This window comes from Ylistrum balloti, unplaced genomic scaffold (genome assembly GCF_031769215.1).
Source record: "Ylistrum balloti isolate Yb309-2 unplaced genomic scaffold, AGI_CSIRO_Ybal_v1 Utg370386, whole genome shotgun sequence".
In the NCBI taxonomy this organism is placed as follows: domain Eukaryota; kingdom Metazoa; phylum Mollusca; class Bivalvia; order Pectinida; family Pectinidae; genus Ylistrum; species Ylistrum balloti.
In genome coordinates, this window is record NW_026782268.1 from 1,534,517 (window position 1) to 1,606,605 (window position 72,089).

Genomic DNA, 72,089 nt, shown 5'->3' on the forward strand with positions numbered 1-72,089 from the left:
AGTCATGAAGGCCACATGGCAACACCATCAATTTTCGGACGATTGGCTATCGTGGTTTGTCCGCTGTTGACAGAACACTACAGCTCGGTGGTTGACATCATCTCCAAGCCTAGTTGTTAGATTGGACAATCTCTATAGCCTGTCACCTACACTGTCCTTAATGATCGAATTAATTAGTATCTCGATGACATTTCCTCGTCTTATTAAGGCAGGATCAGATAATGCGACAGATTATTTGCCTCAAACCTCGTAAAATGTGACGTCACTCTCTTCTGTTTACCGAATTCAGTTTTAACGTTTTCTCTAAGCGTGCCTAGTAACGGTATCATCAGAGTCCTCGCCAGATGGAGAGCAGCCGCGCCCCCCTGTGTTAAGTTAAACCTATGACAGATAGTTCTCGCCACTCCTTGTGTTTCCGTTACAGATCAATAGGGTTCGGAAACACCTTTCGTTTTGTGTTGAACCCACTGCTATTAAGCGTTATAAAAGTAAGGTGATTTTGCATTCTCATCGAGACACCGAGAGTTGCCAAAACGTTTTTTTGTATTTAAGCAACCAACATAACAAAGAAAGGAAACACGTGCGAGGATTATTGTCAGCCTTTTAATCCTGAGAAACATACACGGAACATACCTTCGGAAACATTAGAACTGTAAGTATATAAGCTAACATGTACAATCCGTGTTGAGATTCTCTGTGCGTCTGATAGTCTCCTGATTCTAAAATAACTCATATTCTTTATATCCATTCTTTTTGTCCTTTTAGGAATTATCTTTGATGCTTTTAGTTTGAAAACCGAGAATCTTGAAACCGAGTCATGACAATAAAAATCGGTAAAACCTACATAAATAGGTAGAATTTATGAATAAATCACGAAAAAATCAATATTGTATAATTTTCTCAAAAGAAAAACAAGTGTATTTCACTTTTTTTTCAAGTATCTTAAAAAGAAGGTTTTTGATAGCAATGTGTTAAACAGGGAATATTTCAGATACAAATATGACGTTATTGATTAACTTTCAACGTGAGCTCAACAACTAATTAGTTGTATCAACCTGATAAAGGATATATTCAATGTTTACACAAAACTTTAGATTTATGATTACATCGTGGGAAGTAAGAGCGTACTGTGTCATTGATAATATTCGTGGGAAAGTTATTTTGCTTTATAAGAGTTCATTAAAGATAGCGCGAATTCGATTATCGAATACGCATTTTTTTCCAGATTCAAAATATCGGAATAACTATTATTAGTATATGTACATGTAAGCCAACGTATAGGCAAGCTTGAAATTAAATTCTTGTGGAAAAAGTCAAACCGGAACAACCGCGAAATATAAGCACCACGAAATCAAATTGCTAAACAGTATTTGTCGGTGTCGACACTACTAGTGTTTTTTTTTAATCCCTGAGGTTTGCAGTAACATGCATGTCATTTGTCGATTTATTCGCATAGTAGCTTAGTTCAGAAAATACACGTGCTTGACGTTCATGTGAAATTATCAGACACATGAAAATTGCGAAGTTATAGGTCTAGTTCATCTTCTCATCTAGATTTTAACCTAACTTTAATTCGACCACATTAGATTTCCTATGTCGTCTCATAGGCTTGATAAATTAGATTCTTGACAGCATTAGTGCGTCCTAGAAGAAGAAAACAGCGTTATGACGCAGTTTGATTCTTTGCTCGACTCTACTTTATCTGACTTTAAATATGTGTGAGATGGTGTTATTCATTTGTGTGTCTTTTCCGCTTTCTTTGTTATCTAATTAGTCCGCCATGATGTGTCTTCAGATGAGATTGTTTTTCCTACTCCAATAGAACCAGCTATAGCGACATTATCTTTTTTCTCACACTTTTATGTTTTATCCAAATCACCATGCAGAGGATTTTAACGTTTAACATAAACGGTCTGCTTAATATGTCACAACAGTGTACTGTCATCTGGTTCAGATCTTTATTGTTATCGTCAAGTTGCCCTGATTTAAATGATCTGTGTAATATCTGGTGAAGGTAGTACTTCAAATTCAACTTCAATCTAGTCCTCTGTGTTACCGACACTTTACAAGACTGTTTTCACGTTTAAAAGGTTTTCGATTCATTTAAACAGAGAACGCAATATCAAGAGTTTTTTTTTAAACTGAAATTTTATAGATGATTCTAGAAAACTAGCAAAGAAGAAGACTATAACAGCGTTACCGTGATAGGTTGATAATACAACCTGCTCGTTTTTTGTTCGGAAACTTTTTCGACAAACTAGTAAATTTCGCGTGGCAGGCGTGGGAGTTCTTATGGTGGTTTCTTTCTATATAGAATATCGAATTTTGGGGATTAATCGGGCTGGTGATCCAATATTTTTTTTTTAACTTTTTGATCGAGGGTTCGAACCTCGGCCACCTTGATAAAAGGCGAGTGCGATGTCCAGTGATGTTTGTATACAGAAATATTTGTAAATATACAATTTTTGACTGTGCGACCGCTGAAACCGAAGTAATTGTTTCTAAGACTTCAGTCTCCTGTTTCGCTTTTTATTTCTTCAATTATGAATACAAATAGCTTTAATCTAAGCAATCCTTTCACCTTTTGGTATCTGAGTTGAGAAAAAAGAATTTGGTTTAACTGATTCGAGAAAATGGAAAAAATATGTTTTAAAGTATACGCCAATGCGATAACACAAGCGAAACTTTTACGGAATTAAGAGAAAATCAAATACATTTTACCCGAAAGTATACTGTCAGTGTGATGTGGTGTTAGAAGTAATGTGCATACGGTTAAATTGTTTATGCTTAGAAGTTTCTAATTTTGCCATTTTTAAAATTGAATGGAATTAAAAAAAAAAAAAAATACAAGGACACTGGACCATCTCACAATATCCGCGAAAAAACCCATTCACTTTCTGCAATCTTTTGACAAACCCGCAAACATTTGGACCATCACTTAAAACAACATGAACTGTAAATTATAAACATCGTATATTGTAGCATAGCTACCGTAATCAAGTCCGTGAGTATTATAAGATGTGATTAAGTTATGACGATGAAACTAGACTAGGTCTTAACAGGAACTAATTCTTAAGTTTTGGTGAACACCACATATTTACTATGAAGTAATGTTCAATCCATCGATGGCGCTATTCGCGTTATAAGGGTAAGGACATATAGAAAAAACACCTTTCAACACAAATTTAGAATTATAATTGTAGATACTCCAAAACGATTAATTTTCGAGGAAGATTTATCTTTGATGATTACGATAGTACTCTTAATGCAGGAATCCATATATCCAGGAGCTGTTCAAATTGGCTGAAGTAAATTGATTAAGCTAAATTCAACAATGATTCATCAAGCGCCCACGAAATAGTGATTAAAAATAAAACCCAAAACCCCAAAAAATCATGATTATCAATCATGATTATCAAACCCGTCGAAAATGTATGTTTTTAAGGTAAAGCAGAGTCACATGAATAAAGTTGCTTTATGAAAAGGTTTTGTTTTTTCTAAGGGTCGTTACTTATGCTAGGGGCCATAATGATTGACAGAGTAAAATCTAGAATGATCAAAATAAATATCAAAACACAGACGGGGAGGTAAACAACCCCCTCTCCCTTCCAAAAATGACAATTTTCAATATTGAATAATTTCAAGAACTGTAAAGTACATGAGTATATTTTGAAGCGTGCCAGTCTTTTAGTAAATTAAAACATGGCATTAAAGCTTGCAGAAAACCTCGGGAACTGAAAGTTTAACAGCAGTGTCTACCACGTGCTATTTCAAAGAATGATTACATCACATTTGACTGTAACGACAAACATTATATTTATCGATACAAAAGTACTGCAATCAATAGAGCGATTTGATAGTGATTACCTTAAATAATAATGCAATTTTGACGCAAAGACTTAATCAATATATTAATTATGGATAAATAAAAAAATGATTAAGGACTAAGCGCCTTTATCAACAGTACAAATAAAACTAGTGATTGCAAAACCGAATGATATACCGAGAAACATTTAGACACTGAATTAACACCTTAGAGAAACATGGAATAGTTCACCTGTAGAAAATGTATTGATAAGAAAGAGCTAATTCGTGAGGAGGGAACTCGCGAAGTACGCTGCGAGGGGGTCCAGGTTGAAAATTGGCAAGGTTTATGTAGAAGATTAAATCAAAAGTTAGAAATCAAATAGTTTAAAGAAATCAACATGATATAGAGGGATAAGAAAAGATAAGAAAGATCTTTTCAAGAAAATATACAGTCATAAGGAAAAATATGTCAAAATAGCTAGATGTTGAAGACTTCAAGTTCTAACGTTAAGTAATGGTGACTTCTATTACGGCTTCAATCGTACATTGTAAAAAACTGTGCATTTTCCATCGAATAAAATTGTTGCGATATTTTTTTTAATAATCTGTCCTGTTTTATTATTCTATTAATTTTTGTGTCTTTGTACAACTGTCACCAGAACAATTAATCAAGGAAGACATTAAACAAAACAAACAGTAAACATTTTGCTATGAGGTGTATTTTTTGAGTGAAAGAGAAAAAACAAATTACATGTCAGTCGTGAATGTTACAACTGTACATATGTGACTGAAGGTGCCAAATACTGTTGATGAATGTGGACGTCGTGAATTTGTGTTATTAATGTGCATATAGTTATCATCGAAATAAGTATTATGATATAGCTAAGTAGCAAAATATATAAAAAACTAGAATGGAGCTTGTTGAAACACATATATACATTTAGATTTTCGAGTTTGGCAATTTCGTGTATAAATTTATACATTGTTCATGTCTCCCCCTAGTTTCAGCGAGACATAGTTAGAATTAAGAATCTGTAGACACATCGTTAGTGTCTTTGTAGCTTATGGAAACTAGAGAAAACAAATAACCCTCACTCCAAATCATTATCCATATTCTTACACTATACCACCCTTCCTATCACATTCATCCTTTTGTTTAAAACATCCTTGCTATTCTGTCTTTGCAAGCTTTGCCCTCCCAGTCCACTTTGTATTCCCGTTCGTCAATGACTGTCCACTTTCTTCCTTCTTTTTAACCTTTTAACATTTCCACAAACATCATCTTTCCCCTTGCTATTTGGACATCTCTGGAATACCTATATTGCAATCATTCTCGCCTCTCATCCAAGCTACATCAAATATCTGAAATCGCCATATCTTAACATCAAGCTCATCATATCACTGAGTTGCTTGTGTTATACGCAATTAAATATGTTTCATAGTATAAGTTGCTATGCATGATGGTTCCTATTTTGTTTAGTCCGGTCTCATATGTGCGAATATAACATTACTTACTTGGATTGACCAAGATCGACATGGTCTTACTCTCTTTGTACTTTTCTTTAAATCGTTGTTTATGTCTTTCATTTATTGGTGTTTTACTCGCGTTTTATCGATCTTGTGTTTGAATTCAGACTTTATTGACATGTCAATAATTTTGTGATATTTTCTCCACATCGTCACAACCCACACCCAAATCCCAAACTTCAACCTAAACTTCCTGCCCTCATTACTGTGTACTCTCTCACCCCCCAAAAATCGAAACTTATTCTTGGTACGCACACTTTTATCCAAATCCTCTTCCTTATCCAGATTACTATAATCACCATAGTAATAGGAGTTCGGTAGAGAGGGAAATACGTTTGATCTTACGCAAAAGTTGAGTGATCAGGAAACAACTATAGAAGCAAATTAAATTTAATAACAGAAAAATGGTTCCTGCACAGCGTAATAAAAGAGTTTAATTAATCAAGCTGCTTAATAGCAGTTCCTCATTAAGACGTTGTTGCGGATAATCCGATGTCGTTGGTACTTTGGTTTCTGTTAAGGTATAAATGAGGTTTTAAGACCTGCTGTGAATGACGAGAGTGTCCTATGTAAAATTGAAATGTAAAAATGGTAGTGATGTCACGAGCACTTTACTTATTTAGGGTCAGTAAACGTTACATAGTATTTTGCTGCATTTATACATATCTCTACTAATTGATCAGTATATAAATACCAAGACTCTGGAAAGAAAAATCTAATCATGTTTGATATCACAGCGTGACATAAATATATTGGTAATCATGTAAAAGTACATCACCAATACTACTAAGCTCCTTAATATGTATATCGGTTATTAACAATGTTCTATTAACCGAAACATTTTATGTGAAGTACTTTAATAACAGTATTCTAAAATGTATAAGAACACTAAGACTATACATATTGATATTAATATTAATTGAAATGTAGATGTACAAGTTAATGTCAAAATGTTACGTTTGTAAGGTCGAATATGAAAAGTATTTTTTTAACGTTTAACTTTTTATTTTGTATTGGAGTGTTTATAAATATGTTTATATTTATTAGATTGTAAATTATGGTAAATGCCCGTACTAATGATAAAAATGTACAAACTGTTACATTACCAACTGTAACATGTAAAACTTACAGCAAAAGTTATTTTCTAAAATGAAAGAAAAAAATAAGAATGGAGCCATAGTCAAAGTCATGACTTCCGTGCCGTGAAAATCAGGAGAAAAAAAATGATAGCTGAACTCTTGATGTTAAATTGCTTTAGAACACTGGGAAGTTAACATGTTCGTCCAGTTTTATTATCATATAGATCTACAGTATTTCTATAGTTATTTTAGTATTTCCACTTTAAAATAAAAAAGAAAAAACAATTTTTTGTTTCCGATCATTTCTCAAAATGGCCAAACACACATTTCCCCCACAAGATTTACCAAAAGAAATGTTAACTGCTAACATCCTACCGATGTCACCATAAAGTTCGATCATTGTTATTTTATAACTGAAGAATGGCAGCAACTGATAACACTACAGTGTTGTTACCTTACCGTGTAAGAGGGCATCTCAATCTCATTTCAACATGATATATCATTTATCAATATATCTTAATGCTGAAAATGAAACAGAAGAGAACATTCAGCAATGAATGGTCATTCCTACGCTCAATATCAATTTGGAGTTACTTAAGCCCTGTACATTTTTCCCGGTACTCAAACTTCGTGGATTTTACATAAAAAAATAATATATAGGCATTACATTTTGCGAATTGAAACAACTAAAGAAAGGCACTAACGATTCAAGGTATGTCAAGCTATATACTTTAGCTTTTACTTTATCGCAGACAGGGTGTACAATGAAAAAAAAGCACGCGAAGACATTTATACAGTATATATGGTTTTAGCTCTGGTTTAGATCGCCGAACTGACTATAGATTTACATGGCAATGTTCTTTTACGTGCCCTTCTGGAACACATAGGACTTAAGTACTAGTGATCTGTTCTGTTAATTTTTTTTTTCTTTTTTTATCGAATTTGTGTTTGAATTGAGATTCTATTAACATGTCAGTATTTTCTTTGTTTCTTTAGCCTCCTGTATAAATAACAATTGACATAAACTCAACTTACAACTTAAGAAGACCTGATATTTGAAAAAAAATGTGAATATATTATAATATCACGAAAAACATATATTGCCATGCAATATCCACTCTATTCAATTTATATAAAACGTGACTTGTTACATAACAATGTGAAAGACTAAAAGATTCACACTTTTAAGGTTGGTTTTTTGTAAGAAACGAAAACTAATGATTACCAATGGAATTAACGAGTGTTCGATCTATTGATATTGAATAAGTCTGTTCGTGCACTGGAGGTTGTAATTAAATTTGCTTTTGAAAGAGATTTATTTTTGCGTTTATACGGGAAGAGAATGATTCGTAATTAAGATTACCTGCATTAGTTTTTTTTCTGAGATGAGACATATATATGTAAAATCTGATTAATTGTGAATTTACTTTTTTCGGTTTTCTGAAACGATTAATATGTAAGCAAAATCTTATCAACAGCGATTTTTCTTTACCTGGAAAAAGATAACAAAATAAAACACATTTTTCGTAAACAAATAGATTTCTTGTAAGAATATATTGCTGATTCACGTCCACAACAAAATAAATTAGTTTTAACTTTAAAATAAGTCACGAATGTAGATTCCTCTTATCATCACAAGGGTAACATTGCCTAAACATGTCCTGATCTTTATTATGCTGGTGTTTTATCCCCTTATTTGTCATAACGATCCAACAGGCAATGAAAAGGAATGTCAGTAAATGTAAACTACGACATTTCATCTAAACGTCTATCTTACCGTCAGTGGAGTATGTATGGTTGCTGTTAAATACTTCTGGATGCAGTTTTGATACTTCTGGAAAATTAAAAATATGTTTTTAATATGCATATATAAAACAACTGAATTTGCGATGAAGCTTTTGTGTAGTTAAAGAAATAAATCTTTCTTTTATTTCTTTTTACAAAATAAAGTAGTTTAGGGCATTTTTTGTTTTAAAACACTAGAACAAGTCAGATACAGGTGAGCTATACTGATCGATGTTAATATTGTTTAGTATCATCGGGATTTATAAACTATAATTAGGTATGTTATTTCCTGTTATTATCATTTCTTTTCATAACCGATATTTCTCTCAAAATCTTTGTCTTCATACGATTAAGTCGGTCTTCATTATCTACCAATGTTACAATTCCCACGATCGTCATTTATGCTGTAAAATGCTATAAATAGATCAATTCTATTAGTTTGGTCAGTTTGACCTTTCATGCGCATGCTCACGGAATGCGTGACCCTCGTTAAAAATACGTGATTTGAAACGTGATCTGTTATCGAGTGACGATATCCGAAGGGATCGGTTACCTTACCGCGGAAAGGTGGTTCATAAACAAGGTCACAAACAAACCATCATTTATAGTATACACCATGATTTCTACGCTTAAACTTCTAAATATCTCTCAAGTGTTTAGATAGATTGACGGCACTGATTCCGCGCCGGAAGAAATATTTCATTCGCCATATCAGTAGTTTGGTCCACCTTAACAAGTACTGTGACATATACAAGTATAGATACCCGAGAATGGAAAAGGTATTTGGGAGGGATATCACAATATTTGATTACAAAGTACCAAAAATAGTCGTTGGCGTACGTTCCTATTTTTAGAGCTGTTGTGGCACAGATTATGAGTGGGCTTGTCAGAGTATTTAGGACAGGTCCTGATACCAAAAACACTTCATATATAAGCTAGACCTCAGAAACACATGAAGTTGAATTTTGAAGTCTTATACGTTGAATAAGTATCAGTTTTAGATATATCTTTTTTTTATATGTATATCACTTCTTTAGAAAATGCAGTGGATTGAGCAACATGAATTTCATCAGTCACATATTCTATAATATGAATTGGAAATTTAGTCAAAGTTTAGAGTAGAACATTTCAAAAATCTCCTAGACATTGCTGTCCATTGTGTAATATCAAGAATCAAAAACATCATAGCCAATCATATCACCGGATTCCCTGTGTTAACTAAACTTAAGTGTAAAGAGGACTATTGGTGACCGATCTCTATATTTCCTTAATTGCGACCTGCACTAATTAGCACGCTGAAGAAGTTACCAAGACGTATTCTTAACTATGAGGTAAGAGTTTGTTTGTAAGAAACATATAATTTTTATTTCTGTTTATGAAATGTGAACTTGTATGAAGGCACAAGGTAAACTTCTCAGTTGTCCAATGCTAGTTTTTGTACCTTAGTTATAACATTTTAAAAGCATTGGATTGACCAACATGATTCATGATCAAAATGTTATATTTCAAATGTGACTTCGTATCCTAGTTTCCCTGTACAATTGTTGGATTCCCTTACCTTAGATATTTTACTTTTTCTTTGAATTCTGTGAACAACTTAGATTGATTAATCCTAGACTTACACCATCCACAGTATTGTGGTATTCCTAAATATATGTAAATAGGTTTTAATGTAAAATACACAGCTAAGCCAGAACATCTTTTTCTCGCGATTTTTTCTATACTTTTCTGGTTTATAAGGTCTTGTGATAAAGAGAGCACATCACAAGTTATATACAGCATAGTATAGAATAATATTTTTAAGGATTTAAGGATGAGAAAATCTTTTTTGTAATGCAGATTAACTTTAAATAAGACAAATATCGAATTTACGTATGCAAATTGTAAAATTGTGTAGAATGGAATCCGAATGATTGCACATCGGTGTGACAACAAAGGTTATAATTCTTAGCCGTGAACTCAAAGTACTTGATGGAACCGAAACACGTGAATCGATAGCATTTATTTTACTTACAACTAGATACTTACTCTGATTCACGTTTTCTTGATGTCAGTCGCTTAATGGTTTACTGATTAGTATTCATGTATTCATGACGTATTTGTTCATTTGCATACTACAAATACGGAAAATGATACACTTTCAAGACATATAGCATACATCTTAATAGAAAATAAAATTAGCTCGTGTACTTTGTATAAAAGTGTACAACAGTCTTTCCCTTGTCATAGAAATTGGTCTACGTCACCTTTTCGCATCAACTGATCCCACGATGCCGAGAATTTCCATACAGCTTTCTGTTTTCATTGACAGATCTAGAATCAATAAATGCATATAAAACCAATATAATGAAGGGCAGCCTATCAAGAGAAGAAGATTTTATGATCATCGTTTTGACCTGTTTCCATACCTGCAATGTTGTTGCCCCGATATAACCATTTAAGTACCAATAACACCGGTTCAGTTAAGGTGGTTTACGAGGTTATTAACACGTCATAGAACGTGTTGTTTATGCTTTGTAATTACACTGGTTTTCTAGTGGCGTCCCGGATTCAATGCCCTGGTTGTGGTTAGTTATCAAATGTTGACCTTTGATTTGACTAAACTGTACATATGTAAAGATTTTTATTATTTGATATAAATCAACTAAAATGTTAAACAACTATTTTTTCAAAATTCACCGGATCTTAACCTTTACAAACAACAGGTTGCGCGTCGAATTCTAGCCGAACACTAAGTATAAGGTGTATTGTTTTTTTTTCTCAGTTTCCTGAGAAACACAATCCACTTTGGGTAGAGAGAATCGAACCCTGCTCCTCGGATCATTTGTCTTTTACCTTTTGGTTTGTTTGATGTTTTTCCTTTTTGGATAGCGGTGTCCTTCACCGGTTTGTGGTCCTAATAACCCTTGATGTGTTGCCGTTAAGAATGTAATAAGAATAACACTAGTACTTTAGCACTAGCAGGTCCTTTGGATATTCGACAGGTACTGACTACAGGTCGGTGGTTTGTATCCACGAACTCAGGCTTTCCAACACTTTAAATGCCCCTGGCTGTTAACATCGATAAACAACAATGGGTTAACTGATTTTCAGCAAAACAAAAGGATATGACGAAAGTACGTCCTTGTACATTGCCGCATATCTAATAATTTTACGGGTAAAGATTTTCTTTCAAAACGAACGAATAATATTTTAACGAATTAATATTTCGCGATCTGGATGTGAAAAGACGTTTAACACGCCCTTGTCTCATTATGTCAAGGATTATATTTTGCGGTCATGTCAATGTATCGCGAAATAGCTAATCACCGCGAATATAACTGATTATGCAGTATATTATAAACAATAAAGCAATTTGACAATGATTGATTGTTATCATAATCTGATGTTACAGCTTCGATGCTCGTGTGTTTCTACAGTTATGCGTCTTCAGTGGCCATTCATGTATGAACTACGAATAAGATTTTTAAGACAGAATTTTATTTCTCTGCTGAATCGGATTGGGATTCATAAGCTACAAACACTTCGTGATTGAGACTATTACTAGGATGAAAACTATTAAGGACAGAACCAGTATTACAGTTAATGCTCATTAAGATTTACAACAGAACATGCATGAGTTTTAAATTAAATTGCCAATACTTTGACGTCGGAATTCGTCGACTTCAGCTTTACAGATACATTCATAAACCCCCTCCCCCCCCCCCCCCCCCCCCCCCCAACACCAAAAAAAAAAAAAAAAATCCAAAAAAAAAAAAAAAAAAACAACAAAAAAACAATGCTGGTCATTTCTCTGTACTTCGAAATAAAAGAAACATTACCGACGACAAAATAAGAATTCGATCGATTTCCCGCAGTAGTCTATAAAACATAGATAACATGGCGCCATTGAACGTCTTGCTTTTAGAAACAATACCATTCAATGTGTCCTTTTATTGAGAGAAATGTTTAAAATCACACATTGTTAAGTAGTGTAGTATTTGTCGCGGTCAGTCCAAGAGAGTGTTAGCATTAATGATAGGCTTTTCAAGGCAAACCTCGACACTTTGTCATTGTGATATCTAAATTTGCCTGTAGTAATGATAGCTTAGAATGAAAACCAATTTCTGCTAAGTGTATATATTGAGAGAACTGTTACTCCCTTACTCAAACATTCTCAAGTCGTGGTATTAAGAAAAATCAGCGAAGTACGAAAAGACATATGTTTAAAGCTCGTTGCAAATAGTTTGTACTCCAGTTCCAGTGCATAAATGAAAACCTATTGAATCAAAAATTTAATCACAATTTAAACAAAAATAAAATCGTATGGAATGCACATATAAACTTAGTGTTTATTAGAAGATAGTAAAAACGACAGGCATGTGCAAAAATAACACACAATTAACACAAATTTAGAATTATTCAGTATTAAAGGTTGTTTTTGGTTACCTTGCCATTCATTTTTGTGTCCTTTTTTTAACATGTATTTTGATTAGCTTGGGTCCTCCTCTCTCATTACTTTCCCTAATACACGCTCCCAGGATCTTTGATCACGGACGAGTCGTGGAAGGACGAAACACCTGCGTGATGCAGTTGTGTCTTTTTGCGTAATAGTCGAATGGAAATATAAACATGATTGTAAGGATGAATAACGATGTTGAATATAAATGACAAGATATAAAAATAATGTCTATTGTACAATATGAATCCAAATATAATCAAGTCAATGCATTCAGACGCACACTGAATATCAAACATGAACTTACATCATTTTTATCACTATTTGACATTTTTATGGCCAAAATTACATATTGTCAAAAAAAAAATGTTTTCGTTGGGGTGAAAGTACAAATAGATGTTCGTGAGCACATGATTTCAAGGATGAAAAGTAGCTTTTTTTTTCACGGATATGCATATTCGTGAATTAAAAGTACTCGCATATTAAACGAAATATAATGATTTTACATTTAACCAAATATGTTTACAAATAACTAAAGAAGGGCTGATGGAGATAAACGAGACAGACAGACAGACAGACAGAGACATACAGACAGAGAGACATACAGACAGAGACACAGAGAGAGACACACACACAGAGAGAGAGAGAGAGAGAGAGAGAGAGAGAGAGAGAGAGAGAGAGAGAGAGAGAGAGAGAGAGAGAGGGGGGGGGGGGGGGGGGGGGGGAGAGAGAGAGAAAGGCTTTATTTCTTTTAAGTAATTTCTATGAGTAGCAGTTTCCTATACTATACAATGATGCAATGCAAACATGTGCGAGGCCTTGCTGTCTGACTAACAACTATATCACTTTCCCTATCATTTCGCCTGACCAGACATCACACACCACAAACCCTTCTGCACTTTTTACGGCTAATTTCGTGAATACACAGCCAGGGAGAAGTCTATACCTTTTGTGCTGCCAATGTACATACAACAACAATGGAAAGCGAGTATTTTACGCCAACAAGAACATTCTCAAAAATAAGGACATACAGTTTACGCTAGCAACCCCGCCTGTATAACTAAATCTAACTCAGGACAGCCAGTTACACTCGATTGCTTTCTGGTTTCATGGAACACGTTTATTCAAACACACAAAAAAGTCGATACTGTGTATTGACGAACTTCCCGTCTTTAACAAGGTATTCCTTGTAAATTTAATATATACGCGAGATAATATCTTCCGCTCGAAGTTTTGTATTGTAACTGTATTTAAGGGTAAGATGTGTATGATTTGATAAGTCATTTTTCTGTTTATTAACATATGTTTTCTTTCGGCTATCTTATGAGGTGTATTTGTAACATCTAACACTAGTCTAAAGTGGTAGCTCGAATCATATTTTCTTTCTTTAGTCAATGACTTTGATAGATCAATATCTTACATTACATTGAAAAATATCCAATTGCAAAACGACATGACGTCACACAAAGGTGGTCGCTATACTAACATTTGTAATTTAATCACATTTTTGGGGTATTTGTATAATATGAAATTTTAACATTCGTATGAATCGTCAACTTTCATTAAAAATATGTAACGGAAATATTCTTATGAACATGTCCTCTTAAGCTGATGTTTTGTTTTGTTTAGGTTTTTTGTTTGTTTTTCGTTTTTTTGTTTTTTTTTTATTGGGGGGGGGGGGGGGGGGGGGGGGGGGGGGGGGGGGGGGGGGGGGGGGGGGGTGGGGGTGGGGTTGTACGATTTAATTTCTTTTTTTTGACTATCACGTGATCTAAAGCTAAGTTTGTATAGAACGGTGTTATAAATCTACATCTTGTTGATATCATTTTCGATCGTTTTTAATTTCCCTCCCAGGGTTCAACAATTTATTGTTCATTTATCAGATCAGCTGTATAATAATGTTGAATACGTTGTTAGGTAATTCTTAATTTAAGGAAAAGGAGTTATCACATGTCTGTCTTCTGCATAGACAAGTTTTATCTATGTATATAAGTATGAGAAATCGAAGGATTTTATCACTTCTTATAGAAGAACAAAAGACCTTAAGTATTGATTCTCTATCACAATAATTCAAATCATTTCAAATGGAATTAACATATATTTTCCACAGAGTATAAACTTCTATCAATATTTCTTTAAAACTAAGCAACATGCTTTAATAATTTATCAGTTCGTATATTAATACGAGGCGTATTATAGAAATAAAAAAACGTCTATTAAAACAGTTATTACATTTCATTGGCCTGTTGATAACATGGTATTGTTCCTGTAAAATATAACTTCATCATTATCTAATTAAGCATTCGATAAATATTCCTAATGTTTGTGTTGTCATATTTTACAGATTGTACTTTTTACGGAACGCTTACACTAGAATGGTTGACGCATGCGCTTGTCTTATTTTTGCCTCATTTCTGGGTCTGTTTGCATCCGCCCAAGCTCAGGATATTCATACGGGCACACAAACGTAAGTAAAAAACTATCATACGAAGATTTGTCACAAGCAATCAACCAGTAACCTGATCATTATTTTTTATCATATACAGAATAAAGGATTTTTAAAATTTTCAGAATGTCCTGACCATATTTTAAGCACACTGAAGACAAGGTCAAAAATTACATGCAATTCCCTAAAGAATCTTCATAACCATGCATCATGTATATTGTATTTAGGAAGAAAAAAATCTTTACAGAAGAATGTTTGGTTTCTGTCCTCTTCGAAACTTTATATGGAATAAATATCAGAGTTAATCAAGGTCTATCTTTTCGGAAGTTTCGTTGACATTTATTTTGTTGTATGAACTTCTTTGCGATTTGATGCACCAGTGTCGTATGGACATATTATCTTGAAAGTTGGAAATTGTTCGGAAAATGATACTGGAATCACCATATCAGGATAAAAAAACGAGAGAATAAAGTAATCAATAACTAAAACAGGCGGCCATTTGAACGAGACGCCAAGAACTGGTGTATGTAAGAAATACGAACTGTCATTTGTGAAAATTGTATGGTATTGAGCCGTTTTAGGTCATTTGAATATGGCTTCGTAGTTTCGATTTAAACCGTAGCAAACATTGCTTCAGAAATTGCTTAAAAAGATGAAAATTTCAAATTTGTGTGCAAAAAACTCCAAAATACAATTTCTTTTTAGTAAATTAATGTTATTCAGAAGTAGTATAATCTGCGAAGCTAAAAAACTGTCGTAGCCCATTACGTAAAACACACCCTTTTTGCATCAAGCATTTAGTTTCATCACGAAAATGATCTACATATACATTTAAAGCTAAAAAAGAATTTGAAATGTAATTTTTTTTCAATCCTGAACGTAATAGAAGTCAGAGTCTATGAAATACGGTAAATCAGCTCTCTTTTCCACAGAACTTAATTCCCGAATTTCGAAATCGAATTGAATGGGCAATCGATGGGAAATTATTTCTGTGTTGAAATTGACGAGAGATATTACAAGCCTCGAATATTACCTGAGTTATCCCATTTTCTCTGAAAATAACTGATTACTCCGGTATGACCTTAACGCCACTGGTACAAAGTAACTCTCGCCATCAGGTTCAAAATACCTTTCGTCACCTTAGCCAGACAAACTCTGTATACAACACGTGCACAATTGGACATAGAAATGTGAGATGTTCTAACGAAATCGACAAAACGACCTTTTGTTCAGTTATGTGAATGATATTGACAAAGTACATCCGCCTTGTCACTGTGAACGTAACTGTACGTCATTAACACTATTTTTGTTGGTCATGTCTGTTGATCTTACTTGTTATTTTCCTGGCTAATGTGACAGAGTACTTACCTCAGAGATACGTATATCTGTTGTTATTTAAAATCACTTTGAAATCGAAACAAGGAGAAAATATTTATGAAAGAGTATGTGTCACTTTGAATCTTGTTATTGGATCGCATTGCCTGGTAACAGTTACAATGTTCTTTTGGTAGGCTTAAAATATTAAAATGATTTTAGATTATTAAACTCATCTGACGACATTGTAAGGTAAGTAATAACGTTTTTTTTTATTTTTATTTATAAGCTAGTTTGTTGATCTTTATAACATCACTACATTTTTTTTATTGAGAAGTAGTACTTACTTCTAAATAAAGGATTTTGATATCATAACTAATTACAAGATATTTTTCTGCATCATCCATAAAATTACATGGTATTTTTGTATTATCAATAACTACAAAAGACATTTTGTATTATCAATAACTACAAAAGATAAGTTTGTATCATCAATAACTACAAAAGACATTTTGTATTATCAATAACTACAAAAGACATTTTTGTATCATCAATAACTACAAAAGACATTTTTGTGTCATCAATAACTACAAAAGACATTTTTGTATCATCAATAGTTACATAAGATATTTTATTATAATCAATTAGTACAAAGAACATTTTTGTGTAGTAACTACTTTCATCATCATTGTATGACTAATATCTACTAGGACAGCATAGTATATATTCAATAATTACTGGTGTGTTATTGTACCGTTAAAAGCAGTAGGATATGCAGTGTCACCAGCTGATATTAGATCTTTGATAGCATCTATTTTGTAAATATTGATAACTGCTTTAAATTACATGGTCTACCATTATTATGACTATTTTCATCTTTTGTCGCCTATTTTATTCAACTATTCTCAAATTGTAAAAAAAAAAAGACACCAAAGTAATTGGAACCTTTTTATTACAAACTTTGATAAGATACAGCAGAGCTCTAGGATGCTAAAGACCTGAACCAAGGAAGTGACGGAGGAAAATCCAATGACCGGAAGAAATGTCAAAATCTAGATATGGAGATACGCTATCCCCAGATTTCAGTAAATTTAATAAATTTCATATCCGTGATAATTCTTAAAAGAACGTCCAGTAAATGACCCTGGTAAAATACTAGCCGCAACATAACGCTTGGCTAGACAGAATCTCTATTTAGCTCTCTCGGTTGAGTGTCGTAATAATAAACCTAAGGTCCTGGTTCGATTCCTATCCAAGGTACGAGTGAATAATGACCTACTTCACAAAGGCGCCCATGTCGGGACTATATAATAATACTAAGCGTGACATTTGCAAGTGTATGTGTATATTTTGACCCGGATCACTATTCGATTGAATTAAAATACGGCATGTAGTTTACAGCGATGATAGCCAATGTTTATTATACTTGAATTAAACCAGAGTTCCGTCGCTTCTTATTTATGTTCCTTTCAATCAAATCACCACCATCTTAAGTAACACTCTAGAGCTGATCACATTTCTTATAATGAACTTGACATAAAGATATTTTCACACATACGAGAAAAGAACTAAGATTATAGAACATTTCAGTTCTTTTCAACGGTAGTAATTTCCGGCGCTGCTATGTGTGATCGGCTCTACGGAACAAATTATGTTAACATTAACCGATGATTGAAGCAATGGAGGTCTTAAATCTTTTATTAACATTCTGTGTCGTTTGATACTGCTCGAGAAATCGTGTAAATATTGAGCGAACAAATCAAGGATTTGGAATGATTGACAAACATTTGTGGAAAAAAGGTTACTTATTAACGCCATCTGGCGGTGACCATTATCTACCAACGCCATCTGGCGACATATTACTTCTACAATGCTCATGTATATATATCCTTTATAGTAAAGGGTTTACAGCATAACTCATATAAGCAGATCAATTCAATATAGGAGATTTCAAGTCACAAAATCCCTATGTTAATTGATTTTCTTTAGTTATAAACCCGTCAGATATTTACAATTGTTAGTACAATTTTGTCCAACACTCTGATTTATTACACAAATTGTTTCCACTCTTATCAAATACTCGACCTCTTGTTCGTACTGGTCAACTCGTACTAAAGTTATTTTAGGTTACAAACCCTTTCTATGAATAATTTGAAATCCAATTTTCTCATTTTCCGGGTGGTGAATGGTGAATGTCGGGCGGCCAGGCAGGTGGGGAAAAGGGGTACCAGTTTTGTAGAATCAGCTCCTCCTAGAGTTTTTGACGTAGAAGCTTGAAACTTTGTAGGATGTTTATATATATGTTGAAGATGTGTACCTCTTATTATGGATTCATTCCGTAGATTTTTCTGGATTTTCCGGGCTTTGGAACTTAGTTATTTTCCGCAGTTTGCCAGGGAATGGTTCTAGATGTCCATTGTCTATTTTTTGAACATCTCTGAATAAAAAATGGCTGCAACTTCTTTCTTCAAATGCCCTTCTTCTGCACCAATTCATAAAATACAACTAAACTTTCTCTCTTATAACAAATATTCTACATACTCAACAAATGAAACACCCTTAACTGTCTTATAGATACCATATAACATTGCACTCATCCCGCAACCCGGCCAATTGTGGCTTTGCCCCATTTTTGCTGAAGTTTGTATGTTTTGAGTAATGTAACGACCTTGGTATTGTACATTGTAAATTGTTATTACAGTTTGGTGTCGAACCTTGATGACGTCAGCAAAAAGTTAGTAGATGCGGTACGAGCGGTGCGGAGACTGAAGAAATTCTTAAACGAGTAAGTTTGACCGAACATAAAGTAAACAGGTTTGCACTGAAATATAACTTCGCAAATTTTCTGTATTTTTCTATACTGCAACAAGGACGGATGCACTAATTCATGGTGGAGCTTATTTGCCAAAAACTTGATATTGCGCTAAACATTTATTTCACCAAATGAAACTCGTTTACAATATTTTTTTTTATAAATAAATACTTTCTGGTAGGTTGAAAAGACTAATATCATAATTTCAAATCTGTACGCCGAGTTGACAGTTTCTATATATCATTCTATTTAGATTTCCAAGAAAAACACATCATTTAAATATAAAAACAAAATAAAATGCATGATATTTGGACTTAGGTATCCAACTTCGTCATTCTTTTATCCATATCTGTCATTTATAAGACTATATTTGCCATCTGTTGACAGTGAAGCACCTTCATGTTTTGTTTCTGCTACGGATTGTTCCATGGGTTACATAGATCCTATCGAGGGTTTCATAGACGTGGTCAGTAACCCTAACAGTCCAGGAAAACGCTCAGTAAGAAGCGTGAAAGATTTGTCCCCTTTACAGAAAAGGTACGTAGATATGACATTATTTAGGATGTAATTTTCGAAGGGCTCGTTATTTTCGAAAATGGAATAAATTCGCAAAAGATATACAAATTGAAAAAGACGATGATACAAGGGTGCTAGGGCGTGTAGTGACACATTTTGCTGTAAAATTTTGGAAAAACTGCGAAATTTTGGGTGGCCAGGTAGCGCAATGGTAACGCTCGCCTCAGTAAGACCTCGCGCGTGATCTCATCCGGGTCAACAAGAGTGATTAATATAAACTGAAAGCTTGTTTCGCAATTATTGTTTCAAAAAATAAAATTTATATTTAACTACGAAATTTTTGTCATTTGACATATAAATTCGTGATACAATACTAGCTTATAATGATAATTACGCAAAAAATACTAAAAACGTTATTATTATTATTCCTCCTGTGATATTTACTATCGTTTTGCGTTAAACTCCAATTTATGTCAGTTACCTTAACACTGGCTTGTACTGAACTGTATTTTTGACATTTCTTGTCAGATACGTGGACGATATTGTCAATAAAAGGGAGCTTATCGGAAGAATGCAGTCCACTCTCACGGATATTCTCAACGCTATCCATAATGAAAGGTATTGTGCGAATCAATTGATCTGATGACACGTTGCATAAATTATTTGATATGCTGACGCCCTGTTAAATAATCTGATATGTTGACACCCTGTAAAATAATCTGATATGTTGACACTGTGATAAATAATCTGATATGTTGACGCTGTGATAAATAATTTGATATGATGACGCTATGATAAATTGATTTGATGTATTGACGCTATGATAAATAATCTGATATGTTGACGCTGTGATAAATAATCTGATATGTTGACGCTGTGATAAATAATCTGATATGTTGACGCTGTGATAAATAATCTGATATGCTGACGCTGTGATAAATAATCTGATATGCTGATAAATATGTTGACGCTGTGATATAAATAATCTGATATAATCTGATACGCTGTGATAAATTATCTGATATGTTGACGCCCTGATAAATAATCTGATATGTTGACGCTGTGATAAATTGATATGATATGTTGACGCCCTGATAAATAATCTGATATGCTGACGCTGTGATAAATAATCTGATATGTTGACGCCCTGATAAATACTCTGATATGTTGACGCTGTGATAAAATAATCTGAGATGTGTACGCTGTGATAAATAATCTGATATGTTGACGCTGTGATAAATAATCTAATATGTTGACGCTGTGATAAATAATCTGATATGTTGACGCTGTGATAAATAATCTGATATGTTGACGCTGTGATAAATAATCTGTGATAAAAATCTGATATGTTGACACTGTGATATAATATGTTGACGCTGTGATAAATAATCTGATATGTTGACACTGTGATAAATAATCTGATATGTTGACGCTGTGATAAATAATCTGATATGTTGACACTGTGATAAATTATCTGATGTATTGACGCTATAATAAATAATCTGATATGTTGACGCTGTGATAAATAATCTGATATGTTGACACTGTGATAAATAATCTGATATGTTGACGCTGTGATAAATAATCTAATATGTTGACACTGTGATAAATAATCTGATATGTTGTCGCTGTGATAAATTGATCAGATATGTTGACGCTGTGATAAATAATCTGATATGTTGACGCTGTGATAAATAATGATACGTTTACGCTGTGATAAATAATCTGATATGTTGACGCTGTGATAAATAATCTGATATGTTGACACTGTGATAAATAATCTGATATGTTGACACTGTGATAAATAATCTGATATGTTGACGCTGTGATAAATAATCTGACATGTTAACGCCGTGATAAATAATCTGATATGTTGACGCCCTGATAAATACTCTGATATGTTGTCGCTGTGATAAATTGATCAGATATGTTGACGCTGTGATAAATAATCTGATATGTTGACGCTGTGATAAATAATGATAGGTTTACGCTGTGATAAATAATCTGATATGTTGACGCTGTGATAAATAATCTGATATGTTGACGCTGTGATAAATAATCTGATATGTTGACACTGTGATAAATAATCTGATATGTTGACACTGTGATAAATAATCTGATATGTTGTCGCTGTGATAAATAATCTGATATGTTGACGCTGTGATAAATAATCTGATATGTTGACACTGTGATAAATAATCTGATATGTTGACACTGTGATAAATAATCTGATATGTTGACGCTGTGATAAATAATCTGATATGTTGACACTGTGATAAATAATCTGATATGTTGACACTGTGATAAATAATCTAATATGTTGACAATGTAATAAATAATCTGATATGTTGTCGCTGTGATAAATAATCTGATATGTTGACGCTGTGATAAATAATCTGATATGTTGACACTGTGATAAATAATCTGATATGTTGACACTGTGATAAATAATCTGATATGTTGACGCTGTGATAAATTAATCAGATATGTTGACGCTGTGATAAATTGATCAGATATGTTGACGCTGAAATAAATAAATTTCCCACGATTCCACAGTTCATATGTTTTATTTTGGTTTTGTAGAAAACGAAGCTGCAAGTTGAATTTGGGGTTCCACTGCCAAACAGAAGAGTATTCCGCAATAGCGGATATGTACAACTTCCTGCAGAGTGCCATGAGCCCGGGCAAACGGAAATAGATTTCTACAGAAGTAAAACGTTGTGCATTTCCGTACATCAAAATATTATGCAGTGCAAGGAAGACAGAAACAAAATGCGGTTTCATTTCAACTGTATCTCTCCCCTCACAAACTTTGCTTGAATTTCGAATGACCATATCGGTTTTAAGTAAACTGTGACATAAAAGGATTTAAACAAGCAACATATCTTTCCCAGTAGGTTGCGTCTACTGAAGCCAGGATAAAATTTATTCGGTTTTCATCAATAATAAAAAAAGGCCCCAAGGAATCTCTATGAACACGATCTCAGCCACTTTCAGTATCATTTCTTACTTATCTCTTTATGATATATATTTTGAATTTATTTTAAAATAAAATTGAACAAGAGCTACGAAATATCTTTGTTAAAATTTTGCATGTGCGTTCACAAACACCAGTAAGTTCGATGCCGCTGCACGAAATAGGGAAATAATATTTGCAAAACTAATTGGTGAACCAGCGTTTAATCTGGAAAACTTAGATCCCCCTATTGCTATCATGACTTGTAGTTATGTCTCAAAAAGTTTTTTTGTGTACCAAAAAGACTAATTTTATATCCGAGATAATTCTTTATTTTTTTTTAAAATGCTATAATAAAAAAAAGAATCATCTTTCCCATTATTTATTGGGGTCTTAATTTCAATCTATATACTGGTACATTATGTGAATGTAGTTCACAGTAGTAACATCAAACATCAATAACGCTACATCGTATTGGCAAACTGGTACAAGTACTAGTGCCAGATAATATAACATGTACCCCGAGATAAAACATCTCTCCGTATCATTTAATTTTCATCTTGTACCGTTTTTCAGTCGGATGTTTTCAATTCATCACAAGACACTAACGATTCTTGTCATGTGAAAACCCACGTAATGTCACGCTCTCAAAACATAGCAACATCAGGAACAATGTAAATAAACGTCTAACTTAATATCGTACATATTGTCTTTTCTTCAACATTGCCCATCAAAGGAGGAATTAAGATCAAGCCTTTGAATGTTGAATCAATAGCGACAGATTGAAACTAGATTGGTGTAGCAGCGATGTTACTATTCAGAAATCGGAAACTGAAGCCATCATACCCATCACAAAACGTAGTGGTAAATTTCCTCTGTTTGTAACGTTATAAGTAAGAATTGATATCGGCAAATAACTGGAGAGGTATGACGTATCACAGAATAAAATTGTCAACAATATGATTTTAGGACTAATCATCGTCTTGTAAGTCAGGGTTTAACATGGTCTGTGTTACCTGTTCAGAAAAAGTCTTCGTGAAGTTCACCAACGTTCGAAAACAAAAGCTGGTCGACTGGGTGGTAGTTTCTTAATATGAATATGTAAAGTTTATCGCAATTTTCAACACAAACAACGTACAGTAAGATTATCAACCTGAAAACAAAACCTGCCTTCGAAATCTGAAATGAAACGAGGGGGAAATATGACCGAAGGAAAGGTCAACAATGAATAGGGGCGTCCTTGATAAAGTACGAGATCGGGCGTCCTACAAAGGAAATTTAAAGTTTTAAATAATGTTATTTTCTTATAGTACTATACACTAATAACAATGAAATCACCAGGCATACAGGTAGAAACGAGCATCAAAAGAAACGAAGACATTTCCCAAAATTTTGGTAACGCTGGCATCTTAACTTCCCTATCCTCTTCGTCCGTCTGCATCTCAGAAACGTTTTAAATGATAGAGTGTTTCCTATACTAAGCAACGAGCACTGGTTCATTATATAAAACAAATTTCCGGCTGACGTAGTCAAGCTCAGTTATTTCAAATACTAGCAAACAAAGTTCGCGACGAAGTTGATGGGAAACACAAGGAGTATCAACAAAAATGTCCAGTCCGGTTGTTCCAGTTAAGGATCACAGACTGTATGCAATGCGTTGAAAAAACAGCACAACATGTAACTATTCATCAGGGCGGAAAATTTATTTCGCAGAATTGGAAAAATTTATGAAGCTGTATAACATGAAAATAACATACAAAATAAACAAAATATCAGACACTGTTAAAAAATCACAACAGCTGCCAAATCGTTTGATTTGCTCAAACATATCACACATTTGATTCAAGAGTAAAGAAATTTAAACAATAGCAAATTAATGAAGTATATCATTTTTTGTTTAATTCACTGATATCTATAATTTAGCATAAAAACATTTCTTTGGAAATATATTACTAAGATCCCTTCATAGTGTATGAAAGAAACCCGAGTTGAAAATTACAGGAAGATCCCTTTATAGTGTATAAAAGAAACCCGAGTTGAAAATTACAGGAAGATCCCTTTATAGTGTATAAAAGAAACCCGAGTTGAAAATGAATCCTGTAATTTTAGATGTTCTTAAGCTATTTTTCAAGACATGTATCTAAAACTATTGTTGAGTTTTGAATAAAAGTTTAAATTTTAACACAATTCTCTGGAGAAAACTCCATTGGGGTAATAACATTGTTTCCTCATAAATCTCGGCCACATAGTTAAACACAAATAGGTCAAAACCAAATTGATGTCATCCCAAATTACAACATATACCCAAGTGTCTGAGTGGTGTTTTGATGAGGCATGTACTATTCTTACTGAATAAAAACAAAATTTCACATCATTTACACATCATATAAAGTGTGTTTTCATTTTATTATGAAGATACACAACTTTGCACCAGAAGACAAATGTTAAATTATGAGCAAAGAGAAGGCAATCGTAAACATTGAGGAGTAAAACACATACATAACTACAGTAAATAACATAAATGATTCATTATCTTTCCTTCCTGAGTAACTGTAGCATGCTGACCTCAAAATTTACATCGGGAATACCTGACACAATTAACAAACATATAGATAACACGATTTATTAACATTTAAAGTGGAAAGTTTTTTCTCATATTCTGTTACTGTTTTTCTATTACATTTTCGCAACTTTACCAAAAGTTAGCAATCGAATGATTTTTCAGTCTACAGTCCTACATAGCTCCTTTTCAATAGGTATGTAGGTTTATATAGTCTTTAGTCCTAGGTAGTTCTTTATCAATAGGTATGTATGTTTATATAGTCTTTAGTCCTAGGTAGTTCTTTATCAATAGGTTTATATAGTCTTTAGTCCTAGGTAGTTCTTTATCAGTAGGTATGTAGGTTTATATAGTCTAAAGTTCTAGGTAGTTCTTCATCAATAGGTATGTAGGTTTATATAGTCTATAGTCCTAGGTAGTTCTTTATCAATAGGTATGTAGGTTTATATAGTCTATAGTCCTAGGTAGTTCTTTCTCAATAGGTATGTAGGTTTATATAGTCTAAAGTCCTAGGTAGTTCTTTCTCAATAGGTATGTAGGTTTATATAGTCTAAAGTCCTATGTAATTCTTTATCAATAGGTTTATATAGTCTAAAGTCCTAGGTAGTTCTTTATCAATAGGTTTATATAGTCTAAAGTCCTAGGTAGTTCTTTATCAATAGGTTTATATAGTCTAAAGTCCTATGTAGTTCTTTATCAATAGGTATGTAGGTTTATATAGTCTAAAGTCCTACATAGTTCTTTATCAACAGGTAATTAGGTTTATATAGTCTATAGTTCTAGGTAGTTCTTTATCAACAGGTATGTAGGTTTATATAGTCTAAAGTCCTATGTAGTTCTTTATCAATAGGTTTATATAGTCTAAAGTTCTAGGTAGTTCTTCATCAATAGGTATGTAGGTTTATATAGTCTAAAGTCCTATGTAGTTCTTTATCAATAGGTTTGGTAGATATACACAAAGAATACAGCAACAATTTTATATTTGTATTATATATATTTATAATCTATGTACCTGTAAACTATCTGATAAATACATATAAAGTTACACAAGTATATGGTACAATATATATATATATATTGCATTATATTTAGGCTACTTCGACCAATGAAGGCGTCTGTTACATATATAATATATATATAGGTGTTGTATATATGAATTCATAAATTATATCAGTCATTATCATGATTTCAAAAATCAAAAACAAGTATTATAAAGGTGGCATTTACACAACATATACAAAATCAAGGTGTTGCATATATGAATTTATAATGTTGAATAATTTATCTTGAATATTGCAGATATAAGGCAATTTTCATTCACAAAATATCTTAATTGATATAAAATGTTATACATACAGCAAACAGTAAGTTTTATACAGTCTACTGAAGTGTCATAGTAAACTGATGAATTAAAGTCAAATATTTCATACAAATTTGATAAGGGTTATAGCATCATTTATGCTATATGCTAATAATTTGAAATAAACAACATGAATAAGTTTCATAAACATCTGTTCATCAAAATGGTCATCAAGCACATGGTAAAGAGTGTTGTCTTTTTCAACAATTAAAAGGACGGATTTAGTGCAAAGTTTAACAATGTACATGTAGTCAATATCTGGAATAATTTTTGATTAGGAATTCAACATGTCTATACAAAGTTTGATAAATGAGATTCCATAAACAACAAAGTATGAAAATTGATCCTTATGATTTAGAGTCTCCATTTGCTGTGTTGCTAGGCAAATTTCTATTGCAAATAGGGACGTTGTAAAACAAATAGATATTGAGTAATTTTTTTCTTTTTCAAAATCTCTCCACTAAGCTTTCATCCTTGCATTTCTGAGTTAATGGGAGATAACCCATGGATTAGTCACAAATGTTTGTTTCCTAAAAACAGGGAAACAGGGAGATGAAAACCTATGGTTGAAACATCAATATTCACCCATTAACACAACGTTAAAAAAAAAAAATAATAAAAACATAAAAAACAGCCTCTCAAAATTGTCCATTAAAGGTGAATTAATCTAGTATTAACAAGAATAGGATATTTAAAGTTCAGAAGGAATAGGCATGACTTCAAACATCACCTAATATCAGGAATAATCAAGGTCTTTGTATAGTTGTTCATTGATTCTTTACATTCTATTCACAACCAGTCATTTAAGGACATGCCAGGTTTCGACTGTGGAGGAAAGTCAGAGTTCGCACCGAAAAACCAGTACCTGGTAACTGCCCCATGTAAGCCTCAATGCTTTGACCCAGAGGCGGAGAGCTACTGATAAAAACGGTCAGGCCGTTCGGTCACAGCTGGTGAACAATTTAAAAATATTTCCTTTTAACTTTGATAGTTGTATACAAAAATTTGAATTATTACAAGAAAATAAAATCTGAACGGATAGATTGACACAGGTGAATACACATATAAAATCCAACAATATGATATTGCTATTGATAAAAAAACTCATAAAAACACATCAAACATAAAATCACGGTATTATGTAAAGTTTTGGTTGAAGGTATTATGAATTAATTGACAGTTTGAAACTTTCTAATGAATGATGGCCTGATAACAAAGATTTACTGGCAAATAATAGGAAAATTGATATTTTTACTGACATTTTGTAGCAATATAACAATTGTTTCCTGCACATTTAGACATCATTTTCTAAAACAACAAGATGATACTAACACATTAACAGAATCGGAAATCAGACTTAAATTAAATGAAACTGAGGGAAAACATGAATATGAAAAAGATTTACACACAGACCCTGAAAAAGGTACAGGAGAAGATATGGTTTTTAGAAAGTGTAAGAGTCTACAGCTTTATTAACGACACCAGACCGTTTTGTTAATCTCGACCAGAGTAAGAAATGTCATGTTCCAAAATGAGAACCAGGTTAAACAGCAATTGAACCAGCTGGTATACGAGTGCCAATATTGCAAAGTGTATATTATCAGCTGATGATGAAATTCTAACAGGACAATTATTGCATAGAGTTTATAGTTTTTATACAGCTAGGTGTATCTGTATTGCTAAGGATTATCAAAGTTTTGATATATATATATTACATAGATACATAGTTGGTAATACACTTCAAACATCACAAATACGTTTGATATGTAACTTTTCAATAACATAACAAAATAATGATAATGTTAACATAAAACAATGACAACTTACACACAAAACAATGACAACTTAAACATAAAACAATGACAACTTACACACAAAACAATGACAACCTTAACATGAAACAATGACAACTTAAACATAAAACAATGACAACTTAAACATGTAACAATGACAACTTAAACATGTAACAATGATAACTTAAACATAAAACAATGACTAATTAAACATAAAACAATGACAACTTAAACATAAAACAATGACAACTTAAACATAAAAACACACAAAACAATGACAACTTAAACATGAAACAAACAATGACAACTTAAAACAATGACAACTTACACACAAAACAATGACAAATTAAACATGTAACAATGTCAACTTAAACATAAAACAATGACAACTTACACACAAAACAATGACAACTTAAACATAAAACAATGACAACTTACACACAAAACAATGACAACAAAACAATGACAACTTAAACATAAAACAATGACAACTTACACACAAAACAATGACAACTTAAACATAAAACAATGACAACTTACACACAAAACAATGACAACCTTAACATGAAACAATGACAACTTAAACATGAAACAATGACAACTTAAACATAAAACAATGACAACTTAAACATAAAACAATGACAACTTACACACAAAACAATGACAACTTAAACATAAAACAATGACAACTTAAACATAAAACAATGACAACTTACACACAAAACAATGACAACTTAAACATAAAACAATGACAACTTACACACAAAACAATGACAACTTAAATGACAACCTGAAGGAGGAACAATGGCAACAAATACTAGAAAAAATGAGATTTTTCTAATTTAATTGTAAAAGCTGCTTTAAAGGTTCATTTTTTAAATTGCAATTTCATTCTCTCCTTCAAAGTGTGTAGAGAGAGAGAGAGAGAGAGAGAGAGAGTGGAACCCCTTCAAAATACTACATAACTTTATAATGTATGATCAGTAAATAAATGAAATATCAAACTAATTCTGATTAAATCATTGTTTTTCAAACTTTGCTTCGGAACAATATTAAGTGATTCTGTTTGAGATCCACTAAAACAATAATTCAAGATTCAAAGATGTTTGACCCTCACTACAACAAATCCAGAGAAATCAATTACCTTCTATATAACACTTTCCATTATGAGGTATACAGATTCTGTATATAAAGATGTGCATTATGCAGCTGATAACGAATTGTATGGTATTATATTCACATTTTAATTTTTTTTTCATTTCACCACTAAATTAAGGAGGTAAGAGACTTTCATTAGGGATAAAATCATGAATTTTAAAAATTGACAACATTCAATTAAAACCAAACCAAATATGATTAGTACGAATTTCCAGAATTCTGATCCTTGTGAATTTTTTAATGATGTACCCATAAAATTGAAAATATGGAAAAGTTAGTGACTTACAGAAAGTATTCGTTGCATTGGGAATTTCTTAGTCTCACTTCCATTAGTGGATTTGAAGAGAGCATTTATGTACATAAATAAAATATGCCAAAATAAAACTATATATTGAATTAATAAAGCAACAAATAAACTTTTGTACAAATTGTATGCAAAAGTAAAGGAAAAAACACATTTTTATGAAGTAAGTAAAACCTTGTAAAAAAAAATTACCAAGATTAATGTTATTTGAAAAAAATATGTAACACTATTTCTAAAAGCATTAAAGGCTAGACTATACAGATAAAGCTGTACTATACTTGGGTTAGGTCTGTAATCTTTTCTTCCGAGCGATTTGTTTTCCAATGAATCTCCACACAGCGTATTGAACGACACAGCATTGCTAGTTGCACAAAAACTTTTTTCAGAATCTCGCTGATTGGGCTGAACATGTGACGCAAAGTCATGAAACAGTTCCACATGAATACTCCAAACGGATGCACAAAGCCATTGAAGGCCAACGTGAAAAGAGGTTTAGCTACATAATCCCCAACTGTACCAAATACTCCTACAATCAGTGGCTGTATGATGTACTTTATTATGTATTTTAAAAGTTCTATAATCAACAAAATCACAACACTTGTAATGATACGCAGTAATCCAAAAAATTCCTGATAAACCCGTTGTAAAACCATTTCAGCTCTGAAATAAAAATGAGAAAAACTATAGTAAAATCAGATGTTTAAAAATTTGAATCTGCAAAGTAATTTTTTTATTAAAATCAAAAACCAAAGTTTTTTTCAGTTGAAAAATTATTACAAATATAATAATGATTTCTGATCTATGATTTTTAAGACTGTTTTGTCTTCAATGAAACAGCAAAATTTTCAAATAAAATAAACAGATCTTAGACAACAATGAAAAAATTGATGTTTGAATCATATTTCAAACTCAATTCCATAAAAATTGTACAAGTAGAATAAGACCAGGTGTTCCATGATGGTGAGTGCCTTCTGCTTCGTAGACAACATCTGCCATGTTGGTTTATCCAAGTGAGAACAAGGTAGACAACAACAGAACCACAACGGATACAAATGAGAATCAAATATGTCCAAATCCATATCGCACAGAGAAATAGAATATTTCTTGATGAAATTATAATGACGACCATAAAACTTCCTCAAAGTCCCCGTGTTGTGAGTTTGTCTGTCAGTTGCTGACAGGATGCATGTAAATCATGATACTGAGAACAAACCCTTAAACATTTCATCAACTGCATCATGTTAATACTATTGGTGTCTTTGATAATTTGAAGCCTCACAAACAATACTGTATTTGTTTTACATTAAAGGGACTAAATGGTTAGATATTCATTTCATAACTGATAGAAAGCATTATTTCATTTAAATATCTGTTATAAATTGTGTACTCTCTGTTAATTATGAAATCTAAAAATTTGCATAACCATTTATCAACAATGTCAAAAAAATTAAAATTAGAAGTGACCAAACACTAATTCATATTTTCGTTTGGAAAGTGTCAACAATGTCTTTGCACATGTAATTTTATATCAAGATTAATTCAAATTCATCTATTTCACTCTGTCAAGCTTACAGCATGAAGCAAGAGGTCATTTTACAAAGTAAGAATTAAAACATGGCTGCCAAATTAAGTTTTGGCTAATTACATAATTATACATAGTAGGAAATCATATCAAAATAGCGGGTTAAAATGAGGCATCGAAAGGTCACGAGGTGAACTCGGCTATCTCCAATCAAAGCAGAGATAGGTGATAGACACAACAGCGAGTGTTGACTAGCATTAGTTTAAAGCTGATAAGCTTCATCAATTTCTCTAAGAGAGTGTGAAGAGTCTAATTTTAAGTATTTACAATGCTTGCCTGAAATCAAATGCATGGGGATTAATCAGGGCTCTCGATCTGCCAGATTTGGGGCCAATATTCGGCCCCATTCCCAATGCAAAATAGTATCTTTTTTTCCCAATTTAGGCCCCAAATTTTCCCAATTCTTAGGAAAACGCTGTTATTTTTCCCGATTCTAAGGGCCCCGGGGCCCCAGTCCCAAAATGGGGTGTGAGAGCCCTGTTAATAATGAATTCTTACCATTTAGACCCTTTAAAGATTGACATATCAATAACAAATTAATTGCATCATTAAATTTTGATGTATTTATGAAAAAAAAAATTTTTAACTGCTATTGTTTTCTCAGAATAAATGATAAGATTAGCCTTCAACTATTGAACCCATGACCCAGTAGACTGAAGAAAATATAAAATAAGACTTTTATCAAATAACTACATAAAAAAACTCACTTTTCGGCAATTCTTGGCATGAAAGCCTCATTTGCATCGTCTTCTACTTCGTAATACTGCAGACTGCCATGTCCAAAGTAATATACACTCCTGCAAAATACATCAAGAGTAAATGTAGAGCTCTTGCTGGTAGGGTTCAGAAAATCAGCAAGAAATAAATAAATAAATAAATAAATAAATAGACCATAGATGCAGATCATTAATCATAATAGGTTTGGCTATAATTGATTTGATGACATTGAGAACAAGGGCCGTCAGCGATGGATTATGCTCCCCATTTGGGACAAAATTTGAGTATGAAAATTAACAAAGGGCAATAAGAGAGTTATGATTTTTGTGCACTGCCCTCCTGCGCACTGAGACCTATCTACCTCGGAAGTTTCATGTTAATACCTCTTACAGTTTAAGAGTATTTGCTCCAGAGAAAATTTAACTGTGAAAAATAAAAAGATTAATAACTCCTAAATTATACCAAAAAAAGTGATAATTTTTGTGCACTGGTCTTCTCCTTGTTAAGATCTATCTACATATGAAGTTTAATGTTGATATCTTACATAGTTTTAGAGTAATGCTCTGGACAAAATTATGACGATGGACAGACAGACAGACAAGCCGTGAATATATGCTCCCCCTTCTGGGAGCATGAAAATGTAGAAATATGGATAAATAAGACACAATTCAAAGTAATAAAACAAAACTTAATTCAAAAGACATGAATTAACTATCTTCAGCAACTTTCTTTAACATTAGAAATGGAAGGTGAATTGAAAATGTTTTAGTATCAAAATTTCCCTATTGGTCCCCCTTGTTCAGATAACAGTAAAACCTCTTTGACAAATGATCCCTAGTACTTGGTGATAATATTAAATTCTTTGATTTTATTGTAGTGGTTGACACAACAAAATACATGTACATCACATCAAGACACAAACTAACACAAATACTGGATTAAATTGAGCAGCTGAGAATTCCACATTTGGGGGCCCCACTGCATTTCTGTATTTATAACTGAACATAGAGATACAGGTATCATTTGTACATCATTTTATGAATAAGTAACATCAATCAAGATTTGGGCTTATTGCCATATACATCTATGAATCTATATGACACATGATTTATCAAATTAAAATCCTTTCATTCTTTCATCAAAACAGAAGAATAAGCTTTTGTGTATAAGTAATAAAATTGAAACATTCCATGTCACATGAGGTCAAAATTCCTTCATTCATACTTGGGAAAAAGCCTTGAAAATGCTAAACCCCTATTGCTTCTTTCATGCTATATCCTGTCAAACCCACATATCAATCCCCCTCCCCCACTACCACACCCCCAACTATGTTGGCTGTCTTACCTTCCATCATCATCTTTAACAATGAAAGGTGGGTCGATGTATGCTGGTGTTTCCATTGCCAAGTCTTTACTGGGTGATGCTACCTCAATTCTCGTCTCCCCCTCAGGCTTTCCGTGTACAACTTGTGGCTCTATGACCTGACCTTGACCTATGGCTAGTGACACATCACGGTGGGAACGAGGTGTTTCTGCTTTCAACGGGATTCTGTGTTCCCTTGGCACAGCTGTAACTGGCTCCTAGTAAATCCAAAAGCTCTTATTTGAAAGATGTTAATCAACAAAAGAGGGCACATCCTTCTCACCAAGAGAGTACATTTCAGACCTAATTTGGGCAAAATCAATTAATTCCTATAGGAGCATTTTGATTTTTAAAAATTTGCTGTTTTATCCCTATTGGACCCTACCTCTCCTGCTCCAGAGGGCAGAGACCATTTATACCAAAACTGATTCCACTCCACCCCAGGATACTTCCGACTACATTTGGAAAATATCCACTCATTCCTACAAGAGCAGTAGGATTTTAAAGATTTTTTTCTATTTCCCATATTGCCTCACCCCTCTGCCCCAGGGGGCCCAGACACACCGTTTACATAAAACTGATTCCCTCTTCAAATAAAATGTTTCCAACTAAACTTGGACAAAATGCAGTTATTTCTACAGGAGGAGTATGATTCTATATAATCTGCTCTATGACCCCTTTTGGGCACCGTCCATTTCACCTCAGGGGGCAGAGACCTTCCATTTATACAAAAGTTGTTCCACTTCCCTAGAGGTGCTTCTGACTAAATTTGGTTAAAATCGTGTAATAGGTTTATAACTAATATCATGATTTGTCTGAAAAAAATTGGTGGATGGACAGATGGACGGATGGATGGATGGATGGATGGATGGATGGATGCTGCAGTTTACCACAAGATCAAATTAAATTGATAAGAGTACACTGAAATGTCTATTAAGTAAAATATAGAGACATCATATCAATATGCCTGAAAGTCAAAGACAACAACATGTGACTTTTGTTGTCATGGTTACACTTTTTCCAGGATTTTTGAGATTTTGCTCATTTTCAGGACTGAATAAAATTACCAAAACAAAATGCTTTAAAAATGAAAATTTCTGAGAAAAACGTTGTCGTACATTTCATGAATTCCTAAAGAAATAAAACATTTCTTCTTCAAGCTATTAATAAAACTGTTATAATCTCTGCCATCAAAAAGACAATAAAAACCCCTTGCTGAACTGTTGGCCAAAAGACAATTTCAATTTTGTCACCAGATTCATCGAAAGACTACCCATAATCCTTCATCTTGAAAATATTGCATACAAATTATTTTTTTGTGCAGGCAGTGTTCTCAGTAGGATATGAAGCACGTGGTTGGTATTAGGAGATAGCCAGCTAATATATACTTGTTTTAGTATCAATTTTTATACCTGGTAAAAAATAGCCAGTTCAGAGTTGATAGCTTTGTTACTTTTGCCGACAATCAACACTGGCAGGTTTTACCATGAGTTTCTAAGACATACCGACTTCCTCGCTTTATTCCGACCAGCTGCTGAATCCTTCTTTCGGCCACGTCCTCCGCTTGCCCAGCTTTTCCATGTTGCCTCTGATCTGTTAGTCATCTGACCCTCGTCTGGTTTTTCTGTGGATGTTGCTAAAGCTATACAAAAATGAATCACATATATATATTTGTTTCTGAATGAATTTCAAATTTAGATTTTAAGCCAGCTGAAAATATCACAGAAATTATTTTTAGAGGCCAGGGAAGACAGAAAGCTGAAGGATAAATAAATTTCAAATTTTAAGGGATAGATTTATCTATCACAACTCCCAAGGATGTTCATCCTTTTATAAGCTGTACACTTCATGCAATTTTTAAAATGTACTTCATTTATTTTGCAACAATTGCAAAACAAGCTATCAGTTTATATTAATCACTTATTTTGCATATTGGTGGGTGGATGGGGGAAAGGGGGATTTGGAGCCGGATCTTAATATGAGGGAAAACAGAAGTACCTGGGGAAAAGCCAAGGTATCAGGCAGGTGACCCCATACCTTGTCACATCCATTCCGTGAATCAAACTCTGAATGGCTAGTTGAAAGGTGAATGTGTTACCATTGCGCTACCTGACTACCAAATTTTTAGTAGAAATATATGTGTAGTTGGTTTTAGGCAACTAATCAATACCTTTAATATGTATCAGTTCCTTACTTTGAGATAAATCAACTTCCAATAAAATATTGTAAAACGTTTTATCTACATTTTATTTATAAGTAAATATTTCATGTCATTCAAGGATAAACAAAATCACCAATATTAACAAACCCAAGGTACCTGACCCAGGGTTTTCCATAAAAGCCGGTCGCTGGCCAATTTGATTGGCTACTTTGATCATTTGGCCGCCTACACCAATCCAGTTCCGTAATAATGTTCCGTACACGACTACACGTACACGGCAGACCAGCCTCCTACTTTCACTACACAGCCTACTACTAACAAAATTATGGAAAACCCATTATTAGTAATTCCAACGGACATGACAAAGAAATAATCCATAACTTTGTCAAAATAAGAGTTTCTCAGAACTGTATGTGTCGCCTGCATAAAGTGTCACGGTCACCCAGAAATTGAACTGGATGTGCAACGATCAACCATAAAATTGTAATACCAAATTTCATTTCTTTAACTTGAGAAGTATAACCAAAGAAAGTCAAGAAAATGATATTCCCAGAGAATTTTCTATGTCAAAGGGGCATAACTCAGCCAAGAAGGGTCACGACAACGACGACGCCGACGACGCATGATGACAGACAAAGTGATCCCTAAGTGTCCGCCAGCTCTGCAGCACACAAATATATCCCTTCTTTAATTACTGCTCTGTTTACCCCTAAAAAATTTGAACCACCAGACAAATCAACTTCATAGAACATTGCAAAGAATTTCCTTTCTAAGAAGATAAACCACCGTTTCCAGTTAAATACAGATTATAACCATTTAACCACATTTCTGACTTGAGCAAGTTTAAATGTACTTTTGACACTAAGTTAAGTTTTCCAGTCACCCTCTAAGACTTGGTGTCAACCTACCTTGTTCAGCTTCTCGCTGTAATCTAAGCCTTAAGTCTTCAGCCTGTTGTTCTTTTTGTTTTTCCTGTCGAAAGTTTTCACGGAGTTCTCTCAAAGTCCTTTCATCTTGATCGGAATCATCCCAAGATCCCATACCTGTGACAAAATGGCACAACTACAAGCACTGTATCTATAGAAATATTTTCCAAAACAAATCTATCATTAGAAAAAATTGTCTTCATGACCTGTGGTATCAGAACCCTTTGTTTTGACAAATAAAAACTTAATACAGATAAACCATATCAAAGATTTTTTCCACCAGTGTCTATTTTTCACTATTTTTGCACAGTGAATATGGAACTGGCACATTTCAGTCACAGTACAAAGATAATGATCCAGCTCTTCAATAGAAAAAAATATGACATGGTTGAATGAGTTATTCTTGTTTTTACATCAAATGTTGAAATTAGCACATAGCAAAATAGACATGTTATTCGGTATTGTAAACCTTAGAGAAATCCATGGCGAAAAGAGAAACTTCTAGGGAGGGAGGGAGGGAAGGAAAGGAGGAAGGAAGGAAGGAAGGGCGAAAAGAGAAACTTCTAGGGAGGGAGGGAGGGAAGGAAAGGAGGAAGGAAGGAAGGAAGGAAGGAAGGAAAGAAGGAAGGAAGGAAGGAAGGAAGGAAAGGAGGAAGGAAGGAAGGAAGGAAGGATAAGTACTACTTACTATTAACGCTTTCTGAAGGTTTTTCCACTGGATGTTTCCCACCAAGATGTGGAGACGGACTTGGTGCCCTGTCAACTGCTACAGTATCATATAAATTCTCCCTCCTATCATGTCGCTGTGGTTGAGTTGTCTGCCCTTTGTCTGGGGTAATAGCACCTGTACAAGAGAAATACAAAGATTACAAACAGATGATACATATTGTAAATAATATATTTTTGCAGAGACCTTTTTACTTTTCATTTTTTTCCCCTAAAAATTAATATTGATTCATGGATAAATAGTATTCGGGAAATAAAATAATTTGAAAGTCAATTTCAAACTGTTTAACATTTGGCTTATTATACCTATAAAATCAACAAAAATCCAATCGAACAAAAATTATGACTTTATAATACTTGTGGCAACGGCAGTACAATTAAATTGTACTTTTAAACATTTTGCTTTTTGATAAAATTTAAACCTGATTTCAATGAAGTAGTTGATTCATTATTTTGGAAAAATAATTATCATAACTTAAATATGGCCCGAATTAAATCACAATTCATAGGAACAGAATACTGAAATCTAAATTTTACCATTCAAAGCTCCTCTGAAATTGTAAGGAGGGGGGTCTCCATCCCGTTCCCCAAGAGCAGATCTAGATCCTTTAGGAGTTCCCTGATTTGATCTGTTACTGAAAAGCATGAGAGGAAAGGTCATTAGAGTACACCATCAATCCATCCATTGACAGCTCGTTGAAACAAGAGGCCCAAGAGCCTAAACGGTCACTTGAGTCACTATGCTTCTTGTAACATGCCATAGAAATTATTTTATTAAAACAGTAATATAACTTTAGCTATATTGTACACATAATGAAAATACAATTTGTGTATACATTACCTGCTGTCCCATGATAAGGCTTCTAACCAAGTTTGAATAAAAAGAAACACTCAAAATTTGAGTTTTCCTATATAAAATTTTCACTGCAGTAGAACATCTTTGAAATTTCAGTCAATTTGACCCATTTTTGATGCCACCTATCAGCCCTTGGGGATCAGTCAAGGTCAATATGTGCATTTCATCAAACTGTCTGCTTATATTAATATAAAAAAAAATTCTATCCAAGTTTGAAATATTTCTGGAAAAAAAAACAGACAAATTATGCTCAGAAATGTAATTTTATCCCCCTTCCTTTGAGGAAATGTGAGACCCTGGAGTCATGAAATTTACAATTTGGTAAAGCATCTGAAGGCCTTTCCATCCATAAAGAGTACTTGAATATTTTTGAAGTTTCAATCAATTTGATGCTTTTTGGCCTTGCCTCTCAGGACCCTGGGGTTGGGGATGATATGATTTACAGCTAAAGTGCACCTTTAGCCATGAAAGATTTTTGTAAAATTTAACTGAAATCGGTTCAGGAGTTTTCCAGAAGAAGGCAAAAATTTTCAAAGTTTATGACTCCCTAAGCCAGACAAAATACATGAACTATGAATGGTAGCTTTCCAGTCAAATTTATCAGTTACACAAGAGGATGTCTGTCTTTAAATATGTGTAATCCAAATAAAAATCTTTCCCTCATTTACCTGTGTTTTGTCATGATAGTCACCAAAATGATGTGATATAAAGCATTTCTCATATTGAAATAAGTGCATTATCAGAAGTTGGATTACACAGAATGTATAAGAGGACAAATCTGTGTTTCAAGAAAATATACAAGTGATATCAATTAACAGGAAACTGACATCAACCAAAGTGAAATTAGTATAAGTTGATCCACCATGTTTATAAATCCTGGCTGTATAGTTCTTTTGAAAATTTGTTTGCAAACAATAGGCCTTCCATCCTGTGGATATCCAAAGTCATGCTGTGTCTACCTCTAGTATTTTGTGACTACTTTACAGCACACACTTAAAAAGTTATCAATCTATTTTATTTTTGTTACCTAATCCTCTCAAACAAGAGACAATAACAAAATATAAACTTAATAATTGAATTAACTTCAAGAATGAATAAAAGAATAAATCTTGGAAAGAACCGCTGTGCTATACCCATTTTTCACTTTATGAGGTGTTGAGTACAGATTGCTTTTAACTGATGCATCTTCTTCATCTCTGGCGGCAGGTACGGGCTGGTCTGAAAACAAAATCATCAAAAATAAAAGAAAATGTGTTTACTGGTTAAAAAAAAATATATAACAACGATAAAAACACCTCATATTAGTACCACATCTCTCTGGCAATAAACCCATGTCTGTTAATAGGGCCATAAGAATCTATTTGTGTTTCTGTATAAATGTAATATGATCACTGTCCATGGTAATTCTCTTAGATCTGAATTTGGATTGGTCGTCTTGGTTCATTGTAGCATAGATGTGTTTTCTATACAAAGATGATCAGATAGCTCAATGGTTAGAAATGGTTTGCAAATTCGAATTTCTCCAAGAGATGGTTTTAATGATTCCGACATTCTGTCAATATTTTCGTACATCACTTGATAATACAAAAATGTAACCCTGGTAAAATACTAGCCGCAATGTACCATTCGGCTAGAGAGAACTTCTCTTTAGCTTCATTGGTTGAGCGTCAGACTAGTAAGCCAAGGGTCCCAGGTTTGATTCCTAGTGGAGGCATTGAGATGAAAAACGACCTCTGTTACAAAAATCAATAGAAAATCACAACAATTCAGGCTCTCAAAGATGTTGGGATTTATTTTCCAATCACACACAATTAAAAAAAAAAAAAAATTGTACAACTTATTCATCCCCCAGACCACATACCCTGTAAACTTTTCTCAGGGCATCCCTTCCATACACAAAATCTCTAGTATTATTTTCTCCGCACTGTAACACCCAAAACATTTTGATAGACAGATAGATATCTTGTGCAGAGAGTACAGGTCACCTTATCATGCTGTCCGAAGTAATGGGAATTTCATGCACTTTAGTCAAGCAATAGAGAGTCCACTTCGAGAGTGTCGTTATAGCTAATTTGAGTCCCAACTGGGGCAGAGCATGTTTTTATTTACCCTTCAAATTACATTTTTGTTGCTGTTGACAATAGAATTTTTAAAGAAATAATTACTTACTTTAAGATATCAAGCCTGAATTTTGGTTGTCTTTGGGGTAAAATAACTTGTGAGGGAAGGACTAGTATAGAAGGAGATAGTACATGTCCCCTTACAACTGTGCACTCACTAGTTCCAACTGTTGCAGACCTATTCCAGAGAGGCTGTGAGCTCCATTCCCAACTGAATTTATTTCACAATATGGCCAAATTCTCCAAATATATTTATTTACTCCTAAAAACGTTTGACTGAATTGATAATTTTTCCCCAATAATAAAATAAAAAGGCCTAACCCTAAATCTGTAGAAAAAAGCCATGTAATGGGAATTTCCTTTTAGTCAAATGGTAGAGTGTACAAGGATATCTTTCATTAACCCTTCCTACTACACTCAGGGCTCTCACACCCCATTTTGGGACTGGGGCCCAGGGCCCTTAGAATTGGGGAAAATAATGGTGTTTTCCTTAGAATTGGGAAAACTTGGGGTCTGAATTGGGAAAAAAAGACACTATTTTGCATTGGGAATGGGCCGAATATCGGCCCCAAATCTGGCAGATCGAGAGCCCTGACACTTGTATACATTTGTCAAAAAAAAAAGAACACAAAAGAGAGGGTGAAGAGGAACCATGATAAGGCATTTGGTTAGTGCATTAGTCTATATATTTCCTCAGGTAAAGATCCAATAAGCATGGTTCAATGCTTGATGTCCCTATATATCATGGTTTGTTTTATCAGAATGCCAAGAAACAGACCTGTGCTGTTGTGGTAGTGTCCTTGGCAACAACCCTTTACCCTCCTTTAAGGAGATCCTACCACAAAACGACCCTGGCTGTTGAAAAGGCAATAAACCCAGCAAACAGAGAAATTGCTGGTGAGTACATTTATCCGACATTATCGTGCCAGCTTTGACAAGATCCAGGTCATCCTTTTTCAAAATTTATTGCAGAAGAGTAAGTCCAACATTTTTTAGAGATTAACAAAAGGCCCTCCCCTTTTTTTAAATTCTGACTTAAATTAGTCTACCCTAGTCCAAATGTTTTTTTTTTTCTATCTGCGTTTCATTCTATTTTTACCAACACCAACACGACACCAACTCACCGCCCCTCTTAAAGAGAGAGAGAGAGAGAAGGAAAGGGGATGTGGATACATGTGGATCCATTTTGACTAATCCCTTTTGGGATTCCTCCATGGAACTCATTTATATCAGGCGTTTGACAATGTCCCTTATTGACGAGGTACAATGTCACACGTCCAATATGAATGAGTCTCAAGGAGAAATCTCAAAAGGGATTATCTTTGGACTACCCCTTCCCATTCTCAAAATGACATAAGTACACGTATGTTATAAAATGAACCTACTGGATGGTACAGGAAGTCTTTCTTTTGGCTTTGGCTTTTCTGCTATGGATCTGACAGATTCATTCCTACTGAAGTCATCATTGTCTTCTTCCTCCGTCATTAGCATAGGAGGAGGTTGATGTGGTCCTGTTTGACGCGGGGACGTGAAGTCTAACGTACTGTCCCAATCACTATCACTGTCTCCGCCATCATGCTGGGAATGCATGTCTGCAAATCCTGAAGGAAAACAAAAGACATTCAGATATCTGCAGTATATATAGACTATACAACCATTAAGTAATTTCATAAATTTTCAAAATAGACAATATAATGTTTATTTTATTCGAGAAAATGCTTCGTGTATAGTACAGTAATATTAGAAATGTTCAGCAGATTTTAAGATGATGGGTGAAATAACTTTAAAAGACAATCGATATATATATATGAATGTGCATATTACAAACCACTTTTCTGCAAGCTTGATACTGGAACTATATTTAAAACAAAATTAACGGAAGTTATTTACACAGAGAGAAGATTTAACATGACAGTCATGTCAAAACAAGCGTCTGTGTTGCCAATAAAACAATCAACTTCCGGGTAGATAACTCTTGAGAACTGCTAACATAGGTAGCAAACCACAAAATTGATTGCTGCATCATATTAGATCAAAGAACTATTAGGAGATGATGAATACTGATGATGATGATGATGATGATGATGATGATGAAGATGATGGTAATAAAATGATGGACGTCCGGGATGGTTCGATTCCCCGTACAAACACGGAAAAGAAAATGCACCTGCTCGACTGTACGCTAATCCTGAAATGATAACGTCTTTTTGCAGAAACGTCAAACGACAAGGGGGAAAAGGAAAAGATTTTGACCATCAATATTTTGAAATTTGGAAATCTGTAATCGAAATATGTTGATGAAAGTTAAATAATGATTTTCTGTAAACAAAAATATGAAGAAATCCGGATTTTTAATAAAAACATTTGCAAAAGCAAGATGTTGACTTATCGAACAAGCGAAAAACTCATATCATCTTAATTGCGTTGTGCAACTTGGAAATCGTAAACAGTACTATTCAATGGACTTACCTGTTAAAATGTTTGACTCCGTTGTTGAGACCGAAACCGTTAGTAGTGTCTCGTCATCAGGTGTGTATGATTTCACGACAACGCAATTCTTCGATTTGGAAACTAATGAAAGTGACAATCATCAGGGGACCCACTTGATAATTATTTGCATGTTTCTGAAGTTGTTTATGAAGACTAGAAAACAGAATATTTACTTGCGAAAACTGAAGATAAAGTGCTTCATTTTGATGCGAACATGTTCTACCGATATGAGATACATCCCACTCTGAATGTTCTGCATCACATGCGATGGGCCTCCTGTATGTTGTTCAGTGAGATAGCCCCCAGCTACTAAAAATAGACTCCACCTCTAAATAAACCAGACTGTTCATGGGAACCCAGCAAACAAATCAACACGAGAACAGAATCATAATCCAACCTCAATAACACTGAGACACAATATGAATAAAAAAAATATTTACAATGAAACACACGGAAAAATGCAAGGTGAATGATTTGATAATTCAATATAGCGAATAGAAAATATCGATACTTATTGATAATAGTAAAAAGAGAAGAAAAACGAATTCATAAAAGGACCAAAGACTTTTGTAGAAGAAATATTGGTATGTATCTGTAATATTTCTATACTATTGTAACGTGTTTGAGTTCGTTACCAGGTCATTCCCTGGGTTGGGGTATTTACAGTAGCAAATATATACAGAAAAGCTGGTTTACCTTAACCAATGTACCTTAAACATGTATGACAAAGAACACCCGGTTCCTGTAGACCTAGCAATTATATCTAACTAGAATTACATATATAAAACAACTCGGTAACTCCTACAGAATATGATACTACCTGTATCAGTACTCTAGTTCCCTACGTACTTCGTATGCTATGTAGTTAACACCCTGTTCTACATTCCCCTGTACTCTGTACAGTGTACCTTGTACTGTGATCCAGCCCCCTGTACGGTGCACGATGTGCTCCAGTACCCTGTACTATATATCAGTACCCTGTACTGTGTAAATATACCCTGTACTGTGTTCCGGCACCCTGTACTCTGTACTATGTGCTCCAGTACCCTGTACTGTATATCAGCACCATGACCTGTGTGTACCAATACCATGTACTGTATTCCAGCACCCTGTACAATGTACCATATGCTCCAGTACCCTGTACTGTGTAGTGTGTATCAGTACCCTGTACTGTGTTCCGGCACCCTGTACTGTTTATCAGTACCCTGTACTGTGTGTACCAATACCCTGTACTGTATTCCAGCACCTTGTACCGTGTACCATGTGCTCCAGTACCCTGTACTGTGTAGTGTGTATCAGTACCCTGTACTGTGTTCCGGCACCCTGTACTGTGTATCAGTACCCTGTACTGTGTGTACCAATACCCTGTACTGTATTCCAGCACCTTGTACCGTGTACCATGTGCTCCAGTACCCTGTTCTGTGCTCCAGGACCCTGTACTGTGTAGTGTGTATCAGTACCCTGTACTGTGTTCCGGCACCCTGTACTGAGTATCAGTACCCTGTACTGTGTGTACCAATACCCTGTACTGTATTCCAGCACCCTGTACTCTGTACGATGTGCTCCAGTACCATGTACTGTGTATCAGTACCCCGTACTGTGTTCCAGCACCCTATACGGTGTATAGTGTGCTCCAGTACCATGTACTGTGTGTCAGTACCCTGTGCTGTGTACGAGAGAATGTTTTCTCTTGTTAGAAGCCCTCTTTATGTGCAAATTTATCCTTTGCTGTTGTTAGTCTTGCCTGTTCGAAAGCTGGAGCTGGAATCGAGCTGGAGAGCTTGGATCTCCTCTTTATATACCCAGCATCAGCCAATCAGAATTCAACCAATCAGAAGGCAGCATTGCAATTGCTTGATGCAAGTACTAACATGTAAGTCTTCAACTGAACCAGTACTATTCATTTTCTCAACCGAACCATGGTTATTCAAATGGATAATAATTGACCCCTTTTTGTCACATTGCCCACGCCTCCGAGGTAAATGCGTCCCGTATTTCTTTATTCTGATATAAATACAACATAAACAACTAATTCATGCTTCAAAACTTTATGCTCGGTTACTTTACCAACATAAAGAAACAAAAAATGTCATCTTCTCCATGACTCGATGAAATTGTCAGATTTTTTTCTTTAGAATTCCTCCCACTCGGATATCTCCGACGACACAACTAGTGCACCATCCACATATCTCATGGTCATCGTCTTGTTGGTCCTTTTACGAGGTGGAGCTTCTGTTTGGGTAGATATATCAACCATTCGAACACCCGTGTTGGCACCGTCAGCACCACTAGTGTGCACTGAACCTGAAACATGACCAGCTGGACCCTTGTCGTTCACAGACGTCTCCTTGCCGCTTTGTGGAATGGAACACATCATTGATGCAAGTGCTTTCCCTAGCAGAAATCCTTCACTCGCATTACTAAGCTTTGGTCGTTTTAGTGCCGGTACCGGGTTAGGACGTGTGGGCCTAGAGTAGGTCCTTCCTTCTTCTATGTCATTGGTCTCAGGATCACTTACTCCGCCTGTAAATTGGGATAACGACCCCGGATCGGCCATGACCAAATCACTCCCTTCCCCTGTGTCATCTCTTAGTGTCGGTGACGAACCATGCTTCCGTGCAACATGACGATTCAGGAGATTTTGTTTTGCCGTGGCGAAGTCACATAGTGGGCATTCAAATTCTTTCTTTTCACGGGTTGCTGCTTCACAGGCGAGCAAATACGCTTGCCATGCTTCCTGTGTTACGTACCTGGTGAAGCACAGTGGACACAGTGAACTTGATCAAATCATTCACCTGTAGAAACATACTTTTATACAAATTATTTTCAAAGAAACATTGACATGATTTCGTGTTCACCAATAACCTGTACTATCTCCTGTACTATCACCTATACTATCTATGTTTTCCCTACAGAACAAAGTCAGTGAGCCAGCCAGGTTTTCTAACATTTCTCCCTGACATTGTATACTTAGCGACATCATCTATGCTGGGACAAAACCCCGACCCTTCTTCAAACTATCAAAGGCGCTCTAACAATCGTCTGTCCAAACACACTCAGTCCCTTTCTCAGTGAGTTGTATGAGGGGCCTAGCTACCATTGAAAACCTTTCAATGAACCGTCTGTAAAAACTACAAAGACCTCAGAACGACCTTACCCCGGTGACGTCTATTGGAATTGGCCACTCATTCACTGACCTCACTTTGTCTGGATCAGTCACTTTGATATCACATATCCCAAGAAATGAACACTGTGCTTGAAAAGGTGACACTTCTTTGCCTTTAGTTTTAACCCAGCACCTTGGATTCTTGAAAACACCTTATCTAGGTTTTCCAATGCCTGTTGGAATGTTTTCCCAAAAAACACAACATCATCAATATACACCAAACAGATGTAGCATGCAAGCCCACTCAAAACTGTATCCATCAATCTTTCAAAGGTTGCCAGACTGTTGCACAAATCGAAGGGCATTACATTAAACTGGTACAACCCCTTCCGTGTCGCAAACGCTGTCCTTGCCTTGTCCGATTCTTCCATCTCTACCTGCCAAAATTCCGAGAATAGGTCAAAAGTTGAGAACCACTTACTGCCAGACAACCTGTCTAATGTGTCGTCCACTCTTGGTAGTGGATAGGCATCCTTTACAGTTAGATTGTTAAGTAGTGGTTGTTTTGCAGGTTTTGCACCATGTGTGTCAATAGTATGTTTTTTAACGTTGGTCCTGCCAAAATCCTTGTCTGAACTAGCAAACAATGACGAGTATTTTATCAAGAGGTCTCTTGTTTGTTCCTTTTCTTTTTCTGTGAGACGCTCTGTTGTTCTTTGATAAAGATCATCCAGATATTCAGGTAATCTACTCATCCGTATCCCTGTCAACATCACCCAACACTTTTGAAACAGGACTTAGTGTTGCCACGAATGAATGTTTTTATATACGCTGGACGTCCGTAGTTGGGTTAAATAACCTGATAGGAACAGTCGTACTTGATTTGACCAGAGTCCTGGCTACCATACCTCGTCCTGAAGCTAAAAACTTGTCACAAAACTCAACCACACACTCATGGTTTGACAATAATTCTCCTGTTGGACACCGGACCAATGATGGTCAGCTTCTGTCCAACCACATCCACTACACTTTCACTCTTATCTTAAGGAAATCTAGCCCCAGGATCCCTTGTAGAGAGATGTCTACCACTACAACTGAACACATGGCGAACTACTTATCTATCTGGAAAAGAAATTTTCCCTTGCCCTTGACCTTCAGATTTTCTCCGTTTGCAGCCACAAAGTTTTGATACACCGTCTCCAATGGTACATGTTGTTTCTCTGTAATGCACTTGTACATGTCTTCTGACATCAGACTTACAGTGGCTCCGGTATCCAACAGCATTTTAGCGCTGATTCCATTTACGATTACATCCACAAATAAACCGCGTTCAGGGATTACTGGTTTGTCCTTGGATACACCCTGTGCATGCAGCGAGGTGGACGATGCTTTCTTATCCTTAACGCTAGAATCTGCATTGTTACTTTCCCCTGTAGTAGACAGTTCACCTTTAGCCACCGGTAACTGGGACGTCTTATCGTTCCTACAGTCTCTCTTAAAATGCCCTATCTTACCACATTTTTAGCATTTTGAACCTTACTGAGAACTTTGCTTTGACCAGCTACTATTTTTTTTTGTGATATATTACCTCCTGATTTCCATTTATTGTCCCGCAGTTCCTTTATTTCCTTTTCCATGTTAGAAATTGATTTCTTTACTGATGACATGAATGTTTCCAGATCACCGGACAAGTCTTTTTTCCGGCGTACTCTCGGCCACAAGGTCGGAAGCGGATTAGTGAGTGAGATATTGCATTATCTATATCGGGATATCGCAATTTAACAGGTAAGTGCATATCAATTTAAATCAGTCGTTATACATTTACCCCAGAATTTTATATTTAATGCCTTTAGATTTTCTGTAAGTGGCACTTTTTACTATACATTGTATATACCTTAACTCAAAATCAATGCCTGTTTTTATATAATTTTGTATGGTGTTATAAGGTAACTAGATCATCAAGATTTGATGTAACTAGTTATTTTTATGTAAATGTTCATATAAATTGAAATCAAAATACATTTGTTTCTGAAATCGCTATTGTATTTGCATAAGCAAATGAGATTATCAGGATTGATACCAGATATATTTGACTCCCTGATTTCATGATGTAAAAATGTATATATAGATTTAGATATGTCACGAATATAAGAATAAATAGGTCTACAATATACACATATAGATACAACGCAGTATTAAACGTGAAGTATTTGAGTTATTTGAAACTATTTTATCACTAAGTATTAGTTAAAATTAAATTTTGATGTTAACAACTGTAAATATTACAGTTATGTATTCCATGAAGTCACACATTTTAAATACAAATTGTAAATTAAATTTATATAAAAAATATTCTGCACATTCTGGTTATTTGGTACAGCAGTAATTAAGATTGGCGTCATTCTTATGTAAATCGTAAGATTCAATTTCACTCACTGAGAATTTAAATACATAATTGTACAGTAGAGAATTCGAAACTGAATACTTTAAATAATGAAGCTATACAGTATTTTCTCAAACAATACATAGATGCTGATTTTTTTAAAGTCTTTTTCACCCCAAATAGCTGTATGTGTTGGGTAATCAAATGTGGAGGATCTTATGATATGGAATCTGTCATTGGAACAAAATGATTTGATGCTATTAGCGTTACATATAAAATTATTTATTTGACACGAATATGATATTCTGTTTATCACATGTCTCACATTTTGAAAAAAATAATCTATAAAAAATGGTCTTCTGATAAGACAGATTTATTTCAACTCGGATTTTACGTTTTTGCATAACCAAAATGGTCATGTGACCTCATGAAGAGGTGACTTATTTATGACGTCACCATAATGCAATTTCATGTTTTTATCATATTTCTGACACGGCCATTGATAACAGGTTTTTATGTGATAAACCCTATTTTTACATTTACAAAGAAAGAACCGAGTGCATTGATGAAGGTCATGTCAACACAATTGACGGCAATTGTAGTTCTAAACTGAAGACCACGATTTCTTCGTGAAAATTTCAAAGAAATATTGTATTGAGAATAAGAATATTACAAAATGTATTTTTTTTTTCGTATTTTGAATGTTTTATTGATTGCTATCAAGATAGATCAGCAAATTACGTCAAGAACAACCCTGTTTAAAATGATACACCTGCATAGTTTACATTTAACATTTAGTTAAAACTATTGAGAATAAGTCATGAAAAGTCACGTGTGTGAAGCTAGTCATAATCAGTATGCGCTCTTTTGATATTATTTCTACTGAAGGGTTAATCTACTAAAGGTCATTGCAATACTTTGAAAGCGACTAAATAATTGATTTTTGAAGTACTGTTACTTGTACGGAATGACCCGATCATAACTAAAGTAGGTATATATACTTTCCATTCATAAAATCCGTTGTGGTGTAATAACTTCTCCCTTTTCATCAAATAAATTTTTAAAGATCAGCAAGTTAACACCACGATATCTTGATACTCAGAAGAAAGTGACCGAGCGTGTCGATATTTGATTAGTTATTAACTCTACGCAACAAACTCACATTTAAAAAGATGTATTTACAGACCAGTGAATGTAAATCAGTTTTGAATATCATTTCACTTCACACGTGGTTGGTTTGTTCAACCTCAAAAAATACAGTATATTCTGATGGTATTTTCCAGAGGTAAGATGGAGTTTAAGGTAACATTCTTGTTGTTATCGACGTTATACGGAATAACTTTATGCCAAGATACTGATGATTTCAGCAGACTTTACAAAAAAATAACAACTGGTTATAATGTTAACGTACGTCCGATTTTGGATATCGGACAGCCGACACAAGTGAATGCCTCCTTTCTACTGTTGTCTATAAAGGAATATGAAGAAAAAGCAAGTAAACTTTCAATAGTTGGAATTTTCACATTAACGTGGAAGGATGCAAAAATGGCATGGAACCCGTATGTGCATGAAGGTATACATTCCTTATTAATACCGCAGAATCAAGTATGGATTCCGGAAATAATCAACGGCAAACCCTATGATAAGATTGAACCACTCGGATTTGAGAGGCTAAATGTTCGCGTGATTTTTGATGGAACGATCGAGTGGATGCCCGGAGATGTGTACCAGACCACATGTTCTGCTGACGTCACTTATTACCCTTTTGATGTACATCGGTGCGAGTTTATCTTCTCGCCATGGATGTATTCAGCCGATGAACTGTTTCTTCAGGCTGTGTGTGATGAAATGGACCTGGACGCATTTACTCCAAGTGGTTTGTGGGAACTAAAAAGCACGCAAGTTTACGTTGATCACGTTCTTGAAGCTCAATTGTTTGTACTTAAATTAGAATTTAAGCGTCGTCCAATGTTTCATATAGTTAATATCTTGGTGCCGATAACTGTTCTGGGGATTTTAAATGTGTTGGTGTTTCTGCTTCCCGCAGATTCAGGTGAACGTGTTGGATTTTCTATAACAGTATTACTAGCAATGTCTGTGTTTTTAACTATTATTGCCGATAGCTTACCCAGCACGAGTCAGCCAAGCATACCAAGGATGTCCTATCTCTTACTTGCAGATCTGGTGATAGGAACAATGATAACTATATGTACAATTCTGGTACTACGCTTACATCATAAAGGCGAGGACGAAACTGTCCCACGATGGCTCCGATGTCTCTCATGCAGAGGATGTTGTTCCAAAAGAATGAGGGGGAGACAATCTATCCTTGGTGAACCAGACACATTCTCCGAGATGTACACCGATGAAATCTACTTAAGGCCTACAAATGTGTGGTCTAATACTGAAAACATAAATCCATATAGCGACAGATTCAACAAGTTTGGACGCATTCATGGTAGAGCAGTTCCTCGTAAGGAGATAAGAAACAATAGGTACCAACAGGAAGAAATTCCTTCGCATTATAACAGTAGACCATATCTTCAGGAGGACTATATTAACAAACAAGAACCATTCCAAGCTCTAGCAGATTATCAATATATTGTCAAATGGAAAGACATTGCTGATTTCTTCGATTTTTTCTTTTTTGTAGTGTTCCTTTTAGCTATCATCGCCAAAATAGTATTCTCGGTTGTAGTGTTTTTGGGTAGTGTGTAGAGGCAAATTCTAAGGAATTGAATAACTCGGTCATATTCTGCAGATCTGTAAATAAAGGATATTTTCGATACAGAAATAATGAGTTCATTTCAGCGCATTTGCTCAAAACATTGATTACATGAAAGTCAGCGTAATAATTTCACAGATATCTGATAACACTTCTTGTGCTTTTCGTCCTATTAAAAGCCAGGGTCATTTAAGTACATGCCAGCTTTGGGTGGTTCGGAAGGCCGGAGCTCCCGGAGAAAAACATCGACCTGAAGCTACGAAATCATGCATTTGTACAACGCATATCGATAAGCTACATTCTAAAGATTATTTTTTGTGTCAAAGGGTTGGATTTTTTTCAGCATGATGATACTTTTGCAATATGTTAGAGATCACTATTTGCGATATCTCGAATCTGTATCTACAGTGTCCACATGTGGTCATAATTTGAATTCATTTCGAGTTGGAATTTACTGAAACATGAGTAATTGGTTAATGTGACAGTGCTGTTAAGTATGAGACAGATGACCAGAAATAATTTTCTGTATGAAAGTGTAGTTTTGGGTTGAAATAAGTGTTATTTTATCATTTCTAGTTTATTTTTCTATAAAATTTAGTAACCATGGTTATCACAAATTAGAAATCAAGGTTAAATGTTTGTTTGCACAATTTTTATTTCTCAACTGCAAATGTTATCTAATACATAAACATATAAACGTGGACAGATGTATTTTTATAACCATCTCAGACATGTCCTTTAATGTAAGGACAAAATGCAAATAAACTTTCCCTGCGACTTTACATTGACTTGTTCAAGGAAATAGGACATTTCAACCAAAATACAGTCCTATACATAAGTGTCATATAAAATATCTAAGATTGATGTGGTCTGATGTTTACAGAATTCCCACTTTTGAGATCATTTCAATTCACAATGGATACAACTAATTAGGCAGATATTACATGATCAATTTTACAAAAATGGAATAGTTATATTTTGTAGTTTTTCGGTATCAGTTATCTACAGAGTATATAAGAAATAATTGTATTTGTGAAAAATACTTTGATACTATTAGATAAAGAATATTACCGTATTTCGAAAAAGTAACCATATATTCATAGTGGAAACTGGCACAGGATTCAGGATAGCAAAATAAAATTGTCCTCGTTGTGACACAAACAACAAAGACGTCCCCAATAGATGCACTGAACATGAAAAATATCAAAATACTATTACAGAATTCTAAATGCAGTTTATCTTTAAAGAACCGAAGTTTTCAGCCATATTATAACCTTGAAAAATACATGAATTGATAACAATAATAAAAACAATAAATAAGTTTTTTCATAATTTGGTGAAGAAAATAGTATTATTTTTTACACATATCCGAGATAACGATGTAAAGTAAGTGAATCCTTATTTCGATATAAATTAGCTTCGGAAAATTAATGATGATCAATAACTTGAAATCAAATGAATCAAACAGGCACAATATGAGAGGATTAATACGTTATACACCGACAAATTTCTACAAAACTGAAACTTTTAGATCTACGTAGGTGTTAAATACGTTTGGTATTTTGAAGATAATTTTCGACACGTCCACTGAAATTGATTTCACCAAATCGTCCGATCGAAGAGCAGTCAATAATATCCCGTTCTACCACATGGCCAGTGCAGCTTCTCATAACTAGGAGAAGTTGGTCGATGAGAACTTCAATACGATGGGTGACGGCATAGACGTCATAAAAGGTGATTTCTCGTGGCAAATTGGGGACAGTTCTCAGCGAAGTCATTTGTGTCTTCCAGGAAATTTGTGTACCGCTGGGCAATTTGCAAATCATGTAACTGTCGGGAGTCCGGTCAAGGTGAGATCTGCACACCCGACGTCATATCTTTGCTAGAATTAATTATAGATAACTTACAATTGAATATTTGAACATTTAAATTGAGAATAAAACATATGAGTTTTGTTGAAGTGCATTCTACAAGTGTAGAATCGTTAGATACATTAAAACATCTTTCGTTAAATAATTGATTTCTGTCATAAAATCTATTGTTATGATTTTTGTTAATGATTTTAAGTTTACGATGTACGCGTAAATATTTTCTCTTACCACATCCTGACTTTGGATTCCAGCGTAGTTATGCAGGTTTCGCTAAAGGAAAAATATATGAAAAATTACATTTGATTGAAAACAATGTTATCAAATGTAACTGATACATCATAAAAAGGGATAATAAATTTTCGCTGCGTTCAAGCGGTGACTACAATGGCGAAAATAGATTGCAAGAAAATACCATTTATAGGGGGAAATTACTGTCCGTTTCATTCTGTCAGCCAAATATATAAGCTTTTGATAAACCATGAACATGTTACCACCAAATAAATCAACAATTATAGCATATAGAGTAAACTGAGCTGTTAAACGGATATAGGTATCATAATTTTAAAATCAACACCATGTACAAGACTTTTTCTTTAATTTCAGAATGAGACATCTTATATCTGATGTAACTAGTAAGTAGTAATCTCAGGAAATCGCCAGTTAAAAGATAAGTGTGCTAATTTCTATTTCACATTTTGTTATTTATATCAAGATTAGTGATAACACTCGAATTTATCTAATTGCTAATTTGCCAAAAAGTAATATTGCAATAAATTTACGCTAAGAGAAAATTTTTCATGAAACACAATATGCTATTTATATTCCTGTGGCATATTTCGAAATTCTGTTATTGAAAATATATATAGAGTTACCCAAGGTTCCTCTATTCTTCCTAGTGAGATGATTGCTCTACGAATGTACAATCTGCTTAGTCGGAAATCTTTTGGTGTTGATGCGACCTCCTCCAATCCTGAGCACAAAAACATTGTTGCAATTGGTAGACCTATGATGTAAAATGGAAAAATGTTCTTATATAAGATCCTACAAGAGTTTTTATTTCATACATGATTTATGAAACGGATCCAAAAATGTTTGATGCTATCGAGCCTTCGGTGAACCGAAATGAAAAAGGAATAACTGACATATGAAAAAGAAACGAAATCAAGATCCTTTTATCTTGTGATCAATAGTTCATGCAAATATTGTTTCTATCAATTACGTTTTAAACTCACCGCTGAGTGTAATTTCATTTTTTAAATCTTTGTCGTCATAATAGGCTATGATGCAGATGAGTAATGCGCAAAAAGATAACATTGTACAACAACAGGGCAATCCAGTATTTATGGTCTTGATATCTTTGTGAGATAATGGTGGTGAAAAAGGTTTTTCTTCAGGAAGATGATAAATGAAACCTACAGTGACATTTCCCAAACCAGTCCCTGCCCAAACTGAAACCAGAGACGGATATATACGTCTCTGTTGAAACGTTATAAAATTTATTATGAAATAGATAAAATATTTAAACAACATGAAAGAAACGCGTAGTATATAAAATATACAAAACATGATATAAGTTTCATGCAGTAGGCAATAGTGAGGTATCCGTAACCGTACTTACAAGAATACAGATGTTTCGTCATCATGGTTGATGTATGATGGGCAAATGCAGGACAGCTCGTCATATTTATATTGCTGTAATATATACTTCTAATGACATTCAATAAACATTGGGAATTTTATGGGATTAGTTCAAGTACGCTTTTTGTAGATGTTGAAATTATCAAGGTGGATTAACCGAATATTTCAAAATATAGAAGTGTTAGTTTGTAACAAAACGGAAAAGAATATCTGCAGTTAAAAACACATAGTAATACAATATTCACAGGAAAACCCATTCTTCTACTTATTTGTGAAAAAAATATTAATAAGCACATTAGAAACCATACTTTACATTTGTACATAAACCATTCCCTAATCGATATCAGGTACTTTGGAGGTCATACTCCAACAATGTTAGAGGTTTTACACGGCGAGACACTTTTGATAGGCGCCGTGTAACCTCTAACTTCCCATAAGCGATTTACCCGATGCTGACTGGCCAATAATCAAAGTTCCGATTATAGCATTATTTATCAATTTTACTTACATTTAAATGACCAGCGATGTCGTGTTAATACCTCTCTTTGAAAAATCCATTATAAAATCCAGGTTGATAGGAGAAAACAGCATAAAATAATGATTTTAACATCTCCGTGGATAAGCTGATACAACATTACAACCGAAATTATAAATACCACGTGACTGCTCGGTAAATACAAAAATGGAATACACAATGCAAAAAAAAGCGGAAAGCTTCGTCCAACAGTGTTCGTTTTTGATAGGGGCATCTAGTCTTGCCTACTAAACGCGAAATTGTTATGAGGAGAAAAAATAGATATTTTTATAAATGTGAAATTTGTTAATTAATGTATTTTAAACAATTAGAACTTACTTATAGAATATAAAAACTACCAATATTACATCATGACCTACATACGCTGGTCGGCAGATTTATTAAAAAAAAAAAATAGAAAAAAATCATTGCATAATTGGAATTTTTAATTAACATATATTTATAAAAAGGCATATTCATGATTTTTTCCGAAATAATTCAGGATTTATAATTGCGTGGAGACAATGAACTGAGCATCACATAATGCACACGTTTCTTTCTTACACAAGATGTGTACAGACTTATTACATATTCCATATCTTGAAGGTTGAGTGTTACATCTATAGCTGGAATGATCGTTTCTAATCCATTATCGCTTTTTTTCAAACAGCTGTAAATTTGCAAATCTTTAATGGTAAACAGCATGATGATGATAATGATTATGTTGATTTGAAATTTCTTTCTTCATTTTTTCCTTTCGTTTAATACGCCAATCGAAGTACATGTATGGCATGACACTGACAGGTGGCGGACCTTGAATAAAGGTGGAATGTATTTTTTTTTTGAAAACACAAAAGAGATGCGGACGTAAACGTTATGTTAAAGAAGTGTTTAAATTTTCTTTTGGACATTTGTATAACTTGCAAAAATCAGATATGAAAAAACATGTGTGGTTTGAGAAGTTAGTATGGCTTCCGTCGTGATTTCAAAAAAAAAAACTGTTTTACAATGTACCTATATATTATCTTTGAAATGTATTTGTAATACATGTAAAAAGCCTGTTGTTTTTTATTATTTACCTTAGACTTCATATATTTGTCGTGCTGGAACTTAATTTATCGGAAAATCTGACTGACTGTCTTTTTAATATCACTTTTGCAAAATGAAACGTAAACTGTTTTCCGTTTGTGATATATTTAGCAAACTATTCCGCAAAAAGTCTGACCGCATTTTGTAAATGGCGGCAGCCATTTCCGAAAGATAGGTTACAAGGACTTAAAATTCAGGTTATTGTGTGTTAAGCATATTATTATTAATTTGTTAATTCATGTAATGTTTGCACGTTCAAATAAAGGATAAATATACACACTAACTGTAAGTACACATTGTTGTTACAAGGTATTAAGTCATAAATAGCCATAAAATTGAATCGATTTTTTAAAATCTGGAGTTGCTTGCCTTGTGTATTTTTAATGACCGTGGACCTCGGATTTGTCAACCGGCACATAAAGAAATAGTGTTATTTGGGAAATAACGAGGTCGCAGTGCTAAAACAAAAATCAATATTTAAAAAATAATATCCTGGCCTCGAGTGCCTGTGCTTTGGAGGTCAGTGTCATGCAAGCAAAATATACTGTCAAAAAACGAAGAAAATATTCATATTTTCCCCACCAGCATACAGACCGAAATAAGAAGCAGCTGTTTTTCCAGACAGAAACAGGTAGCGCAGGTTTCCCTTTTACAAACAAGAAGAATGTGTTTTCCTGTGAATAATGTCTTATCAAGGACGTTTAATACAGAGGGATTAGAATCTCGCAATTTCTCGTTGAACTATCGCTGGGCCTTTTGTTATTAACGAGATCTTTCGATCATTCAGAACGCATCGAGAATTACCAGCGTTTTCTATGATAACTATCGAGATGCTCTTTTGGGTACCGGCGTTTTGACAAGTCGCCGTTCAGAGCTGTCATAGACCTACCTGTTGTTACCTGTTGTTACCTGTTGCCGATGTACATACACATGATTGTTTTACAATTATGTGCGCTAGTACAGTCGGATGATCGATTTAATTAGAGTAGACTTTATGACTACTGCCCAGGTGTAAGTGTATTGTCACATGTCAACATCATGGCCGTTATTCACGAACTTGGTCATACGGTTTTCATTTATCCTTGTTGTCAGACGTGGTCATTAGTGCAGCATATCTTTCTGAATATTGGCGTATTTATATCATCATTATCATGTCCGACTATAGCCATCTTTTTCTTAAATCTTTATTTATCTACAATGTCAAAATCGGACCTTCTTTCGTGGGACGACGACATAGATTTAGATACACTACTAGGTTAAAATACAAAGAACAATCATGATGTAACAGACAGTGAAAATGACGATTTTTCTGCTAGTGTTGGACACAAACCAAAGGTTAGAAAGCTAAGAAAGGACAGTTACGTTTATATTTACTCTATCTGTGATAAATCTTTAAAGACAATTTCAGGTATTAGAGGTCACACTTCAAAACAGCATCATGAAGACTTTAAAGCTTCGGAGCATAGATCACTTACCAGTAGTCCTCAGTTCAGTTCAAGACATCAGTTGAAAATAGTAGTAAGTCTTTTCCTGAGACATTCCAAACTGCATTGTCAAAGACATTAATGATACAGAAAACGATCCCTTTGTGTAAATTTGACAGATTTGTGTAACTTTGTGACTGGTTCAAGTGCTGTAAAACTTTCTTTGCAAGAAACTTTACAGCCTGTATTTTCAAACCCAAAATGTAGAAATAATGTTTACTCGTCAAGTGACAGAGAAGAATTTTTTTCAACTGCTTCACAAGAGCAGAACAGACGTTGTAATTATTGAAAAACTGGTTAAACTTTCCCCAGAGTTTGATAGTGTAGAAGTACGTACTTTTATTCAGCTTATATTCGAAGACATTGTGGGTGAATTTGTGATCATTCAAACAAAGTGTGCGACTGAAGTATCTGAAAAGTGTGCTACAGAGATTAGTGACAACGATCAAGCAATTTTGCTTTATAGTTGTGGATATATTCTCAAGATATTGTCAATTGTGTGGCTACTGAGTTGTCTAATACTAAGTTTAACGAGAAGTATGACAAATGGTACAGGTTACAGACAAGAGCGTGATTAAGGAGACCGATAGATGCCTTTTATTTGTTAGTGCGTGAATTCGAGATTGTTGTTCGTAGGTGTGGGGGATCTGTGTTGTCAGCTTCAAGTTTACTTGTCGATCCTCTACGTGAAAGAATAATGGAGTCATTCATGGTAAAACATTATTGTTCCAAGATGGTTACATCTGATTCCTCCTCTTCTTTCGTATTGGAAGATATCCTAACTTTATTTGCTATTACACGCCTTAAGCGAAATGAACTGAACCAACAAGCACAGCAAGGAAGAAAGTGTGCAAGTCTGCGTCAGACTGCAAGACAAGAACTCTACTAAGTAAATTCTCTCTTCATTTGGATTTTCTTTCAAATTGCCTTCGGCCACATAATAAAAAAAATTGTGTTTCAACAGGACATATAATTATTTGTCCTTGGTTTCAGGTTTCCTTACAGACACTTAACCTTTATGTTCCAAACCTAAATTTTTAGTGCCATTTTCAAAGCACTATTACTAAAGTCTTAGAGGGGAAAATTTAAAAAAATGAAACCTGAAACAAGTTTTTATTTTTTGGCCGAAGTTTGAATATTGATCATGATCAAGTTTAATCCTTCAGTTTGGGATTGTCTATTATTCCTACCAGCAGCGCATACAACTGAATTTTGATTAGTTAGAAAAAACACCCAATATAAAGCACATACTGTTTATTTGAAGAAAAGAAAGAACCACATACAAGTATGATATATATATGTGTATATACATATATATATATACATACTGTACAGACTACGTCAGTATACATTGAACAATATACATTGAGCCTAAAGATGCAATTAAACATTTTACGCACCCTTATTTAATATGGTTTTATATATATATATATATATACTAACTTTCTGTACCTGGCATGGTAATGAACATTCCGCTTTTTATTACATTATTTACATGTATGTATGTTACAGTAAAATCCACATTAGAAACTACAAGTTTTTTAAATAATATTTCTTCATGCACTATTTTTTCTAATGTAAAACAAGAGTGCAATAAATTACGCTTTATTGTACCAATGTCATGTTTCAGCTGGCTATATATTATATCCCTTCTGGTACATATGCTTGTACAAATAGACTGGAAAGTACAACTGGTCAATCAAAATCTCTTCATACCTTGAATACCTAGATTCAATCTGGCCTATGGTTAAAATATTTGCAAAAACATTTTAATTGACTTAGCACACAAAGCCACTTGATTTGTTAAGCATACCATGCATTGAAGTACATGTATTAACAAATGATTCTTAATGCGATGCTGAAGTAATTCGATATTGTGAGAATATTCATTCCTTAAACCACACAAGAAAGTTGTACACGTGTACATTGGTGTGTAAAAATTTTAAATGTACAATATTATATAATGTACATGAACATATATCAATCGTATGTGATATATTGAATATGTACCAAAATATTTAACATATATATACAGTCAAACCTCCTTAAAATATGGCACCATTGACCAAGGGACAAAAATGTTCTAATAAGTATATATACATTGTACATGTAGTGAATTTTACAAGGTTTGATGGACTGGTCATTACATGTAATTTATTAATGCCCTTTATAACAGAGATAACTTAATCCAGGTTTGACTGTATATAAATCCAGGTATACACAAATGTTGTAGTTTGTAATGTATAATGTAATTTGAAACTGATAAATGAATATATAAGTTGGTGTACATGTTAATAAACAACATCGTATTTCAATACTTGTGTTTCAATTAATGAAGTACAAATAGTATAATTACAATTCTAGAAAACTTTGTTTTCATTCTGGATTTTAAACCAAAACTGTGCTCACTCTACTCTAGCCATTAGCATTTTCATTAACAGATGATCTCCATATTTACTTAAAGAAAATAGTGACCATTCGCTATTTTAGCAAAAAAAAAAAATCTTTCTGAAAGTTGCTGTCTAGATATTATGTTAAAGCTTTCAATATCAATTTATGTCAGAAAATAGCTTGTATGGCTAATACAAGTTCAAGCCACTGCCTTTAAAGGCAAATACTGCCTTTAAACAACTCACTTATGGAAAACACCATGGGACACGAACGTAACAAAACTCCAACCAAGCAACACTATTATATGTGATTGTCCTTGGTTGTACTAAAAAGTTAAGCTAAAATTGATTTTATTTTGGTAAAAAATAAAATGTGCCTTTTAGCAACTACTGCTAATTTTTTTGGCTAAGGGTTAGCACAGTAAAAGATTGGGTCCACATTTTATGATTCCAAAAGATATCATTCATTTCATAAAACATAATGAACATGAAACTGACTTCAAAACCAATTATATGTACACTGTACATTTTTATATCATTTGAGGAAAGTCTTTGAAATCATATACAAACACAATTCATCGGAACGTTTGCCACTTGGGGAGACTTGAATTGTCAGTAACTAATTTGTTCTCCTTGTTATTATTTGTTTGTATGTTACTGTGGAGTGGGTCAAGCGCTTGAGCTCCAACTGCTCGCATTTGAGTCATCATATGCCTTATATCATAGACTGTTGGGTTATTGTTATCTCCAGCTCTATGGCGGTAGTGTCCAAATTGCTGCTGTAATTGGTCCTGATTAAAACAATGTGTTAAAACAAATCTGCACCCTTGAAACATGAAAGTCACACAATCGACAATTGAATAGACACTTGTCTTCAAACCGTGAGTGATTGATAGCTTAGCATCATACCATTTCTATCAGATGTTGAAAAATCTCCTGGTCTCTGTCGCACGGACTGTTCCCAATCATCAAAGTATTTTAAGAAAATTTCCAGCGTAACCTTTCATCTTGTATAGATGTGTATGGATCTAGGTCAGGATTTTTAGAGTACCTTCCCTCATGCAAACTTCTGATATTCAAACAGTAAAGGAAACGATTCATCATGCTAATAAAATTAACACTCTCTGACACGTTATCACCATACATCATCTCCAGAACATTGCTGACTGACGAACTCAACACTTGTGCTGCGAGATTTACTTTCATACGTGAAAAGGCAGTCATATCCAAATGTGCTCTGGTCAGCTTGGGACATGGACAGTACAAAGGTTTTTCACAGTGTTCTTCAAATAATTTTAGTATATGGAGCCATGAAATGTCCTTCCCATCTTTCCACAACTTTCATGTGTTGCTGTGCGAATTTGAATTACTAAAACAGTTCCTTGTTATTTTAATAAGATGTGGCACATCGGATATAAAGTAGAGTTTTTTGTCATCATAGGCATACGGGTTACTTGTACAATATACAAAATATTCTACTGGCCCATGTAATTTTATAAATCTCCTATTAGCAAGAGCTCCACCGCAAGTCACAAATAGCACTTTCAGGTTTGTAGCACTGGTCTCCAGTGATACTGGATGTTGAAAATCCTGCTAAAGGAAACTTTAGGTCACAAGCAATTCCTCTTACCATCACAACCAGCATAAATTTTGCAATGTCTAATGATGATGATGTAGCACTTCTAAGATTTCTCTCTGCTTCTGCCATCTGATTGCCAACTTTATAAAGGTTACAAAATCCAATCAATTCACCTGTGTGTTTGTCATGCAGGAGCTCAGACTTTACTTTTATCTCGTCAAACAATATACCTAGAAGTCTTTTCCATGTCTGACTGTCACTATGCATTCCTTTCTTTACAACTTCTCCCCCTAGCACTTTTAACACATCCAGCTGAAAACAATTAGAACTTTTAGGATAATGTGGGTAGTCAAATAATGTTCTGGTACTAAGCAGGGTAATAAAACCAGAGTTACGTAATGTTTCATAGACAGCAGTTGACTTCTGTCTTAAATATAAACATAAGCGTTTAATCATAGGGTGCCTTCTCATCCCTATGCTGGAAGTCATATTTAAACTTTTAAACTGTTCTGTCCAAAATAATCTTTGAAAACAGTTGGCATCTGGAAAGGCCTTCTCCATTTCTGCTGTACATGTTGCCATGGCATCTTTCATTTCCAAGCACTGATTAAAGTCTAAATTTACTCCTGAAGACCCAAGTTCTTTTTCAAACTGGCGCTGTTTAGTTCTTTCTGAAGACTACAAATTTTTTGCTTTTGTTGGCAGATCTTCCCAATTAGTTCATCGTTTAACATAAAACAATGTTTGAAATTGTTAGTAGCATAATTTGGTTGTGCATCACCCTCACTTTTCCTTCTTTTGGCCTCCTGTCTTAGTTTCCTGTTATATAGTATCCTTCTTAAATAGAAACAAAAGCTACATCTTGCACCATTGATTAAAAGTTCACACTCTTCGTAAGACGCCGAGTAACAATGGTGACTTCCGTCAAGAGTTTGAAGATTTCCTCTGTTTTCTTTTGAAAGGAACATTCCATCTCTGGCGCTTTGGCATCCTGCAAAAAACAAATACATTTAGCATTTAATAATTTGAAAGAAATTTAACTGAATGAACTCATTCAATTAATTGATGTCTTTGAAATAATGAGAGACATGTTAGAGATCTAAATCTCCAGCAGGACGCAGTTTTACTTTTTAGAAATGAAAATACTGAGTGTTAATCCAAATGTGGTAACTGATGAAATTCAATCAACTGCAGCACTGCTTTATTAATTGTTTGTACATGTTGTAAGTGAAATATATGGGTGTAACTGTACGACACAAAGATGTACGTGTTGGTTGATTGATTTTATTCCATGTAAACGTGAAGACTGAAACATACAAAATACAACATTGTTACATTATGAAATTACAGAAAATATGACAAGAAATAGACACTGAACTGAGACTGTACATAGAATTTAACTACATATGTAATGACATACATTATTACAGTTGTTTGTTGATATCTGTTACTATATGACTAGTATAAATACTTGAAAACTTCTGAACAGACCGAAAATATTCCAAAAAATACTGGAAATTACAAGTAAGGCCGTCCTCTGCAACTATTAAAGAAGGAAACTTGAAGTTACAACGACTTACAGAGGTGACAATGTACAGGAGTTCTAGTTTATACAGTCCAAGGGAGATAACTCGAATTGTAAAATGAGACATAGGACGGAATCTATATATAACAATACATAAACTATCATGGGTATCTTAACTCTTATTTCTGAGCTTAATTATTACACAGATACTTATAAAGCTAAGCAAAACATTGAAATAATTCTATTTTATAGAATTAATTAATAAAATTGCAAACTCATAACCAAAAAATACGGACCAAATTATCACACTACTCTTGGGTGGGACGAAATGGCCAACTCGGACAACCATGTGCTTTTCACTGACTCGATTCGTATAATACAAATTTCAGTATAGATACCTAGCGTAACCTGACAATCTAAATAGCTACATGAAATGCCTTATTTTGGCAATGTCTGGACACTTACAATTATGGCTCTTCCACAATTTATGACATTTTTTTGTAGGCGGCAAACGATGGAACGCCGTCATGGCGGTTCATTAGTAGCGAAAAGAAAGATTTCTATCCAGGGGAGATAATTCCCCAATAAAAGGGAGATAACTACTCCTGCAACAAAAATTCTAAAAAGATGTAACGGAACACTCCCCGTCTGGCATCTTAAGACGCCACTATTATACTAATTTTACATTGACAAAGTTAGCATCAACAAACTCTCCAAAATCTATAATACATCGAAGGTAATACCAGTTTCTGCTGAATTAAGACAATATCAACACACTATATATATATCTACTACAATTCAAATCAAAATGACATATTTGTAATCATCCACTTTGTCCTCAGAGAACAGAACACACGACAAAATCTAATTATGTAGAACTGTCAAAGAATACAGTTATCAATAGGAGAATTAAACGTTAGTTCAACATGCTTAATGTGGTATCTACATCAATAGCACAAGTTCTGTAGCAGGTCTTGTATACACCTTGCTCTCTTTCTGTCCTTTTACGAACAACTTCACAGCAACCTTTCTCACGTGTCCATCCTTGCTTGGAAATGTATTGACTACTCTACCCATTGGCCAATTGTTCCTGGGACACTCGTCGTCTTTAACAAGTACAATATCATCAACACCAAGATCTTTCTGCGGATACTGCCACTTGCGTCTGCTTTGAAGCGTTTGAAGGTATTCAGACCTCCATCGTTTCCAGAAAATGTTAGATAAAGCTTGCACGTGACGCCAATCTGCTTTGTACATTTTGCTCACATCCACATCAGAAACAAACTCCGTGTCATCCACAGATTTCTGAGTCAACAACATAGACGGGCTAAGAACTGCTGGGTTCTCCGGATCCGTGGACACAGGTACGAGTGGCCGCGAGTTTATTATGGCTGTGACCTCTGCCATAAAGGTCACTAGAACGTCGTGGGTAAGGTCCTTCCCAGAATGTTCCAACATCATTGAATCAAGAACACGTCGCACCACCCCTATCATACGTTCCCACACTCCCCCCCCCCATATGGGAAGAGTGAGGGGAATTGAATCTCCAAATAACTCCTTTGTTGAATAGGAACTGTTTAAGGCCATTGTCCTCGACATTAATAGCATCTATCTTCATGAGGTCTGTTGCTCCAATGAAATTTGTCCCTCGATCTGATCTAAACTCCGATACTTTGCCCCGAATGGCTATAAATCGTCTGGTTGCGTTAATAAATGCTGACGTGCTCAGTTGTTCAATTACCTCCACATGAACAGCTCGTGTGGTTAGGCAGGTGTATAATACAGCCCAACGTTTGTTGTTAGCTATTCCTCCTCGAGTACGTCTCGTGACAACCTGCCATGGTCCGAAAACATCCAAGCCAACATTCGTAAATGGAGGAGTTGGCGTCAATCTTTCTAGAGGTAAGTCAGACATTTTTTGAAATTGTGTGCGAGCCCACAGCTTTCTTCATATCACGCATCTATAGATCAACGATGATATGAGGCGTTTAACACCGGTTATCCAGATTCCTGCAGAGCGTACAGCACCATCCGTGAAGTGACGTCCCATATGTTTCACCTTTTCATGATAATGACGGACCAGCAGTGTTGATATGTGGTGATTTCCTGGAAGAATAAGAGGGTTCTTTTCTTTCAGATCTGCATTCATCTGCTTGATTCTTCCGCCTAAGCGCAGCATTCCCTTGTCGTCTAAGTAGGGATCTAAAGAGCTGATGGCACTACTCACAGGAACATGACCCCTTCTCTTCAAACAAAGAATCTCTGTTTTATAGACCTCATTTTGGACACATTGAATTATGAAATTATCACTCTTCTTGTAGGTTGATTCAGTTGCAATCCGGCATCTGAGTCTGTTTATTGCTCCAATAAGCCTTGACCAAGAGGAAAACTTCTCAAACCTTTTAGTACCAAGTTCATTTGGAGATGAAATGTGTGTTTTCATACATTGTGCAGAGTCTATCGAACTTCCTTGTCTTGATCAGGAGCTTGTAAATCAAATACTTGCTCTTCACCACCTGGTGGGTTTTCGGATCGGAGAAATTCCGGTCCTTTTAGCCATGTGCTCTCGTCTAATCTAGTAGATGATATAGGCCGAGTACCCTGATCTGCAGGATTGTTCTCCGAAGCCACATAGTGCCACTGATGACGCTCAGTACTCTTTAGTATACGCGACACACGGTTTTCAACATAAACAAAGAAACGTCGAACTTTGTTGTTCAGGTAGCCTAATACTACACGACTGTCTGAATAAAACTTCATTTTGCTAAGTGGGAAATCCAGATGACGTGACACGATTTCTCCTATCTCGACAGCTAGTACTGCTGCGCAAAGTTCCAATCTAGGTATTGTGTGGCCGCTTTTTGGGGCCACTTTGGATTTCCCAAGCACGAATCCTACATCTACAGAGCTGTCCGCATTAGTCCTCTTCAAGTAGGCCACAGCAGAAATGACCTTCTCAGAAGCGTCGCCAAATATGTGAATTTCCTTTGTTCCAGCATCATCAAAGGGTGAGGGGAAATAGGTCCTTGGGACACTTCTAGGATCTAAATGTTTGAGGGACTCTCTCCATTCCATCCAAACTTGTAAGCTTTCTTCTGACAGTGGAAGATCCCAATCCACAGTTTCTGCTATGAAATCGCGAATGAGAATCCTTCCCTGAACAATGATAGGCGAGATAAATCCGAGAGGGTCATAGAGGGAGTTGATGACAGATAGCATACCTCTCCGGGTAAATGTTTTGTCGTCATCGGATACATTGAATGTGAAACGGTCTGTGTTTAAATTCCACATCAACCCCAAACTTCTCTGTGGTGGTAAATGTTCTGAGCCAATATCCACAACCTTCAGATCAGCAGCTAGATCCTCTTTGGGGAAGGCCTTCATCACACCACTATCATTTGAAGCAATTTTGTGAAGCCGCAGTTTGCCTCCCAACCTTAACGCTTCCCGTGTTCTCTGTAAGAGATCAATTGCTTGTGTGGAGTCTGCAAATGACACCAAACCATCATCGACGTAAAAGTTTTTCTCCATGAAATCCTTCATATCTGAGCCAAACGTGCTTTCTTGATCGGCTGCAGATTTCCGAAGGCCGTAAGTCGCGATCGCTGGCGATGGTGAATTGCCGAAAACATGCACGCACATGTTATACTCGACTAGTTCCAAATTTAGGTCATTGTCCTTAAACCAAAAGAATCTCAGGAAATTCCTATCCTTTTCTTCGACATGAAACTGGAAGAACATTTGCTGGATGTCTGCAGTGATTGCGATTGGCTCTTTTCTGAATCTTAGCAAAATACCCAAAAATTATTAGTCATATCTGGTCCTTGGAGGAGAACTGAATTTAGAGAGACACCCTGGTAAGTTGCAGAGGAATCGAAAACGACTCTGATTTGTCCCTTTTTCTTATGGTAGACACCAAATATTGGTAAAAACCATGACTCTTGATTCGGCTCTAGTGAAGGTGCCAGTTCAGCATATCCGTTGTCAAGAATTTTCGCCATGAATTCAATGAAATGTTCCCCTTTTGCCGGGTTTTTTCTAAGTCCATTTTGTAGGTTCGTTGCACGTTTCAGGGCATAGTTCCTGTTGTTTGGTAACCGTTGCGTCGGAGTGCGGAAAGGAAGAGGGGCTGTCCAATTTCCATCGGAGGATTTGATGAACTCTTTATTCATTATTTTCAGGAATTCCTTGTCTTCAGCCGAAAGACCAACCTCATTGTCATTTGCGGTGCAGCGAAAAATATCTGCATCCTGGGAAGTCTCCTTCAAATGAAACTGATAATCACAAGGTGGGAATATTGATCCCCTAGCCCCTTTGTGTACGTAAGTTTTCATACAATTGATTTTGTGAGGCGCGTGTGCCTTCCCTAAGCAAGCCTCGCCCACGATCACCCAACCTAAGCTAAGTCTCTGTGCATAAGGCGAGCCACGGGGGCCTATTCTTTGATCTTGCACGTGGTGAGCTTCAATCAAATCTCGACCAATCAATAATAGAATAGGAATGGTGTTGTCTGCCTCAGGAATGTTTTCTGCAATGTCTTGGAGATGCTTGTATCTCCTTGCAATATCTGGTGTTGGAATTTCGTCTCTTACGTCTGGAATTTGTTCGCATTCTGTAAGAGGAGGTAACTCAATAGCGGTTTTACCATCAATACTCCTGATAAGGAATCCATATGCTCGCCGTCCAAGTGTGTCAACTACTCCCCCGCACGACGACAATGAATAGTTTACTTCCGGAAAGTCTCCCTCAAATTTATCAAAGAAATCCGGGCTAACTAATGACCGATTACTCTGATCGTCAATGATTGCATATGTTGTCAATGTTTCTCTTGGTTTATCCTTTGGGTGTATAATGACTTGTACTATTTTCGCACAAGATTTTCCAAGCGAGTCTCCACATACCTGAGCACAAGCTGTGTTAACAGATAGTTTCCGTTGTGTATGATGATCTTTGCTGTTGGAGTTGCGCAGCTCCCCGCCGTCGATGTGCAGGGCTGTAAGATGTGGTTTTTTACAAACATCGCAGCAGACTTCCTGGTTACATGCCTCCGCTTTATGGTTAGAACTGCAGCACTTGAAACATAAACCTTTGTCCTTAATAAACTTCTTCCTGACTGTCAGAGGTTTGCTACGAAATGATCGACAAGTACTTAGACTGTGTCCTTGTGCGTTATGAAGATGACAGTATTCTATCTTACTACCACACTTACTTTGGCTTGCCGTTTCTTCCATCGTCATGACATCCGTTTTCATCGCTGATACATTTGGCTTTCCTTTCTTATGAAACTGAGGAGCATTTGTTTGCGAATCATAAACGAAACCTGGATCATTCTTAACTTTGCTCATTTCTCGGACAAATTCCGTAAAACATGAAAATGGCGGAAATGACACACCATGTTCTCTTTTGAATCTTGCAGCTCGCATGGTCCATTTCTCCTGGATATTGTATGGCAACTTGTTCACTATAGGTATGACACCCAAGGATGTGTTGAAGTATGACAACATATCTCGATACTATGGATCTTCCATATTGCTCTCTATTTCATCAAGTATATCAGATAACTCGTAAAGTCTTTTTGAGTCTCGGTTGCCAAGTTTCGGGAATTTCTCCAATTTCTGCTTGAGGGCTGATTCCACCATCTCTGGTAACCCAAAGCGTTCATCCAGGCGTTCCCACAACCGGTTTACTCCACTGACTGGGTTTGAAGAACTTGCTGCTCTAATGCTCGAAGCATGCTTAATGGATTCAGGGCCTAACCACTTTACTAGCAAGTCTAGTTCCTCTCTGGGTCCTAAGTTGAGCTCAGTAATCACGCTGATGAATGTTGATTTCCACACCGAGTAGTTCTCTGGCTTATCATCAAACTTGGTTAGTCTTGAAAAGAGCAGGTCTTTCCTCAGGAGGAACTTTGAGAGTTCTGAGGCAGTGTTGTCATTATTCAACTTGGAGGGGACTACATAATCATACACTGGCCCAATGGGCCTGTTATTAATATTATTACCGTTATCTTTATTAGGTAATGAATTGACGTAGGCCTTTTTTCTTTGCCAAGGTCCTCCTGTTGGTTAATGACTTTACTTTGATCCTGAAGTGGCATATTATATACAGAATCATTATCAATCTCCTGTGACCTCTCACTTCCATGCCATTCATCCACCGACTGAAATATTTCTGATTCGGCGTTTGCCTCTGCGTATCTTTTCCTTTCCTGTAAGACATAGAGGTCAGCTTCTACCTCTAGTATCTCCCGTTCTGATTTAGCTGCACTCAAACGTTCTTCTTCTCTCAAGGCGGCCCTCCTTCTCATTAAACTAGCTTCATTTTCGGCGTAATCTGCTCTAACCCTTGCTGCTTCAGCTCGAGCCTTTGCCCTGAGAGCTGCTGGACTGCCCGTACTACTATTAGATCTGTAACTTCCTCCTCCATTTGAAGCCGATATATAATGACCTCCATTGGGAGCTGACCTCATTGAGCGATGACTTCCTCCTCCATTTGGAGCTGACCTAATTGAATGATGACTTCCTCCTCCATTTGGAGCTGACCTAATTGAATGATGACTTCCTCCTTCATTTGAAGCTGACCTAGTTGAATGATGACTTCCTTCTTGATTTGGAGCTACCGCCTCCCTTGATCGATTACTTCCCTTTTCTGACATCATCAAGATTATATAAGTGGACTCGATACGTGTTGAAGAGTCGAAGTCAAGACTGTAGAAAGCCGAATTTCTTCACTGTAACTGTACGACACAAAGATGTACGTGTTGGTTGATTGATTTTATTCCATGTAAACGTGAAGACTGAAACATACAAAATACAACATTGTTACATTATGAAATTACAGAAAATATGACAAGAAATAGACATTGAACTGAGACTGTACATAGAATTTAACTACATATGTAATGACATACATTATTACAGTTGTTTGTTGATATCTGTTACTATATGACTAGTATAAATACTTGAAAACTTCTGAACAGACCGAAAATATTCCAAAAAATACTGGAAATTACAAGTAAGGCCGACCTCTGCAACTATTAAAGAAGGAAACTTGAAGTTACAACGACTTACAGAGGTGACAATGTACAGGAGTTCTAGTTTATACAGTCCAAGGGAGATAACTCGAATTGTAAAATGAGACATAGGACGGAATCTATATATAACAATACATAAACTATCATGGGTATCTTAACTCTTATTTCTGAGCTTAATTATTACACAGATACTTGTGTAAGCAAAACATTGAAATGATTCTATTTTATAGAATTAATTAATAAAATTGCAAACTCATAACCAAAAAATACGGACCAAATTATCACACTACTCTTGGGTGGGACGAAATGGCCAACTCGGACAACCATGTGCTTTTCACGGACTCGATTCGTATAATACAAATATCAGTATAGATACCTAGCGTAACCTGACAATCTGAATAGCTACATGAAATGCCTTATTTTGGCAATGTCTGGACACTTACAATTATGGCTCTTCCACAATTTATGACATTTTTTTGTAGGCGGCAAACGATGGAACGCCGTCAGGGCGGTTCATTAGTAGCGAAAAGAAAGATTTCTATCCAGGGGAGATAATTCCCCAATAAAAGGGAGATAACTACTCCTGCAACAAAAATTCTAAAAAGATGTAACGGAACAATGGGAGTTATAAGGTGAAAAGGGTATTAGTAGTAAATACTGATATAATTTATATGTCAAGAATGACATCCTCGAAGTTATTTTTAAATCATCTCCCAAATTTCTTAACAGACAGGTTTGAGATTGATCATTATATCTAGTAATGGGGCATTGGGTTCAAAATATGGGTCAAGGTAAAATTGCTGAATAAAAAAGTACCAGCTTAATCACCATAATGTTTCCTTTATGCAGACAATACTATGTAGTTAACAAGATTATCTAAGGATTTTGGTGAAATATTGTGTTTTTTGAGTTTTCAGAACAACAAGTACTTACTCTGCACTTGGCCAGATTGGCCATTTTTATCTAATAATGGAGCATAGAGTTCAAAATGTGGGTCAAGTTAAAATTGCTGAATAAAAACAAGTAACACCTTAATCACCATAATGTTTCCTCTATGCAGACAATATCATGTAATTAATAAGATTATCTACGAATTTTGGTGAAATATTGTGTTTTCTTTGAGTCTTTAGAACAACCAGCACTACCTGTGTACTTGGTCAGATAGGCCATTTAATACACACAACGTAAACAAGCTTAACCGCGTTGATAAATGTTAAGGACATACGTTTAGTATATATTAATGCAGGCCATCCTTTCTCTTATATACTTATTACAAATTAGACAATTGTAAAACAGATTAATCGAATGTTTTTGCGGAGTATTTAGATCCTAAATAAGGTGGTATTCAAAGCTGAAATGAACGCTATTATCAGCCAAGGAAAGCAGCTGGTCTCTTGATAAAATACAGCCTTTTAGCTGTTATGAAATTGATTATCGGAAACATCGTGCTAATATTATAACAGTATCAATTTGTTTTGTCTTTATAAATCCTGCTTTTAGTTTTAATTGACTTAATTGCAGTTAATTACTCACCTGAAATCTTTGTTTTGTTTTTGATAAACAACGCTTCGTTGATCTCGTTTCTTCTCGCTGTAGTCTCGCGCCTCGCGATATCTCGCGATAATTTCTATGCGTATTACAGCAGTTACCTATCCATACGTCCCTGGTCTTACTATTTTTTTCCCTGCAAAATACATTTCCGATTTGTTAGAAACTCCAACTTCTGTTTTTTGAGACATCCGTTTAATCTCACTTGATACATTTATAAATAGCGTACCTGAGCTAAACCCATATAATTTCCTATATTTATTGAATGTACATATATATATCACAGCAACATAATTAGGACGAGCCGCCTGGTATTTTCTCAATCTTCATCATCCATCATGACGAAACATCTGTGTTCTTGTAAGTACGGTTACGGAAACCTCACTATTGCCTACTACATGAAACTGAT

General features: G+C 34.9%; 4 protein-coding genes across 4 annotated transcripts; 2 read left to right on the forward strand and 2 right to left on the reverse strand.

Moving 5' to 3' along the window:
• The first annotated feature begins 9,524 nt into the window (after window positions 1–9,524).
• Window positions 9,525–22,422, forward strand: LOC132554159 (uncharacterized). The gene is made up of 6 exons (XM_060218461.1): window positions 9,525–9,529; window positions 14,981–15,103; window positions 19,098–19,181; window positions 19,596–19,745; window positions 20,253–20,342; window positions 22,308–22,422. The coding sequence occupies exons 1-6, from the start codon at window positions 9,525–9,527 to the stop codon at window positions 22,420–22,422; spliced, it is 567 nt and encodes a 188-aa protein (XP_060074444.1).
• A 7,686-nt stretch (window positions 22,423–30,108) lies between these two features.
• On the reverse strand, window positions 30,109–42,177 carry LOC132554214 (uncharacterized). The gene is made up of 10 exons (XM_060218521.1): window positions 42,134–42,177; window positions 41,691–41,906; window positions 39,319–39,403; window positions 37,867–37,964; window positions 37,301–37,447; window positions 36,586–36,720; window positions 35,022–35,158; window positions 33,499–33,734; window positions 32,145–32,234; window positions 30,109–30,515 (listed from the first exon to the last, which is right to left on the reverse strand). The coding sequence occupies exons 2-10, from the start codon at window positions 41,893–41,895 to the stop codon at window positions 30,128–30,130; spliced, it is 1,521 nt and encodes a 506-aa protein (XP_060074504.1). The 5' UTR covers window positions 41,896–41,906; window positions 42,134–42,177; the 3' UTR covers window positions 30,109–30,127.
• A 7,397-nt stretch (window positions 42,178–49,574) lies between these two features.
• Window positions 49,575–51,002, forward strand: LOC132554161 (acetylcholine receptor subunit beta-like). Its single transcript, XM_060218462.1, has one exon. The coding sequence runs from the start codon at window positions 49,575–49,577 to the stop codon at window positions 51,000–51,002; it is 1,428 nt and encodes a 475-aa protein (XP_060074445.1).
• A 14,045-nt stretch (window positions 51,003–65,047) lies between these two features.
• LOC132554162 (uncharacterized) lies at window positions 65,048–68,603 on the reverse strand. Its single transcript, XM_060218463.1, has 3 exons — window positions 66,897–68,603; window positions 65,602–66,777; window positions 65,048–65,344 (listed from the first exon to the last, which is right to left on the reverse strand). The coding sequence occupies exons 1-3, from the start codon at window positions 68,601–68,603 to the stop codon at window positions 65,048–65,050; spliced, it is 3,180 nt and encodes a 1,059-aa protein (XP_060074446.1).
• Window positions 68,604–72,089: the final 3,486 nt, after the last annotated feature.

Bases quoted from the DNA above. Each gene is read 5' to 3' on its own strand.
- LOC132554214 (XM_060218521.1), bottom strand. From the start codon at position 41,895: ATGCATTCCCAGCATGATGGCGGAGACAGTGATAGTGATTGGGACAGT. The intron at 39,404-41,690 runs GTAGGTTCATTT...TTTTGTTTTCAG, and splicing joins AAGACTTCCTGTACCATCCA to ACCAGCCCGTACCTGCCGCC. The intron at 36,721-37,300 runs GCGTTAATAGTA...ATTTTGTCACAG, and splicing joins AGTGGAAAAACCTTCAGAAA to GTATGGGATCTTGGGATGAT.
- LOC132554161 (XM_060218462.1), top strand. From the start codon at position 49,575: ATGGAGTTTAAGGTAACATTCTTGTTGTTATCGACGTTATACGGAATA.
- LOC132554162 (XM_060218463.1), bottom strand. From the start codon at position 68,603: ATGTTGTCATACTTCAACACATCCTTGGGTGTCATACCTATAGTGAAC. The intron at 66,778-66,896 runs GTATTTTGCTAA...TTTTGGTTTAAG, and splicing joins ATATGACTAATAATTTTTGG to GACAATGACCTAAATTTGGA. The intron at 65,345-65,601 runs GTATTTGATTTA...CTTTGTTTGAAG, and splicing joins CACCAGGTGGTGAAGAGCAA to AGAAGGGGTCATGTTCCTGT.
- LOC132554159 (XM_060218461.1), top strand. The intron at 15,104-19,097 runs GTAAGTAAAAAA...TTGTTATTACAG, and splicing joins ATTCATACGGGCACACAAAC to TTTGGTGTCGAACCTTGATG. The intron at 19,182-19,595 runs GTAAGTTTGACC...ATCTGTTGACAG, and splicing joins CTGAAGAAATTCTTAAACGA to TGAAGCACCTTCATGTTTTG.